General features: G+C 43.7%; 1 protein-coding gene across 3 annotated transcripts; it reads right to left on the bottom strand.

The window, feature by feature from the left end:
- Positions 1-9,802: 9,802 nt before the first annotated feature.
- Etnk1 (ethanolamine kinase 1) lies at positions 9,803-51,483 on the bottom strand. 3 transcript variants are annotated; one of them, NM_029250.2, is made up of 8 exons: positions 50,713-51,119; positions 37,503-37,762; positions 33,636-33,776; positions 31,715-31,857; positions 23,034-23,117; positions 20,784-20,944; positions 15,197-15,270; positions 9,803-14,965 (listed from the first exon to the last, which is right to left on the bottom strand). In NM_029250.2, exons 1-8 carry the CDS (start codon positions 50,866-50,868, stop codon positions 14,893-14,895), a joined length of 1,092 nt encoding a protein of 363 aa, NP_083526.2. In that variant the 5' UTR covers positions 50,869-51,119; the 3' UTR covers positions 9,803-14,892. The 3 variants fall into 3 exon arrangements, with proteins under 3 accessions (NP_083526.2, XP_006507074.1, XP_006507075.1); XM_006507011.4 differs by lacking the exons at positions 9,803-14,965; positions 15,197-15,270; positions 20,784-20,944 and adding an exon at positions 22,457-22,672 and having other exon boundaries at positions 50,713-51,483; XM_006507012.1 differs by lacking the exons at positions 9,803-14,965; positions 15,197-15,270; positions 20,784-20,944; positions 23,034-23,117 and adding an exon at positions 25,866-25,935 and having other exon boundaries at positions 50,713-51,483.
- Between the last annotated feature and the right edge of the window lie 1,340 nt (positions 51,484-52,823).

Genomic DNA, 52,823 nt, shown 5'->3' with positions numbered 1-52,823 from the left:
TCAATGTGAGACCTGAGACGATGACTCAAGAAGTTCATCAAATTGTGCACATTAGGAGCAAAACTGAAAATGGCCATGTGCACAGAGGTTTAGATGGGAGGCTGTGTGTCACAGTCGTGGTGACATGGCTTGGACTAAGCACCTAAGATGTCCAGAGTAAGCACCATGAGATGGGGTGATCCAGAGCAGAACTTAAGCAGCTACCCACCAGGGAAGTCAAAGGTGGGAACTCCCAGGGCTCTGTGGCCGAGATCACCTACTTAGGGTGTGCAAAACCTTCGCATCTGAGCACTCTGGAGAAAGAAGGGGAAAGGGGAGGGGAGGAAGGAAGGCAGGGAAGAAATGGAAGAAAAAAGAAGACTGAAAGTTATCTTGTTTGTTATTTATTTATTGGCTTTTTTCGAGACAGGATTTCCCTGTATATAGTCCTGGCTGTCCTGGAACTCACTTTGTAGACCAGGCTGGCCTCGAACTCAGAAATCCGCCTGCCTCTGCCTCCCGCGTGCTGGGATTAAAGGTGTGCGCCACCACACCGGGCTTGAAAGTTATCCTTTTAAAAAGGAAAAAGTAGGGGCTGGAGAGATGGCTCAGTGATGAGGATATAATACCGTCGCAGAGGAACCAAGTTCTGTTCCCAGTATCCCGAGCAGGCAGCTCATGATCAGCGCCTGGAGCGTTCCGAGCCTCTGGCTTCCATGGATGAACACACGTGGCCAGCAGCCACGGAGAACTGGGTACACCTGGGAGGGAGGCTGGGAATGACAAAGGGTGGGCAGGTGAGAGGATAATGAGGCCAAGATAAAGGGTTTTCTGATCAAGGCTCAAAGTTTAATTTTCAGCTCTGCGTTTATATGGGGGAAACCCAAAGACCCATCCTTTGTTTCGACTGGATTATATTGCTTTGTTTCGGCTGGACAAGGTTGTAAAGCAAGCTCAGCGGGCAGTCTGCTCCAACAAGAAACTTCCACCTAGGTCAGAAGACTCCACCCTAGGTGGGCTAGGTAGGGGGAAAGACAGACTGTGGTTAAGGAAGACAAACAGATTAAGGTCTGTTTACCCTGCTCAAGCCTGGGGGAAGGGCACAAACACACTCTCAAAAACGCACACATAATAGTAAACACACATACTCATTCACATACAAATTTAATTTTAAAAAAACTAAAAGAAAAAATGCTAACATGGAATAACTGTGGTCCATTTCTAGTTTTTTAGTTTATTTCTATTCACTATCGCCAATACACAGACACACACTAATACACAGACACACACTAATACACAGATGCTTGTGCAGTGAAAACTTGAAAAGCACATGTATGACATTTACATAGGGCAACAATTTCACCTTCGATTTCTCTATACTCTTAGTTTTCTATAGTGAACAGGTATTGTCTTTAATAAAGGAGAAATATAAATATTAAGAAAGGAGGCTGGGTCCTAGAGGCCATAAAAGAGAATTCAAGAAGCTGACCTAGGTTTTAAAAGCACAGCCTCTTAACAGAAAGGCCTGTGGAGCTCTACAAAGGTTAAACCAGTCGGTCCTAAGTGCCTGAGCGTCGAGTTCTCAGATCGACGTGTATTTGAGGTCAATGTCTGTGACTGGAAATTAGGAGAGGAGAGGCAGGAGGGAAAGGTGCTATCTGTATTTATCCTGGGTGAGACTATTCACGTAACCTGTGTCACCCGGGGCCCCTGACCGCAGTAACCTGGAGAATTCTGAAGGCCATCCATGCAAAAAGCACAGGGAATCCATGTCCCCTCCTGTTGGCACTTCCTGCCGTTTACATAAGCTTAGATCGCAGCAAACATTTCTACTGGTTGGGTACCAGGAACATCCCTAAGCAGAAAGACTCTCAGGGGGCTGGGGTAAGGGCGGGCACGCCAGCAGGGGGCCAGTTCGCCACCTTCCCTGGCCCCTTGCCAGGAAAGCAGAGCCTGGGAGGTCTTCCTGGCAATAAGCCCGTGCGTTTCCGAACACACGCTCTTGACTGGGTTCTCATTTCCTTTCTAGTTTAATTAATAATCTGATACAGGATCTTGGGTACCTCAGGCACTCACGGGGTCATCAAGAATAAAGGCCTTATTTCATTTCTACTTTTAATTATTTATTCAGCGTAGAGGGGGGAGGGGACACATGCCATGATGCGCATGTGTCCGTCAAAGGGCAACTGTGGAGGCCAGTTCTCTCCTTCTACCATGCGGGTTCCAGGGATTGCACCCACATCCTCAGGCTTAGCAGCAAGCACCTTCACCTGCTAGACCATCTTACAGCCCAACCTTGAAGTCCTGGCTCAACAAACTCAAGTTTGTTATTATCCTCCTGGCTCCACATGAGAGGTGCTAGGATTAGAGACATGTGCCACAGTATCCAATATATTCAGTGTTAGGAACTAAATCCACGGCTTGGTACATGCTAGACAGGCATTCTGCCAACTGAGCTACATATATAGTATTAGATAAACCCCAATCTTTAAAATATCATGCTTAGAAAGCCAAGCGTGGTGGTGCACACCTTTAATCCCAGAACTCGCGGGAGGCAGAGGCAGGCAGATTTCTGAGTTCGAGACCAGCCTGGACTACAAAGTGAGTTCCAGGACAGCCAGGGCTACACAGAGAAACCCTGTCTCACAAAACAAACAAACAAAAAATATCATGCTTAGAAAAATGAAAAATAAAAAAGGGGAGAGAATGAAAAGAATAAAAATAATGTTAAGCTAACTAAAAAGGAGAGCAAGGGGGCGGAGAGAGCTCAGTTGTTAAAAAGCACATGTTGCCATTGCAGAGGACCTGGGTGTGATCCCAGCACCTACATGGTGGCTCAGGAACATCTATAACTCCAATTCTAGAGGAGCCAACATCCTCTTCTGGCCTCTAGGGGCACTGCATGCATGTGATATATATGTGATGCATAGGCAGGGCCGGTAGGCAAACACCTATACACATTGTTGTTGTCAGTGTTCTTTTGCTGAGAAGAGAGACTGTGACCAAGGCAACCCTTATAAGAGAAAGCACTTAATTAGGTGCTCGCTCACAGTTTCAGACATTTAGTCCATTATCATCATGGTGGGGAACATGACAGCACACAGGCAGACATGTTGTTGAGAAAGTAGTTGAGGGTTCTACATTCAGATATGTAGGCAGAAGGAAGAAAGAGACACTGATCCTAGCTCGGGCTTTTGAAACCTCAAAGCACACATACCCAGTGACACACATCCTCCAACAAGGCCACACCTACTCCAAGGCCATACCTCCTAATAGAGCCACTCCCTAATGACCAAGCATTCAAATGTGTGAGTAGATGGAGGCCAGTCTTATTCAAAACACCACATTCCTGTCTCCCTTAGGCTTATAGTCATATTATTGAAAGAACCACAATGTGAGGTCTCCCCCACATTCTGATTCAGGAGAGGCGACACCCCAAATCACTCATGAGAAACAGTCTTGATGCAAACTGCAAGAGGACTTTTATTCTAAGAGCGCTCTGGGACCCACTGTTGTACATCACGCAGGGGTAGAGGACCTTGGCGCCCCGAGTAGCTGGGTAAGGGGTTATTTAAAGGAAGAAACCACAACTCAAGGGGGTGGGGAGGGTGTTGTTGGAAAATACCAAAAATACCAGTTAAGAGTCACTAGGAAGTGGAAGTCAAGACAGTTTCTAAGAGTATCTAACAATAGCACATTTGCATAGTGGGTTCCAGCAACGGTCAGGATGGGTCAGGGTGACTTTCTTTGAACTAACACTCCCCAAACCCAGGAATCGGGTGGGTGGAGGAATGTTGCTATCTGTTTTGTGGTTAGCATGACTTGGAGCATTGAGTCACAAAGGTCACATTCTTAAGCCTGGGCCTAAAGGCCTAGTTTTTAATGTTTTTATGTTTCATTTTTTCATTATAATGCAAAAATGCATTTAGTCCAACTTCAGAAGTCTCCATAGTCAATCAGTCTCAACACTATTTAAAAATCCAAAGCCGCTTCTGAAACTCACAGAAATCTCTTACCTGTAAACCCCTATAAAATCAACTTCAAAAAGCAGACCACACTGGGCAGTGGTGATGCACACCTTTAATTCCAGCACTTGGGAGGCAGAAGCAGATCTCTGTAACTCTGAGGCCAGCCTGGTCTACAGAGCTCGTTCCAGGGCAGCCAAAGCTATAAAATGAAACATTGTGTCTGGTGAGTTGGGGGGTGGACAAACCACATACTTCCAACATACAGTGGTACAGGATATATGTGACCATTCTAAAAGGGAAGAAATACTGGACCACAGCAAGAGCTAAAACCAGCAGAGCAAACTCTAAACTACATTCCCATGTCTTATGGAGAGGCACTTTGGTTTGCAGCCCCTTTCCATTTTCTTGACCACAACACACTTCTCTCTCTTGGGGTGCTTCCACACCCTCTTACAAGCTCTCCTCAGCATCTATCCCATAACTGCAACATATTGAAGTCTCTAATACAATCCTGGCTTCCTTATCCTTCCCAGCTTCATGCATGCAATGGCCTCTCTGAGCCTCCATGAAGGGACACTGAAAGAACTGGCATTTGGCACAAGATATCCCAAGGACAAGTTCTCAGCACAAAAAAAAAAAAAAAAAAAAAAAAAAAAAAAAAAAAAAAAAAAAAAAAAAAATTACCCCAGAGAGACGAGAGACAAAAGGCAAGGAACAAGAGACAAAGACAGGACATCATGAGCTAGGAAGAATGGGAAGGGTACAAGGGAGAGCGGGCAATAAGGGAATCTGTCCAAATTAGGACTGCCTTTGGATAGAGGAGACAGACATGGGCCATAAGCAAATGGCAGTTTACAAAGGTAAAAGGGAGCCGGGCACAGTGGCGCACGCCTTTAATCCCAGCACTCAGGAGGCAGAGGCAGGCAGATTTCTGAGTTCGAGGCCAGCCTGGTGTACAGAGTGAGTTCCAGGACAGCCAGGGCTATACAGAGAAACCCTGTCTCGAAAAACAAAAAAAAAAAAAAACAAAAAACAAAAAAAAGGTAAAAGGGGAAACCCTGTGATAGGATGAGGTGCTTAATTCTGATTAGACAAGTGAATTGGGTGAGCCAAAAGTGGGGTTTTGACTGCTGGACCTTAGTAGTCATCCTCGGGGGAAGGAAGTGGCCAAATAAGGGAACAGAACTTGGTGGCTAAGCCTTAGGAATGAAAACTATGGTTTAGCAAGGCAGAGGGCGTGGAGGGCTTACCAGAGCCATGCCTGGACTCAGTGGTTTCCTTAGTCACAGAGGGAGATCCCACAATCCCTTTCTCGTGTCCCTGACTCTAAAGCCCAGAACCACATGGCTGAAGCCACCAAGTTCTGCTTGCTGGGGCTGGAACATGGCTCCCTCGTTCAAATGCATCCTCAACAGCTTTCTGTTTCCATGGTTTCCCTCCCTCCCTGAGCTTCTCTGAGCTGGAAGTGGCGCTGATGGGGGTTTCCCCGAGGTCACTGCTCCCTTTCATCCCATTTAGCGCCAGGCTTTTCTTTAAGTGTTTTATCTCCTAGAGCACAGGACTCTGCTCTTCCTGGCCCTCCTTTTTTCCTCCTCAAGCCACACATGTTGTATTTTTCCTTGCCCAATGACTCCTTTTAGTATAGAGCTGCAAAAGACTGGCCACACCTACTGCAACAAAAGCCACACCTCCGAATCCTTCTCAAGCAGGGCCACTCCCTAATGACTAAGCCTTCAAATACATAGTCTATGGGGGCCATTCTTAAACCACCACACACATAAATCTTTGAGGGGGAGAATAAATACCCATATTCCCTGGCTACTCATCTGTAAGTACATACGTTTCATGCATAAGGCCTTTTTGTTTTTGCATATTATAAAACACTATAAAATGGTTGCTCATGAGAAATAAGGGGTTACAAAAGGATGGAGTGAAAGAAGAATGAGTTGGGCTGGAGATAAAGCTTGATGGTGGAGCATTTGCTTAGCATGTACATAGTTCTGGATTTGACCCCCAGCACTGCTCCAATAAATAACAGCCAATCTTGGTGGTGTAAGCTTTTAATAATCCCAGCACTTGGAAGGCAGAGGCAGATAGATTTCTGTGAGTTTGAGGCCAGCCTAGCCTGGTCTACATAGAGAGTTCCAGGACAGTCAAAGTCGAAGAAAAAGGAAAAGAAAGAAGGAAAGGGAAGGGAAGAAAAGGGAAGGGGAAGGGGGAGGAGGAAGCGGAAGGGGAAGGGAAAAGGAAAAAAGGAAAAGGGAGGGAGGGAGGGAGGGAGGAAGGAAAAAACATGTCATTAGCAGGTCAGCTGCCATCACAGGAGTGGACAGATGGACATCCAAATCTGTTTCCTAGATGGTGGTAAGAGAAACACTGATGAGAGGTCACTTGTTACAGATGCTGGCAGGAGAGCCCAAGGTGACATGGGAGTCCAGGGTTCCTACTGGAGGTCACAGGAAGAAAACAGAAGTACAGAGGTCTCCAGTTGGGACGTCTTAAAAGAGTCTTTAGTGAGGTAGGAGGGAGAATACGGCCAGAGCTGGATCAACCCGGATGTGTAGACAGATGGCCATATGATGTCTTCAGACTTTGGAGATTTGCCCAACACCCTGTCCTAATGTTTCATTTTTATTCCAAAAGATAAACGGAACAGTGCTGTCAACACTTGGAACAACTGAAGACAACAGGATTCTGCTCTGATAAGGAAGTGGGCACCAGCAAACACAGTCAAGAACTTAGCATTTTCCTTCTTGTTCAGTTCTGTCAGATTTCAAAGTCGAAACTCATAAATCTTTGAATAGGATAGTTTTTAGCTTTTGTTAGGGACATCAGCAAGACAGCCTTTTTCAAGGCACCTACACAGCCTTCTGCCACCATGCAAGAAGAAATATGCAAGGAGCACAATAACATTTTAAATGTTTAGTGTTACAAAATGAGGGAAAGAGAGCAGTTTGAATTAACATCTTCTGTGTGGTGTGAAGATTGAAATAGTATTCATCAACTAACTACTAAATATAGTGTTTTTGTAAAAAGAATTAATTTTTCAGCTATTAAGATTCACAGTACAAATAGTTGTGAAAACCAACTAGAGAGATCTTAGTAGAGATGGGTGTGTGATACTGATTCATAAGTCTTATGCAGAATTTATATTATTCAAGAAAAATACCCATTGTATCAAAAGCAATTGTACGCTGTTAGCCTCAACTGTCAACTTTGTGAGATCTAGAATCACCTCTGGGTGTTATCTATGGGGAATTATCTTGATTAGATTAAGTTGGCAAGACCCAGTCACCATGGGCGGCACCATTCCCTAGGATGGAATCCTGGGTACAAAAAGGAAAAGAGCGGATCACAAGCATGTGTCTCTGCTCCTTGACTATAGTTGCCAGATGACCAGGCGTCTCAGCGGCTACCATTGGCATGAACTGTACTCTCCAACTGTGAGCCAAAATACACCCTGTCTTTGTTGCCTTTGCCAGGGTACTTTATCATGGCAATAGAAGTAACAAGATACAGGTTGTATCAAAGGTGATACTCGGGTGCAAGTGCCAAGTCTTTGGGGAAAAAGATTCTTGCCTACACAAGTCGTTACCAACAGCTACCATTCTCTTTCGCAAATGGGTTCTAGTGTAAGTCAGTGATATCTGCTTTGGGTTTTCATGAGTTCTATAAAATATTACAAGAAAACCAATTGCAGATTTTAGCTGCAACTCCTCTCAAGAGAGGGTAGAAAAGGTCATCTGCTGCTTCTCTCACTGCTATAGACACACCTTTTAAAAACTAACCAAGCATGGTGTGAACCAGGCACGGTGGCACACATTTCTGATCCCAGTGTTTGGGAGGCAGAGACAGTGGGATCTCTGTGAGTTGGATGCTAGGTCTATATAAAGACCTCTAGGACAGCCAGGGCTACATTGAGACCATGTCAGATCTGGGTAGGTCAGCGCAGCAGGTTCAGCACTGAGTACGTCTAGTAACTTGGACTTAATAGCTGTAAACCATGTGCACAGTTCCTTGCTGCGATGAAGCACCAATACCAGACAACGGCTGGAAGAGAATTTATTTGGGTGTATGGTGCCAGTGGGAAAGAAGGCCTGGCTTCTGAAGCAGGAATCTGAGGAGCTGAGAATTCTGTGCTTCTTCTACAACAAAGCCCACCTTCCAGCAAGGCCATACACAGCTCCTAAACAATGCCACAAGGACCAATTATTCAAACCTCTGAAGGGGCTGCATTCTCACCAAAATATTACACTATGTAAAGAACTGACTCTACACAACTGTCTTCTGACCCCCATGCTGATATAGCGGTACATACAACCTACATACATCTCACACACGCACATGCACACGCACAGCTAGTAGGACTTCAGAAATGTCGGGATACCAGAATCTAAGGATACTGAATTCTGGTCACCTCTGAGCAGGTAATGTTAACAAATTATATTTCCGTCTCTCAATTGCGGCTTAAACAACACCAAAGCAAATCAAGATGGAGGGAAAGTACATGGTAGACTTCAATTCATTTCAACTTTAGGTTTTCTCCTTGTAAGCAACACACGGACTCAGACAAGATAACCTCAACATTTTTGCCCAGAGGTATACCTTTCCTGAAATAACAAATCCTACCTTCCTAGTGTTGTTTTCTTCCTCCTCTTCTTCTTCTTTAATAAATCTTGGTTTTTTGTTTTTGTTTTTGTTTTTGGAGACAGGGTTTCTCTGTGTAGCCCTGACTGTCCTGGAACTCACTTGGTAGACCAGGCTGGCCTCGAACTCAGAAATCCGCCTGCCTCTGCCTCCCAAGTGCTGGGATTAAAGGCATGCGCCACCACCGCCCGCCTAGTGTTTTCTTGGAAAATGTTTCTCTACTTTTTGACTTTCGTGTGGGAAATGAGAGTTCATCATGTACCCATAGTACACTACAACGTTGTGAGACTAGAGGAATAGTGTTCACCTTGAGACAGATCCCTAGAGCAAAGGACTGGAAGGAGGAGTTAAGAATGCTGACAAGAAGTGTCTGTGGGGCAGTGCAGTGAGGTATGGGAAAGGCCACAGATGCACAATTAGCCAAGCAGACTTTCTCAAGGAGAAATCTCCTAGAGTTTGGGAAGAGTTAGCCTGATAGGGGGGATGAGAAGCACAAGAAGCGAACCTCTAGAGCCTGGGAGGTGTGGCTCAGTTGGCAGAATACAGATTTTCAAATGTTTTCACAGCACAATGCAAAACCAGAATGAATGTGGCAGTCTGAATGAGCTGTGTTCCTTGACCCAGCTGGGGGCTATGTGGAAAGGGTGCAGAGTCCTTAGAACCCTTGCTGGAAGTATGTTACGTCACCAAGTGGACTTTGGAAATGTATAGCCTTACCCCATTTCCTGTCCTCTTTTTCTATGTGGCTGAAATGCAATCAGCCTAATAGGGTAGAGGATGTCTTTAATCCTAGCACTCAGGAAGCAGAGGCAGGCGGATCTCTTTTGAGTCCTAGCATGCTTCAACCTGGGCTCATATTTTCTTGGTTAGGTTGGGAGCCAGCAAGCCTCAATGATCATTTGTGCCCCATGCCCCTGGAGCTGAGGTTAGAGGTGAGTGGAGAGCTTGCTATGTGGATGTTGGGATACAATTTTCAGTCGTCATGACTACTGGGTAACTCCTCTCCTAAGAAGAAGGATCTCCAGCCCTCATTACTAACTCTGGGAAACTTTTGTTTCTTCTCTTGTTTTAGGGATCAAACCTAAGACACTGACTGCCCTTGCTAGGCAAATGTTCTACAACTCAGCTCCAACCCTTTCAAGTCATGTACTTCCATATATTCATTCTACAAGAGAGAGTCTTAATTGAGTATGAACCACATGGACACATTATAGTTAGAACTCAACTTTATTGTTACAACCAATGTTTATTTACAGAATATAAATCTCTTCAAAAAGATACATTCCTTCATTTAATCAATGGTAGAAAGCCTTATTAAACAGAAATAAAGCCTAAGCCGCACTTTATCGTAAAAGAAACACGGCTTCATTGCAAGTTCATGAACACAGAACACAAATGTACTTCACTTCAGCAGCGTCATGAATGAGGCTGTTGATTTTCACTGGCAATGCCAATTTATACATGGAACAAATTTTACTTAAATTAACAGTAGTAAAAATTAAATTTCAAACATAAAAATATGTAACAACAAAGGAAAAAGCAGGAAGTATCTCTGCTAGCAGACAGATAAGCAAGCTGTCCAGCACGCAGACAGTGCTGCGGAGTCGGGGAAGCTAGAACAAAGGCTGCGCTCACTGCGAGGTATCACTCCACGGTCAGTGCTGAGACTAGCCATAGCACTTAGTCTATACAAAGCAGCATTAGACTACAATTCACATTTGAGAAACACAAATTTAAGATCCTGTGCCATAGCTCCCCAATTCAACAGACAGCTAATGCAAAGACAACTCCTCACTTCAGCTTTTTCCCTTGCATATGATAGGTAATAGCATGTCTTCTTCTTTCAATCAGGACATGTGACCTTGCTGTACAAAAGCTCCTAAATACAGGAAAGTTCTTACAAGTTCCATTAGTTTACAGTTACTTTAGTACATGTAAATACAGAGGACGACTCCAGATTACTAACAAGGAACACTCAGTACGTCGCTACCTACAACAAACAGCAGCACGCCACAGTGCAGGGGTGGACAACAGGCACTCCCCGCCCTCCACCGCTCTGCAGGTGTCATTGGGTTTCAACCTAGCTCTCAAGAGTTTGCAGCTAGGAAGCCTGCAATTCCAATCGGATAGGCTTTCCTGCTCCACCTTCGCAAACTAATCAAAAGACAATGTGGTGTTCTCAGTTTTCTATAACTACCTAGTGTTTTATTAAAACTTACTTGACAGGATCTAAAGGACCACCATGGGTAAGACAACCAAAAGATAAAATTATAACTATTTTAAAGAGTATTTTTGCAAGTGCATACGCCATACAATGCACAATGGACAAAGATAGGTTGGTGGTGCCATAGTCTACAGTCCAGGAGAGAAAGAAGCGTCAGCCAACACAGGAGTTAAAGTGCTTATCGATCAAGCATCACGACTTGTTTCTAATCCAAATACTTTGGGGTTTCTTCCCGTATCAAACTGAGCCAAAAGTGAAAATTTTCAGCATTAAAAACTGCTAAAACCAATCTAACTCATTCTGTAACGTGTCACTGAATTTAGCCTTCAAGAATTCAAAGTAATGCAAAGCCTTCAGTATTTTCGTTTACAGAAACATGGACTGAAATTCCAGAAATGGGGATGTTTTGTCTGGAGCAGCTGATAGCATTTGTCAAACCCAAGACTGAACACTGCTGTCACTGTGGGGAAAGGCGGCTCACCACCTACTCAGAACAGGAACGGGCCAGAGGATGCAGCTCAGCTTCACAGTAAAGGCCAGCCTACAATCTGACAGAGGAAAATCAGCAGCAGTTGAAGCCAGAGACCTGTCAGGAGGCTCTCCACCTGCACACACCTTCCCTGTGAGGTAGCAGAAGCTGCTGCCACGAGGACAACCCCAGGACAAAGCATGGTGACAGGTGACACGTTAACAGGGAATACTTAAGTCTACAGTACTCTGGAATGCAGGATAAAATGCTTAAAAGCAAGTTAGAGAGAAAAAAGTAAAGTCCCACCTGATCCTACTGCCCTCTGTAAGTCAGTCAGTGAGGTCACCAGGAGACACGGGCTCTGCGGACAACTGAGACAACTGAGTACTTTTCAAATATTCTAACTTTTCTTTCGAGTGTTTGCGGGAATTCTTTTTTGTTAGCAACACAAAGTTAAAATAAACATTTGGGGGTCAGGGAGAGAAAACTAGTTGGCCCACACTGAGCCACTCCAGAGGAGAGGCCTGACAAACGTGAGAGACGTCATTTGCCCTGTGTCTCGTATGGATGAGATTTACATTCACATTGAATTTCAAGTTTTTGTAGAAAGTGTCAACAAACTCTGAAAATAGAAAAGGGGACCACACTTCAGTTTACAAACAAATTATATTTTTAGTTTCCTTTAGTTTCAAATTGTGACTCAAAGATGAGCTCTATAAATATACTGCTTCCCAGAATCTAACCTACAAAAAAAATTAATAGCCAAGTAAAAAATGGAGAAAAGTCGTATTAGGCACTGAGAGGCTAAATAAATAAATGCCAACGTTAACTAAACCATTAAACCTTCCTTCCAGTTCCTGCTATCTTACTGCTCGGTTCCCAGCCTAATGACAACAGGCTGGATCATTTAGTGACAGAAAAACTTCTACAAAGGAAAATGCAGAACTACACACTCTTTAGGCAAGACAACACTCACACTAATTGCAGCAGCTTATTTACACCGTCCTATTTACACTCCAAGCAGACCTAGTTGATGAGGGTTGTGCTCATGTTCATCTCAGGCAGATCATGCCAACAGCAAGACGGGGCCACCACATCTCATTTCCAGAAATGGTGGTAGCACAGAGGGAGAGGAAGGCTATCAAATATCACTGGTCAGGTTGAAGGTCATACAGTGTGCCAGGGAAACAGGATGGGGGTGGAGGGCAGAAATGGGGAATTTTGCTTGTGAAAGCATCCAGGCCACTACGGTCTATTGATTACATTGAACATCCATGAATGCCACTTCTAACATCCACTTTCACATTTACAAAACGAGCTTACTACCAGTTGAGTGATTAGGTAAGGCATTCAAGTTCCTTAGCTGAACAAAAGAAGGCAACTGATATCTAGCAAGCCACAGGACACATTTTAGAGGGATGCTCTTCAGAACAGTCCCAATATACCCTCTTTAGAATCCCTTACATGGTCAATACAAAGAAAGACATTTTGAATCCTCTTGATAGTCTACACCATGATCCCCAAAAGCTGTATGAGAAGCGGGTGCATCAGAGCACCCAAATCTGGCCAAGGAATGGGGGCAAGAGTTCCCGTGTGCTGGTCTCTCTCCACGATCTCTTACGTGCTAGCAGGGTGAACAAGGACGCCTCGCTGTCATTGCACTCACGCCACAGGAGCCTGTCACATTTCCGCTGGCTGCTTTGCAGTCCAGCAGCACCGGCAGCAGCCGCAGCCGCCGCAGCACAGTGAGCCTCCATTCAAAGCATTCTCACGAACAGGAACAGACTAGCAACACTGTCTTCTCCAGGGTTTCCACATGACACACACTCTCGGATTTTAAGGAGGAAAGAAAAGAATCAGGAGGCTCACATTTTTATCATCCTACGACAATGTTTCAACCATGAATGAAAATTCCACTAAGCCAGTTGTTTTTTCTTTTTTCAGGTTTGCTTGAACGTTGTAACGAGCTTGTCATTATTTGTTTCCATTCAAGGAAGTCAGCAAAATTGTAATGATCTTACAGTAAGTAACGTGGTTCATAAAAACAAACATGAACATGACAGCACTGGGGAGGTAGAAACCGAAGCCAGGTCTAACACTGTTAGAGACACATATTTAAGAGTGTATATATGTGGCTAGAATTTACCATTTCAAATGGCATGTTTCTACTTTATTAGGTTTGAACACCTTGAGACAATCCAAGTATTTGAAAGCACTTGGCTGAGAACATAAGTCATGTGGAACACCAGACAATCTTAGGATAGATCTGTAGTGCATACTTTAAATATGCAGATCCATGGAGCCAACTTTGTACATAAGCACTTATGTGACCAAAGTGCAAAGCCTGTCTGACTAATCTAAGTAAAGTTACCCCTGACTGCTCAACCCACAGAGCAGTCTTCAAAGATTAAAGCCTTCTTGTCTACCTCAAAGACCTAACTTTCTTTCATGAAATAGTTGCCTCCCCCTACACATCCACAAAATAAAAACTAGACTGACAAAACCAAGATAAATCAAAACAAGTCCTCCTACCACAACTACTGTCTAATTCACATTTCCTTATTTGTTAGATTGTAAGTAGTCAAGCTCAATGACCTAGCTAAATGTTCCTTACTGATTCTGTAACTGCTTCAACAACACTACTCTGGAATCACATGTATAATTAATCATTTGCTGACTCTACAGACACAAAACCAACTTAAGGAATGGATCTGAATAAAAAGCATCTAAATGATATTCCTTGCTTCCAAGTATGATGAACTCTGTATGTTTGTTTCAAATACTAACAATACCAGCTATTACTTAATGAACAAAAACAGAGTATCTTAAGTAAAACAAAACTTTTGGTTAGAAACAATTTGATAGGTAAATTCTAAAACTTGGGACTATGACCTTAAATGACTGTATCTAGTATTTGAAAACATGACTTAATAACAGATTTTAACATTAAATTGTTATATTCCAGGCTTATACAGTAAATATATTTTATATTGTCAGGCTATGTAGAGACAATTTAATTCTAAGTTGTACTCCCCCAAAAGAAATGATTTCCAATTTCCAATTCAAAAAAGTATACCCCAGGAGACAGTAACTCCCTTACTCCCCCCTCAATGGGCCCTTCTCTAGAATACCCTAAGTTACTACTGAGGCAGTGACTGCCAAGGTTGAGAGTAAATGATTCATTTTACAAAGGTTACATTGAACAACAAGAATGTTTTTCTGAAATTAAATCTATCAACAAAACCTTTTAAAGATTTCCACAATATTCTCATTGCATACACTGAACCAACAAATGAAAGATCAAAGTAGTCAGTCATGTCAAATCTGTAATAAATAATTCACATGTAACATGGCTGTACTGCCACAGGCTAAAGCCCCACTCCTCACTCTCCCTGCTGATGGTCAACTCTTTAGCCCGCCACACACTGACAGCAGTAAGCATATCTCAACATCATTCTATTTAAAAATAGGTTGGTTGTTTAGAGGCATAATCCTTAAAGCAAGATAACCAAATTAAATGAGTTTTAACAAATATTGGCTTTTGGAATTTCTCAGAAACATCCACAAGCGTCGCTCGGCTCCTGGAGAACAGCGAGGCCTCTTCTTTACTCGGGCATTTTTAGTGCTGTGACCTCAGGCTTCATTTTAAAGTACTGGTTAAAACGGACAACCGCATACCTAGTGGGGAAAGAACAAGGCAGAGTCAGAGCTGCCCTGAGCTGACTGCACAGAGGCCACACTGCCAGTGTGCATGCTTCACCTGCTGCTGCTGCCCCTGCTGGACACGCCCCGTGCTGAGCATGTAAGTGCATGTGGCTTTCACAATGCTGCAAACAGACACGGGGCTCCCTGTCCTGTCTACACTAGCTCAACCTCGTGGAAAAAGAACCTCAGTTAGCATCGTCTTACCCAAGGAAGTCGAACTCGATCGTGGAGTACTTAGCTTGTATCAAAGCCCAGAGTCCCCAAAAGAAATGAGAAGCCTTCAAGAGAAGAAAGAGCAATAAGTATGGAAACATACTTGGTACATGATACAAAAATTGTTATTTCTATACATGTAGGGTACTTCCTTTTTTCTCTACTTTCTAGCCTTCAAAATATCTTTTTCCTTCTGTTAATTTTTACACAACATGGCCACATTAAAGCATACAAGTAATTACAGGGTCAACACTGATGACTCTGTCCCTACTGACAAGTGACAAAGTTAAAACAACTTGGAAACTGAAGTCTAGTAGTTTCTGTAACCTTTGTCCAAAGCAGATTCAGTATTCCACATAACACACAGACACAAGAATTAGGTCACACCCTCCACCTATTGTAATGGCTCATCATACACACTAATTACAACAGTGCCGAACAAGTGTATCCGTGAAAACTGCATCCTAGAACTTAAAATTAATGTGATTTATTTTACAAGTTTGATTGCTTCCATGTATCTATGTGCACTAGGTGCATGCCCAGTGCCCAGAAAAGTGTTTTATATCACCCGGAATAGGAGTTGTAGATTGCTGTGTGCCACCATGCTCGGGGCTAGGACCCAATTCATCTCTCCAGACTCCCCCCACCCCCTTGTTTTTACATTTAGAGAGAGAGAGAGAGAGAGAGAGAAAGAGAGAGAGAGAGAGAGAGAGCGAGCATATGTGGAAGAAAGAGGACTCATTTTCTCCTTCGACCACACAAATTTCCAGAATTTTACTCTGGCCATTAGGCCATTTCACTGGCCCACAATTAATTTTCACTTAGACACATTATTTTAAAATTCAGCTAACACAGGTCAACAGCAAGATAGTTCAACAAGGAAAAGAGCTCTGAGTTCGACCCCAGGCACTGGAAGGAAGAACCTACTCTCAAAAGTTGTCGTGATGGGGGCTGGTGAGATGGCTCAGTGGGTAAGAGCACCCGACTGCTCTTCCGAAGGTCTGGAGTTCAAATCCCAGCAACCACATGGTGGCTCACAACCATCTGTAACAAGATCTGACGCCCTCTTCTGGAGTGTCTGAAGTCAACTTACATATAATAAATAAATAAATAAATAAATCTTTAAAAAAAAAAAAAAGTTGCCATGACTTCTGGTACACATGTGCGTGTACATACACATACTAATGATAAATCAAAAATTTTAAGTATTTTTTTAAAAAATTCTGGTAACATGGGGGCTGCTCTTCCAGAGGACTCAGACAGGATTCCCAGTACCTACATGGCACCCACAGTAGCTTACAGCCATCTGTAACTCTAGTCCCAGGGGATCCGATGACTTCTACCTGCCTCTGTGGGCACCAGGCATACAAATGGTATGCACGCATACATTCAGGCAGAACTTTCACATACATGGTATTTTTAATGCTGGCAACAAAATCAAAATTCCACTTCCCCAGAAAAGGCTCTACTAGACTTTACTAGAGATGCTCTAGAAAAAAATGAATGTTAAAAACATTTTCCCCCTCTGTTATATCCTCCAAGGCAAAGGCAACAGAAGCGCCAGGAGACGGCTCAGAGGGTAAGTGAAGTGGCCTCCACCAGTCAAGCCCGGCAAGCTTTAAGTCTCCAGAGTCCACATGGCAGAAGAAGAGAAAGGATCCCCCCTAGGTCATCCTCTGACCCCACCCATCCTGTGGCATGAGCATGCTCACACCTACACAAAATCAATAAATGCGTGTAAACATTGTTTCAGTGTGTGGTGTTAGCAAGGCATGCTGTAATGTCTATGGAGATCTCTCCTCAAATTTCAGTGCTTGTGGACATCAACAGCCATAGAGAAGTGCAAATAAACACATTAGAGATTCTCACTAGTATCAGAATGCAATTATCAAAAAGACAAATGTCCGTAAATGCTGAGAGCATGAAGTCGGATTAAATCCCTTCTGTATTACTAATTGGACTGTAAATTACCCAGCAGGTATGGAAATCAACACGGAGAGAGACTTCTTAGAAAGTTATAAACAGATCTACTGTATACCTAGCTATGCACACTACTTCGATATTTACCATATATGCCATGTTCTATATAACAAGGACATTTCCTGCTGACTGCTGCACTACACAGCCATCAGGTTACGAGCCAGCCTAGCTATCCAATGAGAGGCAGGGACAAATAATGCATCAATGGAATTTCTGCAGTCATAAAGGATGACATCTGTCATGTTAAGTGTGTTAAGCCAACCTCACAAAGGCAAATACTGTGTTTCTCTCATTTGTCATGTCCTAGACTTCTAGGTATAAACGGATAAAGAGCAACACTGTTACAGAACAAAGGGGCTGATGGGAGGATGGTGGAGAAAGGGAGATGAGCATGGGGTGGGGCATGCTCCAGTGACACTGTAGACGCACATGGATGGCCTTATGGAACCCTACACGATAATAATTTCTTCTTAATTGGGGCTGGGAGAATGGTTTGGTGTTAAGAAAATTTGTTATGGCTGGGCAGATCTCTGTGAGTTTAAGGCAAGTCGGGTCTACAGAGTTAAGTCCATGATAGCCAGAGCTACAGAGAAACTCTGCCTAGAAAAACAAAACAAAAAAACAAATAAACAAAACTATTTGTTGTTCTTGCAAAGGACAAGTTAGGTTCCAAGCACCCACATATTAGCTTAAAATCTATATCTTTATCTATATAGTTCCAGGTGTTCTGATGTCATCTTGTGGCGGACATAGCAAACATGTATATATACAGGCAAAATGCAAATACACATAAAATAAATAAATCTAAACTAAAAATAGATTAAAGTTTAAATTCAAATTAAAACTTAAGAGGTTGAGGCAAGAGGATTATTACAAATTCCAACTGAGCCTGGGCAAGTTCTAGGACAGTCTGAGTTGTAGAGTTAGGAGAGGGAGGGGGGAGGGGAGGGGGAGGGGGCGAGGAAGAGAGGGGAGGGGAAGGGGGGCAGAGGGGAGAGGGGAGAGGGGAGAGGAGAGAGGGAGAGGAGAGAGTCCTACCAGCCCCAAATGAAGCATTGGTGTGGATTTCTACTTCCCTCACCCTTAGGAAAAAAAAAAAATCTTATATATTCTACAGGTGGATTACTAACTTTAAGTACAGTACTTCAAAATACATTTAAAAATCTTAAGAGGGTTGTTTCTAGCCTTACTCTGAAGGTCAGCCTTATTCTTGGGTTTGGCCACTGTGGTGATTTGAATAGGCTTGGCTCCCATAGACTCATGTGTTTAACTGTGTGTCCCACGGGGAATGGCACTATTAGGAAGTGTAGCCTTGACAAAAAAGCCGGACAAAGACCTTAATGGGAAAAGAGTGGAGGAGTTACTCATCCACTCAAACACCTCAGTGCTCCACAAGAGGAAACCAGAGTTGCTTTACGGAGAGCAAACTAGTTAAACAGCAGCTAGCAGAGGGTCTTAAAGGGAATTGGAGCTTGCACCTGCACACGCCTGTGCACACCTGTGTAAAAATCCTACCACACGCTCTGTATTCTGCAAACAGAAAGCAATGCAACAAGACATTTCCAGAACTGAAATGGACAGACGTCACGTAAGAGATCAGTAGAACTGTGAAAAGAGAAGAGAGATTCAACAACTAACTAGTTTTATTTATGAACAACCAGAAGTTGGTATCAGACCTCAGAATATAGTGAACATACTATATACTAGAAAACTGCACATAAACGTAAAGAAAATGCTAAAGGGGTAATATTAATAGAACAGTTGGTTCTTCAGCCAGTGAGATGGCTCAGTGAATAAACGTTTTGCCATGAAGCCTAAGGACACAGGTTCAATGCCTGATCCTCACATGGTGGTGAGAACACTCACACCTCCAAGTTGTTCTCAGAATCCCACATGTGGTACACACACACACACACACACACACACACACACACACACACACACAGAGCACTGTTTACTTTGATGCCCTTTATCTTTTTCTATCAGAGTGCGTAATGATGTGGGGCCGTATGCACCTGTGTGCACATGGACACACTATCACGTTCCACCCTATAGTTTTGCATGTGTGTCTATGTGAATGCCTGTGTGTAGGGATATGCATCAGAGATGCATGTGTATGAAAAGGCGTCTTCCTTGTTCTCTCTCCACCTTGTACACGGAGGCAGGGTCTCTCTCTTGACCCAGAGCTGAGCTAGCCTAGCTAGTCAGGCTGTTCTGGGAATCCCTGCACTGAACTTAGATTAGAGGAGGGCTATCATACCTACCTAGCTCTTTACACTGGGCACTGTGGACCCAAACTCCGGGCCTACTGTTTACACAGCTAGCACTTTACCTGCTGAGCCATTTCTTGAGACAGGAGCTATCTGACCGACTGAACTGGCTGGCTGGTCAGAAGGCCACTCAGATAGGACTGGAAGGACAGGTCTGTCATGCCCACTTGTAGGTAGATGCTGGGGGGCTAAACACAGGTCTTCATGGTTACAAGTGAGCGTGCTTGCTGACATCTCTGCTGTCCTCATAAAAGTGACACGTGTGACTGTCTGCGAGAGCCAGCATGGCCAAGGACACCTGCAACCGCAGCCCCGAGGCCTGGCACACAAGGCTATGACAAGGCTATGACAAGGCTATGGGCCCAAGTCATACACCGAGGTCAGGATGCTTGTTTGCAGGAAGCTTGGTTTACTTGTTGGAAATAAGGTCTCATATAGTCCAGGCTGGTTTTCCTTGCTGTGTGGCCAGACTGGTGTTAAGATCTAGATAGATCTGTGTCTGCTTCCCAAGAGCTGGTACTGGAAGCCTGGACCACCTTGAGGTTTTCCCCTTAAGTCATATTTAAGTTTATTCGTAATTATACTTCACTAAAAATTGTAAAGATGGGTGTTAACTTTTACCAAAAAAAAAAAATCACCTGGTCATTCTAATTTATAAGCATTCTGAAGAACTTTACTTCCAGTATTCCTCAGCTAGAGCAGCCGTGAGCACCTAGCATCTGGTTAATGGGCTGTGTTCAGATACAATCCTAGAATCTACAGCATGTGAACGCTGCATGAAGTCTGTTAAGTCCACTTCTTTCTGGAAGTGAGTACTGTGCCCAGCAGCTCGACCATGCGACATGAGACAGCAGCTGTCACATCGACACAGCCACTCACGTGCACTGCGCTGCCAGGGTCTCTGGAGAATCAGTGCCTGAACCTAAGAGCATCAACAGTCTAGTTGTGGGCCATCACTGTAGGCTCTCTGAAAAGATGGCCAATGCTCCCAAAGCCAATTTCATAAAATCATACTTGAAATTTATAAAGTAGCTGAAAGAACCGTCCTAATACTCAGGAATGTCTTAGCACATCAGCTGTAAGCTGTGCTAATGAACGACAATATTCTCAGAAGATAACTCAGTATTTTCAAAGTGAACTCAGGCACAGATAGACAAGTGGGTAAAGCAACAACAGAGTGTGTCCTTAAAACCAGGAAATTAATGAGGCAGACTGCAAGCAACCACACTTTTCACTATTTTCAACAAAATTTACAAACTAAAACTTGTTTTGCCAGGTGATGAGCACCTGGTTACCAACACTCAGAACGTTTCGCTGACTTTACTCACCAACGCAAACTGATTGACTTGAATGAAGAGAGTCTCGACTTCCTTCTCAGTGACATCACTGCCAAAGCCCTTATACTCCTTGTAAGCTTCAAGGTAAGAGCGCAGCCACTGGCCCTGGAGCTCTCGATCTGGATAGAGACTATAGTCTACATCGCTGACACCTGAGGAGACACAGACGACTGAGAAACGCCCTTCACGTGCTTATGCACTGCCACCAAGTTTCCCAGAGAGAAGCCGTGCAGCCTCTCACTCCTGCTGGCCATACCTTCCATCACACAATGGACCTGCACTCTGACCTAGCGTAACTCTAAGCAAGGCACAGAGCTGCTGCTCATCTTAGGAAGCGGATGACGTCACTGCTCCCACTGAGCAGTCCTCAGCAGGCGCCCCGGGCTACCATGGAGTAAGGGCCTCTGGGTATTTTAAGCAGTAAAGGGAGAGCAGAGCCAAAAGCACCTCGTCCTAACAGCGTTTGATAACACACAGGATAAACACATCTTTATTGATTATTTGGCAGTTTCACACAGTGCACCACAATACTCTCCATGTCCAGTCCTCCTAGGTCCACCCCACAAAGGAAAACAAACACCATGTCCAGCTGCATGCCCATATACCCCAACTCTGCCATTTTCTACTTCCATCTTTTCCAAAGGAAGGGGTGATGAAGAAGAAAGAAGAAAGGTGGGCCGTGACCACAGTCTGATGACCAACCCTCAATGTTTCTGCTGCTCTTGCCTGGCGCTTGGGGTTCTTCATAAATATTCTAAACCCGGCTCTGTCGTGTTACAGCTTTTGCTTCTCCTCCCAGAGAGTTCTGTCTTAGAGACAGCAATCTCACCTTAATGCTCCCTTCCTCCCTTGTATTCCAACAGTCAGGGCTTAATTCAGCTTTTCCCACAGAAGGTCTAAGACCACTGTGGATGACACAAGGGTGAACTCGCCGGGCGTGGTGACGCACACCTTCAATCCCCGCACTTGGGAGGCAGAGGCAGGCGGATTTCTAAGTTCGAGACCAGCCTGGTCTACAGAGTGAGTTCCAGGACAGCCAGGGCTACACAGAGAAACCCTGTCTCTAAAACAAAAAACAAAAAATAAAAAACAAAAAACAAAAAACAAACAAACAAAAAAAAAAACCAAAAGGGTGAACTCTTATTCTACACAGACTCATTCCTGCCTCCTGGCGAGTGAGCACATGAGAACATGTGCAGCACACGCATGGGCTGTGGTGTGCGCATATGTATCATATATGTGTGGTAAATTTGATAGAACTAAGTAACTAGAATCAAAACTTCCACCAACTTCATTTATTAGCCTAGACCCAAATTATATAAATATAAAAAGACAGGAATCTGCTACAAGTCTAAGTTCAGTGATGCCATATCCTCACTAGGAATAAAACACCCAAATTATTTTCTGATCTTTACTTTTAAGAAAATCCTAAGCTGGACAGTAGTGGCACACGCTTTAATCCCAGCACTTGGGAGGCAGAGGCAGGCGGATTTCTGAGTTCGAGGCCAGCCTGGTCTACAGAGTGAGTTCCAGGACAGCCAGGGCTACACAGAGAAACCCTGACTCAAAAAAAAAAAAAATATCCTAAATATAGTGTTAATTATATATTCCACTTACATTTTAAAAATCTCAAGTTTTAGAAGTAATTATAAAATGAAATTCAAGAGGTAAAAATGCTCAGCTTTTTAATAGCAATCAAATTTAAACTGGCGTTAACTCATAGGCAGCAATGAGGTTGTGTAGGCTAAGAGTTCACCCTTCATACACGCATGCTGCTCTCGCTATGAAGGAGGGAGCTGTTACGGTCTTTACACCTGGATGTTAGGTAGTATTTGGATGCACATGGAGCAGAAGGGAGGGATGCAGCATGAAGATGGCATCTGTAGCAATCAAAACAAAACCATAAAAAATGTCAGTGTCTTGTTAAAAAGCATTTCAAGAACCATGTGGCTTTGTTGTGCTGGAGATGGAAGCAAGATACATGTGATGGGCACATGGAGCAAAGGACTGCACAGGATCAAAACCCAGGTCACACACCACTACTCTCCAAGATTCTCCCCTTCTAGTGCAGTATTTTCTGGTGGCAATGAGGGGAAGGCTCTCTTCTCCAGGAACAAGTAAACAAAGCCAGAGGGTCAAGTGCTGGGCGGCACATGCTGCTCCTGCCCAGGGACTTGGTCCTGAACGGCTCTAGAGCGTCAGTGTTGGCAGATGACCGCAACAGTGAAGCATGGGTCTTACCTGCAAATTCATTGAAATGATTTCCAATATCATATGCCAGGTAGTTGTATCCAGAATACTCATAATCAATGAACTGTACGTCACCTATGTGAGACACAGAAACAAAGCAAATAAGAAATCACAAACATGATCAGAAAAGCCCTATGCTATCTATAACTCAGTCTCTCTTATACTTTGTCTCAATGGGCGTGCTTGGTTACATGCACTTCTGAGACAACACAGGGTGAGGCTGTGAATTTTATGGCAATGAGCTTTACAAAATTCAAATTATGTCCCTGATCAACAGCATTTCAAAAACATTATTATCCACTTTTATTAAAATGAAAATATAGTCATTTCCAAGTTCTAACAGAGGAAAGATACGCTTTTCACCACATGGGGGCATCAATAACTTAAAAACTCATATTTAATTAGAAACAACTGTGAATCGTTAACAGCCTATCTGAACAAGACATCGCCTATGACAAACTCTACACTAGCAAGCTTATCTAACGTAGGAAAGAAAGTGGGAAACCATGAATTCTGTGCTTCTGACAGTAAACGTGGTGATCAATTTGATGCTGTCAAAGTCTTAAGCTTGTATGGTTTAACCTCACAACTGCGTTTTCCATGTCTCAAGGGCATTACATGAGTTAAATTAAAATTTCATTCAAATGTATGTGTGTATCTGTCTCTCTCTCCCTCACTCTGTGTGTGTGTGTGTGTGTGTGTGAAGACAACTCTGCCCACCTTTTACAAGTGATTACTATGACTTAGAAATTTTTAATTTTTAAGTGCTCATTACCGTGGGATTACATGTAAATATATAAGCTGAATATATTCTATGATAAAACACAGAAGTGATACTGATTTTTTTTAAAAACTAATGTACGTCACTGTGCACACCAAGGACGTGTGTGCCCATGGAACTCCAGCTGCAGTGGACACAGAGTGGCCATGCTGCGAAAGTCCATCTCAAGTTGGTCAGGCTGAGAGACTGTGTAACAACAACGTGGTCATCCTGTCCTGTAAGCCGTGTGCTGCAGTTACAGGGGCGTTTCTCAAAGAAAGCAGTGTCTTAATTTTACTGCCTTAATAGAGATCTGGATATTTACTCCAGAAGTATATGAGCATAGTTATAGTTAAGAACTTATGACCAGGGGCTGCTGTGGTAAATGTGAAGCTCTTTAGAGAGCAACTGGATTCCATTCTAAAACTGTGTAAGGACGGCAGGCCAGGGGCTGGGAGCAGCCTGAGCTGAGATGTGGTCTAGCAGGCCTAGCAGGCACCAGGCCTGGGGTTGACCCTAAACACTGTATTGGGAAAAGGAGCAATGATCAAAGTATATTCCAGTTTGCAAAACTGGATGCATCTTGTTACAGTGAATGGTAAGGGTCCTTAAATGTTACTAAGAATAAACCACTGCAATCCCTGTGGCTGCTGCAAGCCCATGGCTGCTTGACAAGCACCCGTCACTGGAGGATTTCAGCGAGCAACACAAGGGCATCCGGACAAGATTGGCAGTGACAAGCTGCGGACAAAGTCTCACGGCAAGCCCTGGACTGAGACAAAGCACTCAAAATTAGGAGTCTAAAAGATAAAGTTACGAAATGGATATTGAAATCAGCTAATATACTGTGTTACAATTTATTAAACTATGTCTAAGAAAAGAGGATATAGGGCAAAGGTGAATTGAAATAAACCAAAACAAAATGTTCATCTCATTTATTGTAGTGGTAGACTAGTGACTTTCCTTTAAACTTTTCTTCTCTTTCTTTTAAAACTTCTTTACAATGAGCATTTCTGAAGAGAAAAATGTTATTCTTAAAAAAGAATACTATGAGTATTCTCTAGGAAACTGTCAACAAGCAAAACTAAATACAACGATCCAGAACATACCTATGCCTCCACGAGCGTTCAAAGAGCAGAGTTCAACATCTACCATGTGCGTGACTGAAGCAGCCGAGCGCTCACAGGTGACTTACAGCAGCGGCTGATGCCTTGGGCTGTTTAAGCACAGCTTCTCGTAGAGCTCATTTTAATAGTTACGTGCCAATAAAAATACACAGCCCAGTCCCGAAGCTTACTTTTGCAACATAAATAAAAGCTTCCATTTTCAAAAGTATATTTAGAATTTGGCAAACACAGTTAAAATAGCAGGTAGAAACAGTCCCGCTTATACACATAACTTAACTAAAACATAAATCATTTTAAGAAAAGTTAAAATCTGTTTCAACATGAAAAGTTTTAGCAGTGACTTTTGTAGTAGCGTTAACTCATTAACACTGGCCTTTACGTTTAAAAGCTATGTTGAGTTTATAATGAAATCTAAAGATAAGAAAATGAAGCTAACAAAATACAGATGGGGCTGTTACCAGGCTCCGTGCATGTGAACAAGTGAGGCGACAAAGCTCCAGTCAGTGCGTTTAAGAAGCACGGGGCGCCGCCACATGGCAGCAGCAATGGCATACCTAATCTGTAGCAGATGAAGAGAATTTGGCAAACTCACATTGTACAAGACACAAAGCTTTAAAGGAAAGAAATGTTTAAAATCTGCATTAACTATTCTGTTTCAAATCATTACAAAGTGGAACTCAACCTTAAATTTAAGATTCTGCAACAATGTAAAATTAAAGAGGTCTTATGATCTTTAGGGTGCCAGAAAAATCAAATTACAGCACTGGGAAATATTCTCCTAGCAACAGAACATGTTGTTTCTTTTCACCGTGAGTTTAATTTTTTTTAATATTTCCCAGTATTAATAATGTCCATTACTCTTAATAACTAATTCCTTCAGACAAGAATTTCTCCTTGAGGTCTCAAAGGTGAACAGATAATGAAAACACACCCTAGAATCTGATGTGCACACTCACTTCCCAAGGAGGGGCTTCTAGATCATCCAGATTCTCAGGGCATCCTTAACCTTTAAAAAAAATGATCAGCTTAAAGGCTAGCATTGATTTTTATAATCTTTAAATAATTGCACCAGTGACACACAACACAAAGCAAATAATGGATGAATTTGAATTTTCAAAAATATTTTTGATTTTTTTTACTACTGCTTGAAGCCCTCACCACTGTAGGAAAAATCCAGTTAAACTGGTCAAATCTCAATGCAAGAAAACTAGTCTTCCATTTATTAAAGCATGTTAAAGCCAAAAACGAACTAAACAAGGCTATATAATTATAACAAGACACATGTCTTGACCTTATCTTATTACAAATGAAAAGAAAAGTCACCTATTTGAGAGTCGGACCCTTTCCAGCCCAGCTCTTAGACATGGAGAAACAGCGGTGAGGAAAGTTCACAGGAATTCTGTGTAAGAGCTTGGCAAGAGGATGTGAGCGAGGAAATACCCACCTCCAGCCCAGGCCAGCACACATCACTCTCACTGTAAGAGCAGGGACTGGCAACAGCTGTGTGAGGCTGAGCCTGGGGAGGGACACAAGAGCCCTCGTGGTACATGGGAAGTAGTCAAATGCTAGGAGAGAAATGGAGGCTCTACTACACAGAACACAAGCACAGTAGCAGGAGAGGAAGGGCTGCAAGAGCATTTCCACAAAGGGGAAACACGGCATTTAACATTCTCACCCAGGTATGACTGAAATACAGTGGGCCTAGCGCATGCGTCTGAAAAGGCTCATGCAAACAACTCAGGAAAACCAGTGGGTCACACCCAGGCACACACAGAAAGAGGAGAGAGGGATGCTGGGAAGAAAGGGCTCAGCAGGAATGGGGAAAGAACAAGAGAATACTGGAGGAGGAAGGACCGCCGTACACCAGAAACTGTGACACTGTCAGGCAGTAAAAATAAACACTGAAAACAAACATCCAGCAATCTCAGTCAGTGCTCCTTAATAACTAAGGAATGCAGGGGACTGTTTGTTGGGTTTTAAAACAGGGTCTTGCTCTGTAGCCCTGGCTGCCCTGTCACTCACTACATAGACAGCACAGGTCTCTAACTCACAAAATTTCCATGCCTCAGTCTCCTGCGAGCTAGGATTACAGACATGCACCATTGCGTCTGGCTAGAGTCCTGCTGGACGCTGACTGTCTTGGGCTGCTCTACTCTCACACACAGTAGTCTAGAGTAAATCAATTCAGGATTAGTGTATTCTTCTCGAGAGCACGAGGCTCTCTCCAGGATGGTAGAACTGTTCTGTACTTAAGGGCCTTCAGCTTATAGGGGCAGACACCTGTCAAATTCTACAAGTAGCATGCTTAAAACTTGTTTTTAAAGGCAGGTTTCCACTATGTTGCCTAGGTTACCTTGAATTTCTCAGGCAACAGATATCCCACGCTTTCAGTTTCCCAATGGCTGCAATGCTACTCCACATCACCACCCCCAGCTTGCTATGCTAAGCCTGGCACAGTACACTTCAGTGCATGCTGAGCTCTAAACACACTACACTGTAAAGAACTTGGGGATGGAAACCACGCAGGTCTGCAACTCAGTGAAGATAAAGTAAGAAAGGAAGACAGACTGATGAATGAGCAGGTGAGGTGGGATACAGCACAAACTTGTCAATCGTAGAGACTCTAGGTACCAGGTACAGGGTTAGAAAGAGTTAGGTCTATATCTGTATTTGTAGATATTTAAACTCAGTACTCTATAAACATGGCTTTTATTTTAAAGATATGGTGGTACTCCAAGCAGGCAAGCAAAGGTATATATGTGTATGAATATATTGATTTTTATAAGCAAACTGTTTATATGACTATGTACCTATTTCTGCTTGTTTCATCAGTAACGTTTCAAAGACAAGATTCTGTTTGTTTCTGTTATTTCTTTAATAGGGACTGGGGGAGGAGGAGCCTAAAACCTACCCAAGAATGACCCTGAATTTCCTGTCCTTTGTTTCTACCTTCCAAGTACTGGGATTACAGTACTGGCACACCCACTTACTCGACGCTGGCTGAAGATGGAGGAGGATGGCTGAGGATGGCTGAGGCTCTGTATGTACTAGGTCAGCAGTTAGCAACTGAGCTACATCTGGTACCACAAGGACAGCTCCACTGAGGCTGATCTGTGTCGGTCAAGCAGGAAGGGCTAAGAAATCTCTATAAACCTCCTAGCAAGTCAGATTTGTATTAAATGTTAAAATAAACCCATGGGAAAGATCTTCTACATCACTAAAACAATAAGTTCTGTGTTAGTAAGAGCAGAATGGATCTTGTTTAGAGCCAATCAGAGGACAGTAGTACAGACTTTCCTACCTACCGTGTACAAAACTAAAACCATTCCAATAAAAGGCCTTCATTTTCTTCTACTTTTGTTTTGCCTAAATGCCAATCAACTTCTTGTGTTTTACTGAATAGAAAATGGACAATGATTAACATCCCTTAAATTTAAAGTTATAGTAAGACTTATACATGGGCTCTTATGAAGAAATTGGGATGAGGGTAAGAAACAAATTAACTAAAGTCATTGTCAAAGCAAAGAACCTTCTAACAAAAGTAGAGACAAGCTCTCAATCTTGAAAACTTCATCAATGGCTTCTGATATGTCCCCAACTGAAGAATTAGCTAATATCCAAATAGAATACTACGAACTGCAAGTCACTCCGAGTTCCTCACTCTAAGCCTTGTGAGATTAACAAATGACTGACAGACAACTGCATAATGCTGCCTTCCTCTGTAGGAAGAACAGCTGCTTTATTTTTTGTTTTTATTTTTTGTTTTATTTTTACAATTTTAGCTCATTACTGTGCACTGACCCCACTTTGAGGTCAGCTGTCCCTTCATACAGTCAGGAATGGATCAGCAGCAGCTAAGGAACGCCTGCATTCTTATGCTAATTCTTCTGTTGTTGCTTTGGGTTTTTGTTTTGTTTTGGGCTTGTTTGTTTGTTTCTTTCATTTGTTCCTCCTAGTAGCTCTGGCGGTCCTGGAACACACTGCGATCCATGTGCCTCGGCCTCCCAAGCACTAGGATTAAAGGTGTGCATCACCACTCCCCAGATCCTGATAGCATTTTATAAAACGTATACTATTAACAGCATAATAATGGCTGGCAAACCATGTATGTATGTAATGCCAAAGCCAGTTCATCACATTACTTTAAATGTATGCAGTCACTGCACAAATGTGAAGTATCAAAAGTGAGCTTCAAACTTACACTGCTGAGAAAGAACAAAGACAGCTTGATGATATCAGGTCCAGCCCACTCACTTCCTTATTTTTATCTACTTATATCTCACAAGATAAGCAGAAAATAGGGAGTTCAAGAGGATGACTTTAAGATAACAGATCAAATGTGTACGTAAATAAAATGCAAATTTTAATCCATTATTCTAAGTACAAGTACCTTCAAAAAGCTCAGCTTTCACATGCTACAGTAAAGGAAGGGCCAGCTAAAACAGGTGTAGCCAATTTGCCTTTGCTGCTGCTGTGGTTGAGAGCCTCGCCTTTAAAGGCAGAGCCAGCTCTCCAGCCCCCTTTTGTGGTTTCCTCAGCCCCCACTTGAGATGGGGTCTCAGTAGCTCTAGCTGTCCTGGAACTAAGTAGACTACATCTGCCTGCCTCTGCCTCCTATGTGCTGGGATACAAGATGTACCTACACACACCTGGCTCCCATACTGCCTGTTCTCAAATCACCTCTGGAGTGTCAAAGCAATGCTCCTAGGCCAAATGCATTAAGCTTACCAACTTGTTGGACTAAAATGTGGTTATCTTCTACTTGTAACTACAGATTCAAATAGGTCACATGCTTTCATTATCTCAGAGCTACTAGCTCCTCACCTGAAATCACAACAAAGAACATCAGGTCAGGCGTTCTTGAATTTTAAGTTTTACCTGAACACTAACTACAGTGTCTTAGAGCTTATGTATCAACTATTAACATAGAAATCCAAGATCTAATCAGCCTTTCCAATAAACACAAAACTACTGACTGATAAAGAGAACACATAACAGAGTCTTTCCTTACTAACACTCAAAAGACAAGGAGCAAGCAATACAACATGAACTCTTACTGGAAGGAAAGGGACAGAGAGACATGGAGAGGGATTTTGACCTCTAACACCAAATTAGAACCTAATTCTTCTCTTTGATTTACATGTAAATCATCAAGAGCTGAGACTGACAAATGTTTAATGAAAAGTACCTATGACAAAGTAATCTGATTTTTTTGGTCCCTTATTTTTAGTTTTATAAACAAGTTTGTTCTATGAAATGGATATGCAAAAAGATAAAATATAAATGATATTTAAACCTATATTCCAAAGGAAGTAACAAATTCCCTTTAACGTGCAGTTAAAGATAAAGCTGAGTGTCCACTTCACTGTAAGATGAAGTCCCTTCCATGAAACTCCATTACACAAATGCACTGAACGCTAGCAGGCCTGCTAAGCACAGCTAATGCTTCTATCTCATATGGCATTGAGATCTGGTCACCACTCCCGTACCGTAACAACTCCTCAAAGAACACTGTCAAACACTTATGCTCTACGGTATACCTAAAGTTTAAAATGAAGTGATTCCACACAAAAATTAAAACAGTTCAAAACACAGCCTTTAGTGCAGTGTTTTGTTTTTTTTTTAAAACAATCTCTCATCCACATTAAAATATCAAATATGAAAAATGAATGTCTTTGAAAATATAACTTAAGGCCGCACCATCCTTGACAGTGCCTCTTTAGTTGGGTTTCAGGCTAAAATTAGCAATAATTATTAACAATTATTTTATTAGAACAGTCCCAACTCTGGATATAAAATCACTAATAGGAAATTTAATACATTTATGACTACAATAATAATGATTTTTTGGTTTTAGTATATACATAAAAACACTTTTTTTTTTTAATTTAAAATACAGTCTCCACAAAATAACTACTTTCAAAATTGGCCTTCTCTGAAAAGCAGTGGCTCCAGTTTCAAGCACTTCAATTATTAATTTTTAACACAAATGGTACTTTCAAATTTCAATTTAATATTTGAAGATGTTTACTGTTTAGCAACCAAACCTCAAAGCACTTTACCCAATGACCTAATAACGCAACCAGTGACTCTTACATGTGAACAGGAAGCATCAAGATATGAGCAGTCACACAAAGTTACACCAAAGTATCAACTTGTATCTCAGAATATTTTAAGTCTATTTACCAAAGCTATTTTATTACTACTTCATTTGCTATAAATATGAACAAAGGCAGTAGGCTACATTTGAGTCTCTCCCTAGAGTATCAGCACACACACAGGAATTAGAAAGCCTGGCTGCTAATGCTGCTAAGCCCACAGCGCAGATCCAGCAGTGCAGTAGCAAATCTGTTGATTTCCCACACTCCCCATTACAGCAGACATGCTTTCAAAATCACAAGTAGCCAAACAGCTTTTAAAAATATATTTATATGTGTATATTTATGTATAGTATATACATACATATATATATGTATATATACACACACATACATACAATTATCATTATACACTTAAAAAGTCAAGAACCAACTACTTTTAACAATTTAAAGGCATTTTATCCATATATATGTATTTATGTGTGTGTGTATGTATGTATATATATATATATATATATATATATATATATGTATATTCCTAATAGCAATTACCATGATTTTTATAACCTCAAGCAAAAATCTTTGTGTATGTTTTACTCCTTGTTTACTGATACAAAGACGAGGGACCATTAAAAAGAGCATATGAGCAATCAATCAAATTACTTACTGCTAAGGTCAAATACCTACCTTGTTTCTCGTTGTAGATTATATTCTTACACAACAGGTCGTTATGGCAAAGGACCACAGGTGAGCCCAGGCTTGAAAGCAGCTCTTTCATCCAAGTCATCTCCTCCTGCAGAAGCTGCGGGCTTGGGATCTCACTCAGGAACCTTTCCATTTTAAAAGAAGAGTTGTTTATCTAATTGACACTTCTTTCAAATTTAAAGTTAAAATTCTACCTCAAATGCTTTCTATTGAATAAGCACATATTCCTGAATTCAACAATAAATCAAAGTGTTCCAAAACCTGAATAAAGAAAACCTTTATAGTCAACTTAAACATAAGACAGTTAAACTGTAGAGCAGAAACTAAAAGGGACAGAATAAGCAGTGAGCAGCTGTGGTGTCCACTCTCAACACCTGATGCTAACTGCCACTCTATACAGGCGAGGGGACTGAGACACAAAGTGTATGATTTAAAGTTACAGACTGAAAATGTTTATTTTAAGCAAGGAAAGGTGAAAATGAGTTATCTTCAGAAAACCCTAGAGCACCATCTAAGATGGAGATGACACACTCAAATTAACTACTTCATCTCAACAACAAAGCTATGACTTGCCTCAGTGCAACTGAGGAGAAAGTTTCTTTTAAAAAAAAAATTATTAACATAGATTTTTTTTTATTTTTTTAAGATTTATTTATTTATTTATTTATTTATTATATGTAAGTACACTGTAGCTGTCTTCAGACGCACCAGAAGAGGGCATCAGATCTCATTACGGGGGTGCTCTTACCCACTGAGCCATCTCACCAGCCCCCTTAACATAGATTTTAAGCACGAGGGTTAATAGAAGGGTGCCTGGGAAAAAGGAGGAACCCAAAAGTATGGATGTAGGTTATCTATTTGCATAAAATTTAATAGAAAATATAATGGCACAGAATGGGCGACCTCCTCCAGCTTGCCACATGCCCTCCAGGCACGGACTGCTAGTCACTCCTTCCCAAAGAGCTGCCTGGCCTCTTGGTTCTTCATCCAAAGTCTATCAAAGTACCCTTTACCCTCCACACAAATTATCTACATGGGGAGACCACCAACAAACTCAGCTAATAACCTACAGTAGTCCGGTCCCTTTACACAGATGACACAATGGAGCTGAGCACTTGCCAAGGGGACATGACAGGGACATGGAGCTGAGGACTTGCCAAGCTGGACCCACAGTCTGCTGCTTCCCAGACCACTTACAATATTCTTTCTGTGTGTGCACATGTGCTTAAGAGATTCTGGGTGTGTGTGCATACGTGTGGGTAAGCACACTGTCAACACTTCTAAATCATGCTTGCTTCTGTTGTTCTGGAAACAGAATTCCTACACAAAGCAAAAGCCTTAACACACTTTACATAGAAACCTAATAAAATGTTCCATGTTTATACTACTAATAATATTCAAGATTTAGATTCTAAGACTAATCTAAAAAAATCCCATATAAAACATGAACCAACACTTGCAGTCTGAACTTGGTAGTCAATGTGAAAGAGCTAAGATCTCAGAAGGTAAATTTTCACCCTAATAATCTACCATTTAAATAAACACAGTAAATTAAGATGGCCTAAATTCTTACAGTCCCATCCCATACCCACACCTCTACCCCTCTAGACCTTTACGGTAATTGGTGCCGCTGTGCCCTCTGCTGGTGTTCTTTATAATTGCGTCTAAATGAATACTTGTGTCTGCAGCAACTCCCCCCCCCCTCACTGTGTAGGGACTTTCTTCAGGGTCAGGGTGGGGAGGGGACGCTTCAACAGGGCGAGGAGAAAGGAGACTGTTGCTGCAGTGTCACCTGAGAGCCACAGTCAACAACTGTTCACTTTAATACAGAGAGGAATGCACACCAGCACTATCTTTCAGTACATAGTAAGGGCAAAGCCATGCAAATACCAAAGTAATTTACCTTTTATTAATGTTTTCATCAGCAAATCCGGTGGGAATGAGAGAGAAATATTTTCCCATCTTTAGCCATAGGTTAGATTTGGGGATCCAGCCATTGTGCGCATGAATAGCATGGATTTTAGCAAGCTGACGAGCTATTAGCCTGTTTAAAAACAAAATTTTAAATTAAGGATAATTAAGTAGTCTATTTAAAAAAGATTCTCACTGTGTCACTGTTAGCCAGGTTCCTCAACTGTCTTCCACGCCTTTCTGCACCCTGTATACAACTGCACTCAGGCTCTGCTCTAGGGGTTTCCTTCTAAGCTCCATTTTGACAGTAACTCTGCCAGGTCAAGTTGGCTGCTTCCTGCAAACCTTTCCAGATTCCTCCACCTCACACAGTGGCTGCACCTCACAGCTGCTTGCTATGGCCACAGCATCCTTGACTCCTGATGCAACTACTCAGGAATTTCTGACCACGTAGCATCCCATCCTGGCCACAGTTTATCACTACTGTAACTATGATCCCAGAAGACAAACGCTATCCCCTCCCCAGCTGCAGCACTGCTAAAAACAATTTACCATCCTCCCAAATTCTGATTTAATGGGCTTGCTTGGGGTCTAGCTAATGAGTGAGAATAAGTAAAGCTTCCCCGATGACCCTAACACACAAAAATACTTGAGAACAATTCAAACTAAGACACAGAGAATCAAGTGTCACAAAGTTGTGATTAAATAAACACTTTTAAGTTTGTACAATTACTCTTGCCTGATCTTTTTGAGATCAAATACCCTAGGCTAGCCTCGGACTAAGTAGCAGAGGATGGATGACCCTGGACTTCTGATCACCTCGTGTCACCTAATTTAAGTTAGGTTTGTCAGTCGGGAAGCACTCGGAGCACTGGACAGGTCCTCTGAGCACCGTCCTAACCGAGAGGGCTCAGTGCCCAGTGTCTGCGGACCTTGCTATTTTTGAGCCCCCAAGCCTCAAATTCCTAGCCTCAAGTAATACTCCCCCCTCAGCCTTCTGAGTGGCTGGGATCAAAAGGCATACATCTAGTCATACATCTAGTTTGGTGTGAATTTAAATGTTTTGTAAATTGGGGAGAGGGGTCATAGGTACGGGTCGTGTGCCTGCCATGAATGCGTAGGCCAGAAGGTAACAACAGGAATGTCCTCGTTGATGACGTTTTGTCTGCCTTTGAGATAGTCGTCTTCTAAACCTGAAGTTCCCTACTTTTGCTCAACTGGCCAAGGAGCCCCAGGGATCCAACTGTCCCCACCTTCCTCCCCCAGAAGTGGGGTGACAGGTGTGCGCAGCATCCTGGATTTGAGTGGTTCTGGGAATGCACACTCTGGTGCTCAGCTGTGCAACAGCACTGTACCCACTGAGTCTCCTCCCAGCTACTTTACAGGGGAAAAAAAAAAAAAAAAAAAAAAAAACCTCACATACCCAAGGTTAGCCTCCTGCCTTCCACTTCCCAAGTAGAACCAACTCCACATACATAGCACACTCAGCTGAAAACTTAGAAGAGCATGCTTCCAAAAGCATATCAGAGGCAGCCACTTATCTATGACAATTGGCCAAAATAGCATTAGTAGCTTCTTAGTATCTAAGTTGTTAGAACTGCAGTCTGGCTAACATGTAAGAAGACATAAGAAAAATATTACAGAAGTTTACACACACTACTTAACACTTTCTAAACTTCCTACACATACAAGTTGATTTGAGCATCCTTAGAAAAAGGACACAGATAGTAAATTCCACTGCTGACTATGTGACACCCTGAAAACCCTGTATACAACTACACTCAGGCTCTGCTCTAGGTACATAGCCCAACATACATGGATTCTGTGTTGAAACTTGGCCTCAAACCAAAGACAGCAGCACATTATGAATGTGCAAATACTCCACGGCCAAAAATACCTAGAGCAGCATTTCCAGCCTGAAGCATTTTAGATGATAGAAATTCAGCCTGTGTTTCTGCACTGATAAACTTAATATTATTCCTATTTTTTAAATGAGGAAACCGAGGCAGCAAATTCCCATACCTCAGTGAAGATGAGCGGCCTGGCTCTATGCCCAAATGTCCACAACTCAAAAAGGTGGCAAGGCAGCTTTAATAGTATACTCTGAATGAAAGCCACGAGACGTCTAACTTACCATTTCAACATGCCTCCCCACACACACACACACACACACCATCCTGCTAGTATCAGCAAAGTGGAAACCATAAACTCCCTATGTCCAGTTTCAACTATCACGTTTGGAAAGTAAGTCTCCTGACTGCAAACTCCCGACTGACATGTCACCCACTTCAGTGTGAGGAACTGAAGACAACTCAACAGTCCTGGCGCAGAATAGAGGAGGCCGAGTGGGATCTGCATGGGGAATGAGGACATCACATCAGCGAGGATGAAGGAGTGAGTGCGGCAGAAGCTGTGTGCACTGCAGGGACTGCACTTAAGAATACCCTGATCTACTCAGCCAGGTCCACGCCAGCCAAGACTGCATTATAAGACCCTGTCTCAAAAACAAACAAAGACCAGGGTAGCACACACCTGCATCCCAGCACTCAAAGATAAAGGCAGGAGGATCGCAAGTTCCAGGTCACCCTCAGTTACAGTAAGTCTGAGGTCAGCCTGGCTCCATGAGATCCTTCCTCATTAGAAAAACAAAATTTCTATATAGTGTTTAACAGACTTTCAGCACAGGCAAATGATATGACAGGTTTCATTTCTAATTAGTTTTCACTCTAAAAATGTTAAGGTACAACCCAGGACTCCTCTCAGGAATGTTCCATGGTAAAGCTCTTCCATAGACATTATATTATCTCCCAGGCCCACTCTCGTTCTCTCGAGTGAACGATGTCTGCTAATGTCACCACACCAACCACTAAAACAAGTCCACTTAACAGTCTTTATATTCTAAAATGTTTCAACTTCTAACATAGGAGATTTTGGTATACATGGATCAAACACTAAAAAGTCTGCTGGTGTTCAAACACTTTCCTCTTGCGAGGGACACAGGGTCTCATGTAGTCCAGGCTGGCACCCAACTAGGTAGCGAAGGATGGCCTTGAACAGATCCTGCTGGGATTGCAAACTAGTTTTGTTTTGTTGGTTTTTTTTTTTTTTTGTTTTTTCGAGACAGGGTTTCTCTGTATAGCCCTGGCTGTCCTGGAACTTACTCTGTAGACAAGGCTGGCCTCCAACTCAGAAATCCGCCTGCCTCTGCCTCCAGAGTGCTGGGATTAAAGGTGTGCGCCACCACGCCCAGCGGATTGCAAACTATTATACTCAGCTGTTAAAAAGTGTCTAAGACCAGGCGTGGTACTGCACGCCTTTGATCCCAGCACTCGGGAGGCAGAGGCAGGAGGATTTCTGAGTTGGAGGCCAGCCTTGTCTACAGAGTAAGTTCCAGGACAGCCAGGGCTATACAGAGAAACCCTATCTCGAAAAGCCAAAAAAAAAAAAAAGTGTCTAAAAAGCCAGCTAAATGTTACAGCAGGTAAACTGCTTGCTGTGCAATTCTGATGGCCTGAATTTGGTTCCAGAAACCCACAGGGAAAAAGAAAACTCACACAAGCAAGTTTTCCACTAACCACAAACAATGTGCTGTGGCAAAAAACACTCAAACTCATACACTCAAACTCTCTCTGTCTCTGTCTCTTTCTCTCTCGTCATTCATATTCTCTTTCTCTCTCTCCCTTCTCCTGTCTCTCCATACATCCTCCCTTCCCTCCCACCTCTAGCTGCCCCCTCTCCTTCTCCCTCCTCTCCTTCCTCCCCTCCATACATGAAAACTAAATGTGTAATTTTTTAATTTATTAATATTTCTTTAGTGTGCATAGCATTCTTTTTCAAAAGAAAAAATTTGCAAATTTACCTGAAAATGGCTGGGTTGCAGACATGCTGCGGGTCCAAAGCTTCGCCCTGGATAAACTCATAGCACAGTCCGTTATTAAAGGTGCAGTAGAGCTGAGGTGCACAGCCGTGAGCCTGCAGCACGCGGAAACTTTTCACTTCCTCGTCTCGGTCGACTAACAGTTCAGTCTTGTTGCCGTAAATCCTCACCAGAACTACATCTTCCATGGTGTCACCCACATAGCAGGCGATGAGCTTGTTTGTGATCCCATCTGTGAACAGCTGCCAGAGGACAAGAAAAGAAAGAGAAATGCTACTCGACTTTCTAAGGCCGGGATTAAAGATACCGTGAGTAAAATGTTAACTGGAAAGAAACACCACAAGTTTGGGTATAGTTTAGAGTACACAGTTAGTATCCACCAGACTTGGGGCTCAATCTCCAAAGCTCAGAAACATACCTACTTTTGACTGTCAAAAGCCTTTTGGAGAACCCTCAGAAATAGTGTGCTTCCTCAGCAGACAAGCTTTGTTTGCTCCCCAGCACCACTGGGGAAGGCACTTGAGGAGTGAGTGAGTCCACTTGGGGAAGACAGACTAGCCCGATATGAATGCATGGCAATAAGATCAAGGAGGGAGAAGAACACACAGGGCTCAGAAGCTTTTTAAAGGATTAGCTCTATTCATTGACATAGCACAGAGGAGCACCCAGCAGCACACCTGACACTGGGCTTCAAGTTAGGGGGAGCCGGGGGGGGGGGGGGGGGCAGCAGAGAAAGGAGAGTGTTCACTGACTTCTGCTGACGGTCACAGCATGTTCATGGCCACAAATACACACAAAAGAACTGGAACAGAGAGGTCTGAGAAAAGCCAGATGTCATGACTCACACTATAACAGCAGCACTCAAAAGGAGCCTGAGTTCAAGGTTAGCCTGCACTACATAGTGAGCTCAAGACAGAGTAACTGTCTCAAGCTCTACCTACCACCTACCCTACAACACCCTGCAGAACAAGTTTGAAAGGGCAACAATCTATGTAATAGATTAAATGCAGAAGAATACAACAATCCAATTAAAACCCTGAGTATGAGGGAAACTAGTGCTTGCTAGGTCCACAGGAAGCTGGTGCTGCCACCTGGAAGGGGAGCACATCCATGCACGACATTACTAAGACTGGTCAGACGACCCCAGTCCAAGGGTTACCATCTAAATCTGTAGATGCCAGTATCTTTAACTATATATGTAGCACAACCAGGAAGGACAAATACCCTAATCATGGCTGAGAATGGGCATACCACTCACATCCTCATTTTCAAAAAGTAGAGAAAAATGATTACATGTAGGCAATCAACAACACTCATACATTATACACCATATCCACCTGGACACACCTCCTCCTCTCCACAGCTCAAGAGCTTACCAACTGACTGGCTTGATTACACAGGTCTCACTCAGTAATGCTGCAAGCTTAACATTCAAGAGCACTTTCTCAAACAGTTGGAAAGCCACATGACAACACAGTATACACACACACCTCAGGTCCTATGACTGGCAGAGAATGTGAACTGTTATTTTTATTACAACGTTTAACTTCTTTAGAAATGACCAAATCAATTAGAAATTAATCAAATGCACATCTAAACTATCTATGAGAGGTAGACATCGGGTCACAGCCGTGGTAGTCGTTGCCTTTAATCCCATCACTCAGTTTGAGGCCAGCCTAGACTACAAACCCTATCTTGGAAGAGAAAGGAAAGGGGCGGGGACAGAGGAGTGTGCACTAACAGGCTGTCCATCAAGTGCAAGTGTCCTCCATCGTCAGTCCGCCGTAACCTGGGATTGGGATCCGCACAAGCACACTGCAATCAGGCACTGAGTGGACAATACTTAGGTCAGAGAACACACGGAGCGACTGGAGCTTCCACAGGGCCTGTCAGCCCTCACGATGAGCGGGGCCTTCTAGCGCCTGTCACCTCCCAACAGAAGACAGAGGCTGTTCTATCTGTCCCCCTAGAAGTTGGAAGGGGACATATAACATACATGCTTAGACAAAACAAAGAAGCAAGCAAGGACTGATTCTGAAATGGTGTGATTAACACATACGATAAAAGTTCAGCACAGGCTGAGAGATCTCTGTAACTATGTCAGGTCCACGGCCAACTCTATGAGAAAGGGCAGAAAGACTCCACAAGAGATTGCCTTTGTCAATACATATTGAGGGATATGTAAGTGAAATTAAGATATGTAAGTTTCATTCATTAGAAAAGGACAAGAAACTACAGGTGAGGCATTGAGTTAGTGGTATACAATATGTCTAATATGCAGATAGTGCCTAGATTCAACACTACACAGACACACACACAGAGAGAGAGAGAGAGAGAGCGAGAGCTCAACACGGCAGCTGTGGGCGCCTGTAAAGCTAAAGCAGGAGGAATCCCAGGCTCTATATATGGTGAATAGAAAGGAAAAAAAGGCAGAAACAGAGAGGAAAAGTGCAGATGCTGAGAAAAAGGAAGAACTGAGGAAGAGCGGGCGGGCGAGCAGGCGACAACAGTGGCGCACACGGGTCTCACTGCTTCCAACAGAAAAAGCAGCATCTCCCAGGCCGCTCCTAAAGCTCAACAAGATGTCCTGAAGGGAGAACACAAGGTCTCCTAGGAACACAGATATAGGATGGGTGTGACGGCCCGAGACGGTGACCCTCAGTCAGAGCTAACGCAAGAGGACTCTAGAATGAGCTGGACACTGACCTGTGCTCTGTCTCGTGCAAAACACAAAAGTAAAACTTGACTTTTGTGAAAACACAAAACTTAAAATCTTAAATTATGAATAATCAATACAGAAACATAACAAAATATGGTATTTCAGCTAAATTTTATTTTCTCTAGAAATGAAAAGCTGATTGTTTACATTTTCAAATTCAATACATATACCTCAATAACAAAACACGAATACACTGACTATACTAAGACTGCCTGTTAAGAAGGGTCTAATGTAGCCCAGGCTAGAGGATAAAGATGAGGCTAAAGATGACCCTGAACTCAATCCTGCCGCCTCCACTTCCTCAGCACTAAGATACAGACATGACATCATGCTCAGCTCAGTCTGGCTTTCTTGTTAGCTCTTTCATAAGTGTTCTGCCTACATGTATGTCTGCGCACCATGTATGTGCCTAGTACCTGCAGAAGACACCAGATGTCCTAGAACTGTACTTGCAGATGGTTGTAAGCTGCCATGTGGGTGCTAGGAATGGAACCCAGGTCCTCTGGAAGAGCAGTCAGAGCTCTTAACCACTGAACCATATCTCCAGCCACACCTTACTATTTTAAAGAAGGAAAATACATGTATACACAAACATATGCACTTGTATTTAATTTATACACAGAGAAAGAGTCACCTGCATCTATGGGTTACATATCTGTGGCCTCAAACAACCCTGGAACAAAAATATCTGAGGAAAAGAAAGCTTGCCTGCACAGCACAGACTACCGGGCATCATTCCCTACTGTACTAACAGTGGGTTATCTAGGTCACCGAAATTGTAGGAGAGGAGAGGATGTCCACAGGCTAGTTACATGCAAGACCTTTAACCTACGGAGCCTGAAACATCCCCACAGACATCCGTGAGGATACAGCGAAGGACTGAAGCTTTGCTCCTGCCTGACAGATTTTTCACTATCTCAATAGATTGTGGTTCTGGACTCAACCTAGGAAGTTATCCATTTTTAGGACGAGAAAACCATGCCACTGGTAAAGATGTCGTATTTATCTGAAGGCACAGAGTAACAGAATCCACTCACACCTCATGGATGCTATGTCTTGAATTTTTAGGTCAGCAACACAAGCCCAAGTCATTCATTTCCTGTCGAAATAATGAGAGAGAAAGTGCTGACTCCCAGAGCACTGAGGGTTGTCTGGCTGAATACTGCCGACTGCTAGCCTGCAATCAAGGTGAGCAGAATCCGGCAGTGACAGGACCAACTCCTGAAGAGTTGGCTTACTCTATCTACAACTATGTGCAAAGCACGAGAAAGCACCTGACTCCCTGGCAGCGAGGCACACTACCACAAAAGAAAGAGCGGCCGGCAGAACAAGAAGAACGAATGGAGGCAGACTGAGCCAAACAAGACCTGGGGCTGCTGATCTCAGACCCATCACAGAAGACAAAACCTGCACTTGGGTGACAGCTCCCTGCTAACCAAGACGACAACTAAGGGCAGGCAGGAAGTCGGCAAACCAGGGACCAGGCAAGCAAGGAGAGAGGAGCTGCCTCTTTCCTAAGTCATTAGGAGAGTGGAAGTGACAAGAGTCTGAGGCCAGCCTAAGCTACAAAATGGGTTATAGGCTAGCTTGGACTACAAACTAAGACCACAAGGTCAGATAATATTTGTGTATGTGTACATACACACGTATGTATGTATGTACGTGTATATGTATCACGTATGTATGTATGTACGTAATAACTTATTTTGTGGGTTATTTTGAGGGCAAATTTAGGACATTTTCATACAAGCCAGTTATGGCTGGGATACTGGAGAACCCAGAACTCACTATGAAGAGTCCTTGACAGCGGTGACAAACGCTATGCTGCAACCTCATTCCAAGGACTAGCAGCTAGCTGGTAAAATGAATAGAACTGGCTCCTATGCACTCATAATGGAACACCCTAAGCGAGGTGGCTGAGCTGTGTACACAGCTATAAGGACCAAAAGCTCGGTTGTTTTTAAGTATCACCATGAGAAGCGTCTGCTCATGGGGAGAGTACACACTAGTTGTCTTATTATTCTACATAACACAGGTGATCTCATCTAATTAGCCAAAGGATCACAAAACAAAAATAAGCATTCCTGAAGAAATTCTACTTCGAGACTGCACTATGAAGCCGCAGCTGAGCTGCATGGTACCGTCTCTGGATTTGCAGACCTAGCAGCCACTGTATAAACGACTTCCTTCTCCAGAGAAGGCGGATACAGTTACCATCTCTCTATTCCAGTAAGAACTCACCCTATGGAAAGACGGAGAAAACTCATCCAAATCACACAGACAGACAAACAAGCAGTCTGCTAGAACAGCTTTAACTATCAGAACACGGAAACAGCTTCAACAGGGTTAAAGAAGTCAGTCAGTACCAGGGCAAACTATGATCAAACACTGGAAACCCAAGTACGTGGGAGACAGAGGCAAGCGGAGCTTATGCTCAAGGGCAGCCTGGGCTACATACGACCAGTCATAAAACATAAAATTACATAGCTGCAGGTTCCCCTTACATAGGCCTGGCTGTCCTGGAACTCACTATAGACCATGCTGTCCTCAAAATAAGACCAATCCACAAGAATTCATTTTGTGAAAGGGAGGAAGGAGAGAGACGCTACTACTGTGGCCACCACTAGAGGGAGGGCAAGATTAAGACCAGAAAGTAAATAAAGCTAAATTGCTGGAATTATTCTTGCCCGGGGTGTGGGGCTACACAACTACAACTAGTTCATGAATTTCTCTCCCACTTTTTTTTGAGAAGGAATCTTGCTGTGTTGCCTAGGCAGGCCTTGGCCTCCTGAACTCTAGCAACCTCTCAACTTCCTGAGAGCTAACCCAACAGGTAAGTACCACCATGTGCTAAGCTTACTTTTAAAGACATGTAGAATTTAAAGTTTCCAGATGTATTTCTTTTGGGGGCATGTGTGGCACATATGTGAGTATCCACAAGTATGCAGGCACACACAGAGAGACCCAAGATCAATAGGCCTCCTCAGCCACTCCTTTTCCTTACCAAACCTCTCTCAGCTGACCCCATCTGGCTGGCTTGCCCCAGGAATGCATCTCTAAGCTTCTGAGTGCTGGGATTACAACCAGGCCTACAAATACACTCAACATGTCTACAGTACTGGGAAGTCAACACTCCAGCCTTCACACACAGCAGCAAGCTTTATCTGAGTTGTATCTGCTGAGCCATCTCCCCAGCCCTCATGTATGTATGTATATCTGTCTGTCTGTCTGTCTGTCTGTCTGTCACTGATTTTTTTTTGTTTGGTTTTCGTTTTCGTTTTTCGTTTTTCAAGACAGGGTTTCTCTGTGTAGCCCTGGCTGTATTGTACCTTACTCTGTAGACCAGGCTGGCCTCAAACTCAGAAATCTGCTTGCCTCTGCCTCTCAAGTGCTGGGATTAAAGGCGTGCGCCACCACTGCCTGGCCCTGTCTTATTCTAAGTCATCTTTTCAAAAACCTTTTTTTTTTTTAAATTACCTGTGTGTGTGTGTGTGTGTGTGTGTGTGTGTGCACGCGCATGAGCACTCCCATGTGCAAGGGCACATATGTAGCATGAGTGCATGTGAAGGTCATAGACCAGTTTGCAGAAGCCAGTCCTCTCCTAGCACATAGTAGGATTCAAAGTCAGTGAACAAGGCCTGGCAGCAAGTGCCTTTCTTTACCAGTGAGTCATCTGGCCAGCCCCTCAGCAGTAAAGAGCTGCTCTTCCAGAGAACAAGAGTTTGATTCCCAGAACCACATTGCTCCAGGGCACCCAACACCACTTCTGTCCTCCATGGGTCCATGCACGCACGCATGGCATACACAGAGGCATGCACACATACATAAAACTAAACTTGTCTCAGCCCACAGGCTCTACTTAACAATTTACTAGTGTATATTGTAGGGTTCAAAATTCATCCAAGGTGTCATTCATTCCCCAATTCACATTTATCCTAAAAGCGCAGTGTGTGGGAGGCATGGAGGTCCTGCGCTCACCGGTAAGCACGAGGGAACCCGGAATGTTCGCATAGTTGTTCCTTCAAAGGCAGAGAGATGCATAACCTGTTGTCCACCCAGAAGGCTGAGCTGACATGGTTAACTGCCTGGTGACCTTGGCTCTACCTAAATGGCCAGAGACCACACCAGATTCTCCCAGACCCTTACAGTAACCCTGTTTTTCTCAGTCAGTCTAGATACTGTCTTTATGGAAGGGGTCACATGGAGTCAATCTGTAGAACCCATCTTTAGGAGGTGTCACCTGCACTTTAGAGTCTTGACATGACCCCGTCTGATCTTTGCTTAGCTTACTATGTCATTTATTGTGCACAGGGGATTGACTTGATTATCACCAGGGAATTTCCCCCCCAAGGTTTGACAACTCTTAAGACACAATCCATCCACAGCCATGCATGGTAAGGGGCCCTAGTGCTTTTGTGTGAAGCTTCTAATGATACATGTGATCTGAGAAGCACCCACACCAGGATGCAGACAGATAATGCCAGCTTCTCAAAGAGCTGGGAAGGGAAAACTTATCAACATGTAAATAGTTTTCTATTCAGCTAACATTCTCAAGAGATGGGCAGAGTAACTTCCTACTCTGATAAACACTTCACTTGTGCAGTCAGAAACATGCATGTACTAGGGACACAGGTGACCTGGGGCACGCCTCACTCTGGTATTTTACTTTTTTTGTGTTGTTTTTTTTCCACATAGGGTATCTCTGTGTAGCTCTTTCTGCCCTGGAACCTGGAACTTACTCTGTTGACCTTGAAATCAGAGATCTGCCTGCCTCTGCCACCTAAGTGCTGGGATTAAAGGTGTGTGTGTCTCTACTCCCAGCTGGTATTTTTAACACCACAAAAATGTCTCTCAATGTTCCTCTGTATTATGTGACACTTCTTTTTGTGGCACTGAAATCTGACCCCTGGGCTGCACACACTCTGAAACATGTTAATTCCTTCTGTTCAATCTCCACTTACCAATGAAGGCCCTGGGAGGTAAGACAGGAGCACCACACTGAAGCACCCGTCACTTCATTTCCCAAATAGGCTCACAGCACCTTCCTATGTTGTGTGCTTTCATTTGTGGTTCTTTTTGTTGGGGGGGGGGGGACTTTATTCTGTAACCCAAACAGGCATGGAAATACTGTAAGACTTCTCCAAATACTTTATTTTTATATTAGTTAAAATACTTGCCAACCACCAGGGGTGGCACAGGTCTTTAATTCCAGCAGAGGGGGTTAGATGTCTGTGTTCAAGGCCAGCCTGAGTCCAGGACAGGGCTACCCAGAGAAACATGTCTTTAAAAAACACACACAAAGCCGGGCATGGTGGTGCACGCCTTTAATCCCAGCACTTGGGAGGCAGAGGCAGGCGGATTTCTGAGTTCGAGGCCAGCCTGGTCTACAAAGTGAGCTCCAGGACAGCCAGGGCTATACAGAGAAACCCTGTCTCGAAAAACAAAAAACAAACAAACAACAAAAAAAAATACACACACACACAAAATGATTTCAAAGCCATCCTCTTCCCACTACGACAGTGATAGCCCAAAGGAGAGAAAACGGTTTGCTTATGAAGTGTTGGTATCTGAAAAGTCACTACAATTTGTCTCTAATTTAGACCACAGTTAAACCACTACATCACAGTAAAATCCACGGTTAGTTTTTAAAAGTCTGAAAGCGATCAAACACTGCTGTTTTTGGCCGGTGTCAAGCATCACATATAATCTCTCCCATCCTTGTGAACTTTTCTTCTAAGACATCTAAGACAGGAACAGGAAGAGACAAGTAGGCTTAAGTGACAGCAGAGAAACAAAGTTGAAGAACAGCGTCTAAGTGGAGCCCGCAAGGAAGTCGTCTTTATCTGGTAGAATTATGAACTTAGCTAATGCTTAAAAAGCAGGGAGATTTCAAAACCATCCAGAAATGTGGATGAGGGAAGCTGGGGATGGGGTTTGAGTGTAAGAGCACTGCCTCGTGCCAGTAGAGCTCACCAGCACTGGGAAAATGCACTCATCTGTCTTACAGGAGTAGTACACTTCTAAAGTGTTTTTGTTCCATCTCTGCGTGTGAAAAAAATCTGAGCAGTCATTCAAAACCGTTCCATATTCTGATTTGTCTAGGGCGGGACTTTCAAGAACATAACATATGTTTTTGATTCAGGCCCTACCCAGCCTGTGCTCAGCAGCGTAACTGTCATGAGCTAGCATTTATTTCACCCTCACAAGCCTCAGGGGGTAAGAAACTGTTTATTGGATCCATTTTATAGCTATGGAGAATGAAGCTTAGAAAGGCTAAGAAACTGACCAGAGCTGGACAGCGGTGACACTTAATCTTAGCATATGGAAGGCAGAGGCAAATGGATCTCGAGTTAAAGGCCAGCCTGGTCTACCGAGCTCATTCTAGGGCAGCCTAGGCTATACAAAGAAACACTGTCTCAGAAAGAAAAGGAAAGGGAAGGGAAGGGGAGGAAGGGAAGGGAAAGGAAGGGAAGGGAAAAGAAAGAAGAACAAATTTGACCACGAGGCACGTTCTGTGGCTCACACATGTCATATCAACATTTGGAAGGCTAGGGTGGAAGGAATGCCTTTAAGTTCCACCTAGCCTAGGCTACAGTGAGTAAGACTGTCTCAAAAAGAAAAAGAATGAAACTTGAGCAGTAAGACAAAGCTAATGAAGACCCAACCCCCATGCTCAAGTCGGCTACTGAAAATACTGAACAGCCATAAGCTACCAATGTCCAAGCTTCCTGGGATCCTATAGAGCAGACTCTGGGGAGTGGGTTGGGGTTTAATGGGAACGGTGCACAAACTTACATTCTTCTGTGTGAGGGTACATGCACGTGCAGGCATAATGCAAGTGTGTGTGCGGAAGCCCATGGTTAAACTCCAGCATATGGATGTATTAACGCAGATCCCTCACTGAACCCTGGGCTGGAAGAGTCCACCTGCTCAAGGCGTTCCGGGCTTCCGCCTCTGAAGTTAACTTTACATCATCTGTAACAAAAATATGGTCTTCCCAGCCTAGCAAGCTTTGCCATTATATCATTATCTACTGTGGACCCCAAGCTAAAGAAGAATTTACAGAGTGGCATGTCAGTTAATGACAGTCTTGCTCAAACGCTGATGCAGGGGGCAGTCCTAAAGCGACCCACTGAAATATTCAAGAAACTAAGTCAGTTTTTTCAAAGGGAAAAGGATTTTGTCTAGGCACTGTACTTATAAACTTGAAATCCCCCTGCCATAGAGGCTGAGGCAGGGATGTCTAAGAAAAAGGCAACGGGAAGGGAAATCAATTAAGTGTCTTTGATCCTGACAACTATCCCTAAAACTGTAGACCATCAAAAACCCCAAACTCAGAAGAAGGAAGTGCTGCATAACAAAAGGTGTCTGTCAGTTTCTAAAACTGTAGCACCCAAGGAAGGAAATGCAAATGTGTTCAAGTGCGCTCAAAGTTGTCTTTTTTCTGAGCCACAGCAGTTCTGTAAGAATTAGCCTTGAACAGGCGTAGCCTCAATCCTCTCTCTCTCTCTCTCTCACACACACACACACACACACACACACACACACACAGAGAGAGAGAGAGAGAGAGAGAGAGAGAGAGAGAGAGAGAGAGAGAGAGAGAGCCTTTCTAGGTCAAAGGGCAGTATTCCTAAGGTAGTCCTCTCAGATCTGCCACTCATACACTCATACTCAGCTTTACCAACTGCAATACCCATTTACAGTTCTTGCCTGTCTCCCTCAAAGGAAAATATGGGGTGGAAGGGATTTTAAAACAAAGGAGCATGAAACAGAAAGCATTTAGCTAGTCTTGTCTTAGAACTACTGTACCTACTCAGAAATCTAACCTCTGAAACCCCGCCCTATAGTGTTTTTACTTGAAAGGCCAGCTCTATCCAAATTGAGACCCAACTTCCCAAGCTGGTAGTTCTAAGAAGAGACTATCTTTTAGGGAACCATCAAATCTCTTTGTTTTGGGCCTATTTTTATTTTTCTCACATTCCACATGTTGATATTATAGGAGTAACTACCAGGAAAGATAAGGATGGTCACAAAAGCTTCTAAAATATGTTATATAAAAATACGTTTTTAATATATTTTTCCTGCTGGCCTGGAACTCCTTATGTAAAGTCAGGAATAACCTTCAACTCCTGATCTTCCTGCCTCCACTACATACAGCCAAGAAAAATGTTAGTCTGGGGGAGGAAAAAAAAAAAAAAACAGTGAGAGTTTGGAGTAGAAAGCTTGCGTAGCATGCTCTATGCTCAAGCTTGCATTTCCAGAGCCTCATACAAAGGGGGAGGGGGAAGAGAATACCTTAAAAAAACAGGCTATTCTGCTTCAGCTGACATGACGTTACATGTCTCTTTTGGCTATAGGATGCGTGCTTCCCTTTCAGAAATGAGGTAGGAGTATTATCTTTTACAGTTCCAGAAATAAAATTTTAAAAGAAACTATAACCATTAAGGAACACTAAACAAGCAGGCCACAGTGACAAAAGCCTTAAAGCCCAAGGCTCAAGAGGCCAGCCTGGTTTACAGAGCCAGCTCCAAACCGGATGGAGCTACAGTGAGACCTTGTCTCAAAAGAATACAAATAATGACAAAATTGGAATTACTAAACAAGGCCCCAAGGCACCACTGGTTTGCAGTGTCCTAGCATATGTAAGTCCCTCTAGGAGCTGGGGCAGAATAAAGAACCCTAGCCTTGACTTACTGATGGCTCCGCTTCTGATCCAAGAGTTCTGCTTGCACAAGGAGGGGATGAATTTCTAATTATTGATTTTAGAAGTGAGTAATATCTGTTAAATACACATAAGTTCAGATTATGAACCCAAAGGTTACAGTTCATAGTCACAGCATAGGTCAGGAATGGTGGCAAAAACCTGCAACCCCACCACAATGGGGTGCCAGTTGAGTGAGGGATCTAGCCACCTTGCCTGGAAAAAGAAAAATACATATAAGTCATGATTTACCCTCATCTCCTATATAACAGTCAGAATAGCTTTAAGTCCTTCTTTACCCTGGCTTTCCTTCACTAGATTTCACGTGAGGTAAAAGAGAGAGCACCTACCTAGGATTTCCTAGGCAACGATGACTTTAAAAAGAGCTCAACCCAATCCAGCAGACAGCACTTCACTCGACAGCTATTACCACTTTCTACACACAAATAAATGAAAGGAAATTCCAAGCTTCAAACTTGAAAAAGTCACTGCTAAAAAACAATATGGGTTGCCAGCACTGCAGTATACCAGGAAGCAGAACTGCCTTTAATTAGTAAGATATTTTCCAGAAATAGATTTTATTAAATTTTAAAACCCTCTCAAACAAGCAAGTGAATACACTATATTAACAGTCTAACATGAGGGCTACATACAGAGGTAGAGCACTGGCCTAGGATCCAGAGCTGCCTTTCCCAGCACTGCAAAAAATACACAAACAGATATGCTTCCATTTGAAAAGCACTTCCTTAAAGGAAATGCAATAATCTTCCAAGTTATACATAAAAATCATTTTGAATCAACTATTTCCTATATACTTGGCCAACAGGCACACCTTAAATGTCAAAGTCTTTTGTCTAACAAGTTTCTTCCCCAAAACATATGGGTCGGTCTCTTTCAGCTGCTCAGAACACTTCTAACAAGAATCGAAACTAAAACTCATAAAAGCCCCCAAGTGTCAGGAACTGCTCTGGGGCCTAGACACTACTCATGTTTTAATTATACTAAAAAAAAAATTTAGCAAAAAACTTAAATCAATAAATCCTGTATAAACCCCCAACAATGTATTGGAGTCATCAAAATGACAGACGTCTTGAATAATACAAATTACTGCTCAAATCTAAAACAATCCCAAACCGTTAAAATTTTACTAATTTGGCTTGTTTGCAAGGAAAAAGGAAATTCACCTTAGTAATCCTACAAGCTGTGCACTGAAAAAACTATAACCAATTACACCAGATAAATTGTGGGTATGGTGGATCATAACTTGCAAGTGCCTTTTTTTTTTCCTAATCCTAGCTTTTCGGGGGTAGGGGTATCCTTCTGAGAATTTTTGTCTTTAAAGCCACTGACTCACGAAAATATTCCCAGGCCACTGCTCACTCCAACCCTGAGCATTAATTCTTCTAAGACTTTACAAATTTAGAAACCTTCCAATTCAAGCCTTCCTATAACGCACGGCATAGCGTTCCCTAGCATCCTGGCGTGGGCAGCAGCAGGTCCCCGGTCATTCCGCTTTGGAAAGGAGTTGTTCTCCCGCGGCTCGGAGATGGGGATGTGGGAAGATCTCGGGCTGGATAAGGCAGGGATGGGAGGGAAGCGCAGGGGAGGGAGGGCAGCGGAGAGGACCGCGGGAGGCGGATGGGCTGCGGGGTCTGGGAGGAGAGGCATGACGAGGGCCGCGGCAGCCATCCCCGGGAGCCTCTTCAGGGGCCGGGCAGACGTCGCTGACGCGGCGGCTTCGGGAAGGAAACCCGGTGCCCGTCCGGCCTCACCTGCAGGGTCACCTCCCGGGGGTCCCAGTGCGGCCGCAGGTGCCGCAGCAGGCTCAGGGCGCCGTCGCGGCAGCGCTGCTCCTCCTGGTCCTGCACCGTCACGTCGAGCTTCGGCACCTCGGGCGAGCCGGGCGGGACGTGGATGTAATTGGCCATGGCCCAGGCGACGGCGGACACGACCACGACGACCACGGCGACGGCGACCACGAGCGCGGCGGGCGCCGGCAGGCTGCTGGACCCTTCCGTCCCGGGGCGCCCTCGGCGGAGGGCTGCGGCCGCTCGGACGCACGGGCGGGCGGCGGGGGCAACCGGGCGGCCGGACGGGGTGCGCAGTGCAGAGACGCGGAGGCACGGCCGCTCTCGGGAAGATGCCTCAGTGCGCTAGACCGCGGGCGGCCGCGAAGCATGCCGGGACTGGCCTGACGCTAGCGTCACGCCGGGGGCGGAGCCTCGGCTGCGTCAGGCGGCTGGCGGGGTGGCGAACCCCGCGGCACAATGGGCGGGCCTCGGGGCTCTTGGGGATCGGGGTCTCGGGGAGCGCGCACCGCCAGGCACTCCGCTACTGTGGGGTTGGCTGGGCTCCTGCACCCGAAGGAGTCCGAGCGCGGCCGAGCCCAGCCGGAGCGCTTACGAGCCTTGCCGAACACTGCCGAGCCCTGCCGGAGCACTGTCGAGCTTTGCCGAGCCCTACCGGGGCTCTAACGAGCCTTGCCCGAGCGCTACCGGAGCCCTACCGAATTCTGCCGAGCTCTGCCGGAGCGCTGTCGAGCTCTGCCGAGCCCTTTCGAACTCTACCGATGAGCTGTGGAGTGCTACCCAGCCCTGTCAGGAGTCAAGGAAGCGTCACCTTTCTAGATCACTAGGGTCGTGGGCTCTGCTTACTTAGGGCTGACGTTCTTACGGGACGCAGAAGGCACGTCCTGAAATAACCCTAAATTTAAGCTGTGAGCTTAGCCTGGCCTCAACCGGCCAAGCTGGATTAATTTGCTCGCCTTGTTCCTGAAGCTGTGTGCACAGAACTACATGCTTGCTTGGTTCAGCAACCCAGTTCCCTTTGACGGTACATAGAAATCACAGTATTTGGGGCAAACTTTACGTAAAGTGAGAGTAAACCGGTGACAGTGGTGTGATGACCTATACCTGTCCTAGTTCTCAGGTGCCTAAGGCAGGATTGCCACGAGTTCCAAACCAGCCGGGCTACATAGTGAGTTCCAGGTTTGCCCGGGATATACTTAGTCATCAGCCGACCGATAATAGACGACTGAAACACTCATTTTAAGGGTCAGATAGTTGACGTTGCTGAGAATTATTCAAAGCCGGTTATATAAGGTAGAGACTCGGAGGGAATTGGAAGGAAAGAAAATTAGATCTGTCATGCTAAATCATAGCGCGTCCTGGGACTCGCACGGCTACATGAAACCTCCTGTATCAGAAAGGCTCTGCTCTTTGCTTGTTAGAGAAATACTGGCAACCGGATCATCTACAAGTTTTTGGTCCGCCCTTGTGCTTTCCTTTTATGACGGAGACAATGGAGGTGACTTTCACCTTGACTTCTGGCCTCCCCGGGGCTGAGTACAAGTGAATAACTTGTGAATGATCAAATGTTGTATTACCCATTAGCACACATTTATGTTCTCATTGTTCTGAATGAGGCTACATACCTTTGTAAGTCACAAATAAGTCTGAGATAATGATAAACTTCCTACACTAAAAAGTGGGAAATCCACTCCTGCATTTTTGCAACATTGTAAATTTATTGACCATTTTCCAGACTTGAGTATGTGTTTTTAAAAACCACTATGTAGCCCAGCAGTGGTGGTGAACGCCTTTAATCCCAGCACTTGGGAGGCAGAGGCAGGCATTTCTGAGTTCGAGGCCAGCCTGGTCTACAAAGTGAGTTCCAGGACAGCCAGGGCTACACAGAGAAACCCTGTCTTGAAAAACTCAAAAAAAAAAAAAAAAAAAAAAAAAAAAAACCACTATAGAATGCCCTACTTTCAGTACCCTGAGCGCACCCACACACATACACGCACACACACACACACACACACACACACACACACGGTAAGGGGAGTATTACAGGACACACTAGATTATGTATTCTATCTAAT

The sequence above is a fragment of the Mus musculus genome, chromosome 6 (genome assembly GCF_000001635.26).
Source record: "Mus musculus strain C57BL/6J chromosome 6, GRCm38.p6 C57BL/6J".
In the NCBI taxonomy this organism is placed as follows: domain Eukaryota; kingdom Metazoa; phylum Chordata; class Mammalia; order Rodentia; family Muridae; genus Mus; species Mus musculus.
Note: the sequence above shows the minus strand (reverse complement) of the source record. Positions and strands in the feature narration are given on the sequence as shown.

Coding starts and splice junctions, on each gene's coding strand:
- Etnk1 (NM_029250.2), bottom strand. CDS start 50,868: ATGGCCAATTACATCCACGTCCCGCCCGGCTCGCCCGAGGTGCCGAAG. Junction 37,763..50,712: donor CCCGGGAGGTGACCCTGCAG/GTGAGGCCGGAC, acceptor GTCCTCTGGCAG/CTGTTCACAGATGGGATCAC. Junction 23,118..31,714: donor AATCTACAACGAGAAACAAG/GTAGGTATTTGA, acceptor TGTCTCACATAG/GTGACGTACAGTTCATTGAT.